This window comes from Lolium rigidum, chromosome 1, assembly GCF_022539505.1.
Source record: "Lolium rigidum isolate FL_2022 chromosome 1, APGP_CSIRO_Lrig_0.1, whole genome shotgun sequence".
In the NCBI taxonomy this organism is placed as follows: Eukaryota; Viridiplantae; Streptophyta; class Magnoliopsida; order Poales; family Poaceae; genus Lolium; species Lolium rigidum.
In genome coordinates, this window is record NC_061508.1 from 161167094 (window position 1) to 161239182 (window position 72089).

At 44.2% G+C, this 72089-nt stretch overlaps 2 protein-coding genes and 2 long non-coding RNA genes across 8 annotated transcripts in view; all 4 read left to right on the forward strand.

Annotated features, from left to right (window-relative positions):
- The first annotated feature begins 23776 nt into the window (after window positions 1–23776).
- Window positions 23777–27018, forward strand: LOC124683825. 2 transcript variants are annotated; one of them, XM_047218269.1, is made up of 3 exons: window positions 23777–24115; window positions 24212–24282; window positions 24377–27018. In XM_047218269.1, the coding sequence occupies exon 3, from the start codon at window positions 24519–24521 to the stop codon at window positions 26730–26732; it is 2214 nt and encodes a 737-aa protein (XP_047074225.1). In that variant the 5' UTR covers window positions 23777–24115; window positions 24212–24282; window positions 24377–24518; the 3' UTR covers window positions 26733–27018. The 2 variants fall into 2 exon arrangements, with proteins under 2 accessions (XP_047074225.1, XP_047074228.1); XM_047218272.1 differs by having other exon boundaries at window positions 24217–24282.
- Window positions 27019–28121: 1103 nt separating this feature from the next.
- LOC124682666 lies at window positions 28122–32147 on the forward strand. Its single transcript, XR_006996366.1, has 5 exons — window positions 28122–28325; window positions 28449–28603; window positions 29373–29605; window positions 29683–31852; window positions 31935–32147. It is a non-coding gene; the product is annotated as an uncharacterized LOC124682666 (long non-coding RNA).
- Window positions 32148–67265: 35118 nt separating this feature from the next.
- On the forward strand, window positions 67266–70511 carry LOC124683846. Of its 4 annotated transcripts, none has more exons than XM_047218280.1 (3): window positions 67266–67607; window positions 67704–67774; window positions 67869–70511. In XM_047218280.1, the coding sequence occupies exon 3, from the start codon at window positions 68011–68013 to the stop codon at window positions 70222–70224; it is 2214 nt and encodes a 737-aa protein (XP_047074236.1). In that variant the 5' UTR covers window positions 67266–67607; window positions 67704–67774; window positions 67869–68010; the 3' UTR covers window positions 70225–70511. The 4 variants fall into 4 exon arrangements, with proteins under 4 accessions (XP_047074236.1, XP_047074244.1, XP_047074251.1 ...); XM_047218288.1 differs by having other exon boundaries at window positions 67709–67774; XM_047218295.1 differs by having other exon boundaries at window positions 67266–67576.
- A 1451-nt stretch (window positions 70512–71962) lies between these two features.
- The window catches only part of LOC124682667, a 1046-nt gene continuing 919 nt past the window's right edge, over window positions 71963–72089 (forward strand). Inside the window, exon 1 of the long non-coding RNA XR_006996367.1 lies at window positions 71963–72084. This is a non-coding gene — a long non-coding RNA (uncharacterized LOC124682667). The remainder of the gene's footprint in view (window positions 72085–72089) is intronic.

The following is a 72089-nucleotide window of genomic DNA, read 5'->3' on the forward strand; positions in this document are numbered from 1 at the left end:
TGGCATGAGATCAAGTCATCAAGTTCAACTTGCTATAAGCTTTCAGATACATAGTAATCTCGTCCTTTGACCATGAAATCATGTAAATCACTTATACCGGAAGGGTACTTTGATTACATCAAACACCACTGCATAAATGGATGGTTATAAAGATGGGATTAAGTATTCGGAAAGTATGAGTTGAGGCATATGGATCAAGACTGGGATTTGTCCATCCCGATGACGGATAGATATACTCTGGGCCCTCTCGGTGGAATGACATCTAATTAGCTTGCAAGCATGTGACAAGGTCACAAGAGATGACATACCACGGTAACGAGTAAAGAGTACTTGTCGGAAACGAGGTTGAACTAGGTATGGAGATACCGATGATCGAACCTCGGACAAGTAAAGTATCACATGACAAAGGGAATCGGTATCGTATGTAAATGGTTCAATCGATCACTAAGTTATCGTTGAATGTGTGGGAGCCATTATGGATCTCCAGGTACCGCTATTGGTTATTGGTCGGAGAGGAGTCTCGATCATGTCCGCATAGTTCACGAACCGTAGGGTGACACGCTTAAGGTTCGATGTCGCATAAGTAGATTCGGAATATGAGATGGAGACCGAAATTTGTTCGGAGTCTCGGATGGGATCCAGGACATCACGAGGAGGTCCGGAATGGTCCGGAGAATAAGATTCATATAAGGGAAGTTGATTTCTAGGTTTCGGAAAAGTTCGGGATTTTTCCGGTGAAAGACCGGGAAGGTTCTAGAAGGTTCCGAGGGATCCACCATGGGTCCCACGACCCTAGGAGGGCCAACATGGGCCGAGGGAGTGCAGCCTAGCCCTAATGGGCCAGGGGCACATGCCCCTCAAGGCCCAGGCCGGCCACCCTTAGGGTTTTCCCCAAAACCCTAGGGGGATCAACTTGGGGGGGGGGGGAGAATTCCCCCTCCCCTCTTTGGCCACTGGCCCTAGATAAGTTTGGGACATTGGGGGGCCACCCAAACCGACCTCCCCCCTTATATAAAGGGGGAGGGGCAGGGGGCGCACACCCTTGAAACCCTAGCCCTGGCGCCCCCCTCTCTCCTCCACTACACATCTGCTCCGGCTTGGCGAAGCCCTGCAGATTTTCTCCTCCACCACCACCACCACGCCGTCGTGCTGCTGGGATTCCGAGGGGATTTACCACACCTCTGCTGCCTGCTGGAACGGGGAGAGGATGGGCTTCATCGACACCGTATGCACGACCGAGTACGGAAGTGCTGCCGGATTGCAGCACAGGACGATCGACTACATCAACAACGAGATCTAATCTCATAGGCTATGGAATCTTCGAGGGTTAGTCTCACATACATCTCGTTGCCTCGATCTTCATAGATTAGATCTTGCCTTCTCCTAGATTGGATCTTGGATTTGTTCTTATTCGCGGTAGAATTTTTTTGTTTTCCATGCAACGAACCCATCAGTGGTATCAGAGCGGTGTCTATGCATAGATCTGTTGCACGAGTAGAACACAATGGATTTTTGGGCGTTGATGCTTTTGTTGTTTTTAGTTAGTGTACTTTTCATCTTGCGGGATGGTGGGATGAAGCGGCCCGGGCTAACTTTACATGACCTTGTCTCATGAGACTTGGTCCACGCTTGACATGCAACTTGTATTGCATAAGTGGCTTTGCGGGTGTCTGTCTCACCCACCATAGTTAATATTCAATTTACTGTTTCTATTGGCAACACTAGTATCACCGTTGTGGTTCATGTTCGTAGGTAGATTGGATCTTACTCGAAAACCATAAACCACGTAAAATATGCAAACCAAATTAGAGGCGTCTAACTTGTTTTTGCAGGGTTTGGTGATGTGATATGGCTTTGTGATGATTACTATATTTGATGTATGAGATGATCATTATTGTATTATGGCAACCGGCAGGAGCCTAATGGTTGTCTTTAAATTTGTTAAGACCTGCGTGTCTATTCATCATGTAATAGCTTTATTTCAAGTAATTGTTATAGTAGCTATAAGTGATGGACAACCATGAAGCGGCGCCATGGACCTTGGTGCAATGCTGGTGATGATGTAGATCATGCTCGTGTGCTTTGGAGATGGAGATCAAAAGCACAAGAAGAAAGGCCATATCATATCTCATATTATGAATTGCATGTGATGTTAATCCTTTATGCATCTTATCTTGCTTAGATCGCGACGGTAGCATTATAAGATGATCCCTCACATTAATATCAAGATAATAAAGTGTTCTCCCCTCGTATGCACCGTTGCTACAGTTCGTCGTTTTGAAGCATCTCGTGATGATCGGATGTGATAGTTCTATGTTTACATACAACGGGTGTAAGCCATGTTGCACACGCGGAAATACTTGGGTTTGCTTAGACGAGCCTAGCATGTACAGACATGGCCTCGGAACACAGGAAACCGAAAGGTTGAACACGAGTCATAAGGATGATATGATCAACATGTTGATGTTCACCATTGAAGCTACATCATCTCACGTGATGATCGGTTTTGGTGTAGTGGATATGGATCGTGTGCCACTAAACAACTAAGAGGGATGTTGTATTAAGTGGGAGTTCATTAGTAATTAGATTAAAACATGAACTAATTATCATGAACATAGTCTGAATAGTATTTTGAATTAAATTTGTAGAATTGGCATCCGCTATCTACCATGCGCTAGTCTTATAATTGAGATAGAAATACTATTAAGTCTGACAAGAAACTTTACGGACTGGTACCGTATTATTAAAGAATCAAGAAATGATTAAGTCCTATTGCAAACTTTTAGTAAACCTCACATTGCTGATTCAAAGGGCAATGCTTTCAATTAGTACCTAAAATCATCTTGTCTCCGTGAAACTTGAAGTTCAAATTCGTTTGAAAAGTAAGGAGTTGAAAATTTTGTTTTCAGAAATAAGCGAGGTATGAGATATATGATATCTAAGAGCTTATTGCAAGGTGATAGAATATAATCTTGTGAGACTACATAAACTCATAAGTTTTATGGGAATGTATGAAGGTTGAAGACGCTAGGCGTCCCAATCCTCCAACTAGTTGGGCACTAACGATATTCACATATCCATGAAGTGATCGTCCTTAGTATGCACCGTTGCTAAGACTCGTCGTTTCGAAGCATCTACGTGTGCATACAACGGGTGCAAGCCAGATTTGCACATACGAGTACTAAGGTTAACTTTACGAGCCTAGCATGTACAGACATGGCCTCGGAAAGTCATCATGATTTGATGGATAAAAATTACGAGTGAAATTGTTCATCACATTAAAATGTTACTAATAGTGAAATCTGGAACACTTGTCATGTGATGATCAACTTCAAAGTAAGAACCTCAAGGTTATTAGTGTTTGACCAATGGACCTAGAAGTTATTGAAGGTGAAGTGTTTTCTGAAAATGATTAAAGCTAAAAGAGAAACTACAAAAGATTTTGGCAGAAAGAAAGAAAAGACTAGAAAGTCTAGCTCAGGTGTATATAGATGATATACATGTTATGAATGTATTCCTTGTTTGGTCACACAATGAAATTCTTGGGTATTTGTACCATATTGGTTGGTATGAGGTGTCATATAAAACAACGCAATACAAGAATGCAATGGCCTAAGTGATTGACAAGGAATATGGTAGGAATGGACGTCTGGAACAAAATTAAGTGTTATTGTGTTCGTCGTTGGCATTCTACCTAGCCCTTCAGATTTCTAATAAAGAACTTTATAATTGTTGTTTTGTTCTAGTCAAATGAAAACAATGAGTTGTTCAAATTATGATAGTATTCCATGTACAATGGATAAGTTATTATATATCTTTATGGTGAAGCACACATGCATAACACTGACGCTAAAATGCCATAAGGCAAATGATGTGAATTTCACTCATTTGTGGAACCGCCATTTAGGTCATGTTAGAAAGGAACGCATGAAGGAACTCCATGCAAATGGATTTTTGGAGTCATTTGATTTTTGAATTGTTTGGCGGTTGCAAATCTCTTCTAAAGAGAATGACTGAAATACCGTTCATAGGCCAAGAGTTGAATGGGCAACTAACTTAGTTGAAACATACATGATGATGTATGTGGTTCACTGGGCATAGTTGTGTGCGGGAGATTCTTCTACTTCATGAAAACTTCCAACAATGAAAAATTGAGTATATACATGTGGATATATTTATTCGATAAGGAAGAAGTTTGAAACATTTGAATGGATTCAAATAAATTTCAGCATGAAGTGGAAATCATCGTAATAGAAAATTCAAATATCTATGATTGGATCATGGTGGAAATATTTGAATTACGAGTTTTAGCGAACATCTAAGAGAGTTATGAAATTGTTCTACAACTCATGTTTTTTGGAGTATCATAGTGATGATGGAGTAACCGAGAGACATATCCAAATCTTGTTGGGTTAATGATGAGATAAAATAAAATGACGCCATTATATTTTTGTGGATTATGCTTTAGAGTCTACCGCTTTTACACTGAATAGAGCATCATCATAATCCATTGAAATGACACCGTACGAGTTATGGCATGGGTATAAACCCTAATAGTCCTTTCTTAAATTTTGGTATGCATAGCATAAGTAAATGAGTTTACAACCAAAACCGGATGAATGTCTTTGTTGTTGTCCCAGAGAACAAATTGGGAATTCTTTCCACTATGAAGTAAAAGACAAAGGTGTTTGTTAATGTTGCTTGCTTATTTCCAAGAAATTGTTTTCTAGAGAAGTATTTGAGTGGGAGGACAATGGAACTTGATAAGGTTCATGAACCTGAGCATGATGATCAGAGTAGCGCAGCATCGGAAATGGTTCTGGAAGCGGCCACGGCGATCATGGCTCCCATGTCTACAAAGTGTTATAGTCATGGAGATCAAAGTACCTATTGAACCTTGTAGATGTGGTTTACTTTGTGATCAAATAAATGATTTGTGGACAAAGGATTGATATTGAACATGTTGCGGTCAGAAACCCACCGGCGAGCAACGACGGGCAACACAGTAGAGCCGGGAGGCTCCCAGGATTGCGGCTGACCCTGGTCCCTCGGGCGACGGCCCGCAATGCCTTCTGGCACACGCGTCCTGGTGATTACGAGGGCGTGCCACCTGACCTATACCTTGTCAGGAAGGTGATGGATTGCTTCGACTAGTTTCCTGCATGGCAAACACGTAAACATTAAATACGAGCCCCAATCGGCTCTTAAGTTGTTCTGTGGATCGGCTCAAAGAGCCGATTGCCCCATGGTTCGTGTTAGATTTATAAGGACATGGGGATCATGCTTTATCAATATCAAGCTAAGCTAATCTACGATAGTCTAGGGTTTTCACCATATAATCGGAACATCCTATGCGTAATTGAGCCTAACAGATACGTAAGATGATAGAAGACCAGCACTAAAGAGGCCTAAAAACCAACGTGAAGTTGATCCCCGGAACAATCCCTCTAGAGCTTAGTAAACTACCCCTTACGCACTACCGGATCCTTCAACTTGTTTATAAGGCCTAACCATACGGATATCAAACCAATCCTTGAAGAACAAGGAGCAACTATAACGGATTAGATCTACTCAATAACGAACAAGCAAAGTGCTGCCCTTACACCTAAAATAGGTGTAAGGGCAGCTAGATATCGAGGGGAAGCGTAGCTAAACAAGTGCATCGTGAAAGCATTGTGATCAACCCCAAAACACCTAAGATAAGGGTATTGCTCGCCATCAAAAAGGCTTCAGCACGAGCAACACCAAAAACGAATAAACTGTTACTGCCTAGATCGCAAGATGCGATCTAGGCAACATGTTGCTTACCCGGGAGAAACCCTCGAAACAAGGGGTGGCGATGCGCCTAGATTGATTTGTTGTGAACGTGATCGTCCTCCTTTCTCAATAACCCTAGATACATATTTATAGTCCGTAGACTCTCTAACTTGGGAAAAAACCCAACCGTGTACGAGCTAAACTCTATCTCTTAATTCTAACCGACACGTATCCTACTATATTTACAGATACACGGGCAATCCTGCCCAAACTTCTTGTACAAGGCCGATTCGGGAATATTTTCCATGCAAATCCTCTAAGCCCATTTAATCACGGCCCATCTTCAGACTTGGTCAAATTCTGGTGATAACACATGCCCCCCTGGTTTTGGCAATGATAATTTCAAAACCACTCTGTTTTTTCTTCGAAGGGTCACGTCGTGGCAGAGCAGAAACGTCACAGAATCTTTCATCATGATGCCTTGCCTTCTCAGCTTCTCTGCACGACTTGATAGATTCGGCACCATGTCCTCGAAAACCGTCGCGGCATTAAATCTCCACTATATCCCCTTTTATTTAACCACGTCGAGCAACTCGCTTTTTCATCCCCTTCCTCAGTACTAGCCAACGAAAAGCCCTCCTCCACCATGGACTCATCCTCCTCCTCTGCTGCATCGGCTCTCTCCTTCCAATCCTCTTCTTCTCGTGAGCCGACGCCAGAGTGGGGCTCGTTGGCGGCGCACGACATCCTCGCCCCAACGACGTGGGACAAGGAGGATCATGATTCCTTTGTCTGGTCCGAGGATGACAAATCCTTGACCGACGGGGAAGACGACTTCCAATTCCTCGTCGATGGGGAGGAGGAGGCGGAGAGCGAGGATGACCGCTTCTCCTGGGACGGCTACACCTCCTCCGACGAGTATCCGCCGGCAAAGCGCTTCCGCGCCGGATCAGACGATGACGACGATGATGACGACGAGGAGGACGAGGCTCCCGTAGAGGGCTACGGGAGCAGCGACGAGGAGCCCACCAGCAGCTGCGCTGGCGGCAGCAATGACGACGACGAGGGCAGCAACGGCCCGTAGATTTAGGAAGTAGTGCAGGACCAGTAGTAGTAGTGCATTAGACATCGGATGATCCTTTTGAGAGCCATCGGCTCTTCCTTGTAAGATCTTTCTGTTAATCAATGAAAAATATTCCTCCGATTTGGTTCTCCAATTTTAATCATTCCGATTGCCAAAGTAGGTCAACGCACCAAGGACCGATAGCAGAGTATCGGTCTTCCCCCAATAGATGCTCATACGGCCCAAATCAAAGATCTAATTAGACGAGATTCAAGTAAACATTCCTCAATTCAGACCGTAACTTGATGCCTCGCTCATAACATTTTTGTAGCACTAGAGTCGATGACTACACATCGGCTGTGTTATTCTTAAGTCGATGACCATGCATCGGCTCTTGCTTCGCACATATATTTCTTTTATCGGCCGATTGCATACATCGGCCCCCATATTCCATTGCTCAAGTTGATGTAAAAAAAAATTCTTTTACTGGCCGATTTAAAATCGGCCCCCATATACTCACTGCCCATCATCCCACATGCTTGGGAAATACTTCTTGAGATGCTGGCCATTGACGGCCACTGGGAATTTTACACCATCCAATTGCTCGAGCATGTATGCATTGCCCTTTAGGACCTGGTCAACCCTGTACGGCCCGTGCCAATTTGGAGACCATTTGCCATATGCCTTGTCCTTAGAGCATCTCCAGTCGCGTCCCCCAAACCGATTTGGGGCGCGCCGGACAAAAAAACGTTCCCAGTCGCGCGCCCCAAAGGCCCTTTTTGTCCGGCGCGGCCCGATACGGTGTCCGGCGTCCCGAGCCCGTCCCCGTCCCACAGGGGACGCACCGGGCACGCCGGACACAATGAAATGAGAGGCGAGGAGGCGCGGGCCCGACCCGTCAGCGGCTCGGACGCTCAACCGCCACATACGTAGCGACGGTGCAGTTGCCAGGAAGCGGAACCGTCGCATTGGCAACCGCGTCGACGACGCGCCAACCCCACCGGAATGGAGCGCCGACTCCTCGGAAGAGCAATTGCTGCTCTCTTCGACTTCTGCGCCGCCGTTCATCCGCGCTCAATAAGACCCGTACGTACGCCGTACGCACGCCACCATTCATCCTAGCCTCCATCCGACACCTCCAGCGATGATGAGCTACATCTCCCACCTCCCGTCCGACACCTCCGGCCGAGGGAAAGCCCGTCGGCCGGCGCCATTGGTGGGAGAGAGCCGGGACGCCGAGCGGCGGCGACGATTCCCCGCCGCCGGTTGACAGCGAGGAGGAATGGGCTGGGCCGGGAGGAGGACGCGGAGGAAGAAGAGAGCGAGGACGCGGCGGCGGCGGTGGCCCGTGCGAAGGCGAAGGCGGCCAAGGCCAAGGCCGCCAAGGCCAAGGCCAAGGCAAAGGCGCAGCCGACAAGCACCGCCGACGACGAGGAGGACTCCGACGCGTCGGGCGCCGACACCGCCTCTTCGGAAGAGGTGACGAGCAGGAAGCGCCGCCGCGATGACGACGACGAGGCGGGGCCATCAGCGAAGAAGAAGAAGTAGATAGTTTATATGTATTTTATTATATTTTTCCGAAGTTTTATATAAAATTTGTTTATGTTCAACCGATTTGAATATTAGTAAATAGTTTTTTTCTAGCCAAAAAAAAGTACTTTTAATGTTTGGGGGCGGCGTTTGGGGGACGCGGCTGGGGAGCGACGTCCCCCAAAGGCGGCACGAACAAAACACGTCCCCCAAACGCTCGATCCGGCGCGCTTTGGGGGACGGTTTGGGGGACGCGGCTGGAGATGCTCTTAGTCCCCAACGGCAGTACAGCTTCCCACACTAGATCACCAACCTGGAACTCCTTTGGCTTCACCTTATTATTATATGCACGAGCCACCTTGGCCTTGTTCTCCTTAATTTTCTCAAGTGACCAAAGTCTAAGTTCCGTCAGATCCTCAACGCTATCACTCATCAGGGCTGCATACTCTTCAGTCGTTAAGTCATTCTGAAACGTGACACGTCTCGACCCAACCGTGATCTCCCAGGGTAACACGGCTTCTTGTCCATAGACCGGATGGTACGGCGAGGTCTTTACTTGCTCCATGACATGACATGCGATAAGCCCACAAAGCCTCCGATAATACCTCGTGCCAACGTCTAGGATACTCGTCGATTTTCCTCTTGATCAGCTTGATAAGGCTTTTGTTGGACGCTTCAGCCTGCCCATTCGCCTGAGCGTAGTATGGAGACGATCGGATCAGCTTAATTCCCATGTCATCGTAGAACTTTCTGAATTCTTTAGAGATGAAGACCGAACCTCCATCGGTCGTGATAGTCTGGGGAATCCCGAACCTATGAATGACATGCTCTTTCACAAAGTTGATAACATCTTCTGATTTTACTGACTTCATAGGGATGGCTTCCACCCATTTAGTAAAATAATCCTGTAATGGCCAAGATCCACTCGTGGCCTTTGCTCGATGCGGGATGGATTTTGCCGATCATGTCCATGCCCCATCCTCGAAATGGCCAAGGCTTGATGATAGGGTTCATTGCCGATGCGGGTACCATCCGAATGCTCCCAAACTTCGACATGCTTGACACCCTTTATAGTAATTGAAACAGTCCTCAAGCATGGTGGGCCAATAAAACCCTGATCGCCTGATCAACCACTTCATCTTATGAGCCGATTGATGAGTTCCACATGCGCCTTCATGTACCTCATGTAAGAGCCGATTTGCCTCGGCTGTTCCCAAACATTTGAGAAGTAACCCTTCCAAGGTCCTATAGAACATGTCGTCTCCAATCAGGACATACTTCATGGCTTTGTACCTTATCCGTTTAGGTGCCCCCCGAGCCGGATCTTTCAAGTAATTGAAGATATCGGCTCTCCAATCATCTGGCTCCATAAAATGTATCTGGACATCGGCTCCTTCCACCATCTCCTTATAGCCTCGACGCCATCCGTGCGAGATCGTTCGCCTCCGTATTCTGCGACCTCGGGACCCGGGTTGAAGTTGATGTACCTAAGCCGTGTCATCGGCTCGCGGCAATGCATCCATAACGGGAAGAGCGACTCGCTCTCACACTTGTATTCGTCCGTGAGTCGGGAGATCACCAACTTTGAGTCTCCAAAGAGTTCCACCGCTTCGCCCCGGCTTCAATTAGCAACTCCATCCCCTTACGTACTGCTTCATACTCAGCAACATTATTGGTGCAAGGGGTAGATAGCCTGATGGAGAAGGTGTAGGTTGCCCCCGGGGCGACACGAGTAGGATGCCGATGCCGCAACCATCATCGCAAACTGACCCATCGAAGAACATGGCCCATGCACGTATAGACAGTGCTGCTATATTAGTGTTGATCCGTTCGGCGATTAGATCGGCCAAGGCCTGTCCTTTGACTGCTTTCGCAGGTTGATACCGGAGATCCAATTCCGATAACGCAAACATCCATTTACCGAGTCGGCCTTTCAAAACAGGAGCCGACAACATGTGCTTGATGACATCTGATTTGTAGATGATGATGATTTCTGCCGTCAGAAAGATGTGGCGAAGCTTGGTGCAGGTAAAAATAGGCAGAGGCACAACTTCTCGATCTCCGGGTACCTCGTCTCTGCATCCAACATCCTTCTGCTGAGGTAGAAAGCAACTCTTTCCATGCCATCATAGATCTGCACTACCACTGAGGCGATAGAAGTATCGGCTACTGACAGGTATATATAGAATGGCCTGTCTTGTCGGGGCGGAACCAACACGGGCGGCTTCGTTAGATACTCTTTAATCTCATCAAACGCTCGTCGTTGCTCTGCCCCCAGTGAAACTCCTCATCGGGTTTGATTTTTACCAATCCCATGAACGGCTCAATTCGTCCCGACAGATTAGAGATGAACCTTCGACGAAATTGATTTTGCCGATGAGACTTTGGAGTGCCTTCTTGGTCGTCGGTGGCTTCATTGTTCGCACTGCCTCTTGACTTTTCAGGCCGATCTCAATTCCACGTTCATGAACTAGGAAGCCCAGGAATTGACCGGCCGTCACACCAAAAGCACACTTCTTTGGATTCATTCTAAGTCCGAACTTTCTAGTTCGGTCCAAGATACGTCGCAAATCCTCCAGGTGTCCTTCCACTGAGACAGACTTGACCACCACGTCATCGATGTAGATCTCTACCAACTTGCCGATCAGATCATGAAAGATGTAATTCATGGCTTGTTGGTACGTTGCACCGGCATTCTTCAGCCCAAATGTCATGACCACATACTCGAACAAGCCCACCGAACCCGGTACTCTGAAGGCTGTCTTATGTATATCTTCGGGAGCCATGAAAATCTGGTTGTAACCGGTGTTGCCATCCATGAAGCTTAAAACCGTATGACCAGCCGCTGCATTGATCAACGTCTCAGCTACCGGCATAGGGTACTCATCCTTCGGAGTGGCTCTGTTGAGATCGCGAAAATCTATGGCGACGCGCCATCGGCCGTCTTTCTTCTCCACAGGTACGATGCTAGATATCCACTCAGCATACCCGCATGGCTCGATGAACCCGGCGCTCAACATCTTCTCAATCTCCTTCTTAACTTCTTCTAGAATTTCGGCCTTCATCTGCCGTGCTCGTTGCTGGAACGGCCGAAATCCTTTCTTGAGAGGTAGCCGATGCTCAATGATGCTCCTGTCTAGCCCGGGCATCTCAAAACAATCTGGGTATTCTTTCAACAAATCTATCATCAGGCTCCTCAGATGCGGATCTAACTTTTTGCTGATAAATGTTGGTCGTGGCTTATCCCCAGGACCAATGTCGATCTCTTCTAGCTCATCAGCTGACGTAAACCCATATCCCAGCTTTCCATCGCCCGTTAGATCGACGTTGAACACAGGCAGAACGTATGGCGAGGATAATTTTGGCCGATTGCTGGAATCGGCCTCCATGTTGATTGAATTGCTCAATGAAGGTTTACAACTTGCATGTGCTCTCTTACAGGAGGGAGTCTCCCTACCACGACTACGCGACATGTTTGCAGTGAGATCCTTGCTTTTTATTTTTTGGGGCCGATCGCAGGGATCGGCCTTGCCACGTGTGTCGATGGATGTTGCTCTTGCTACTCTATCGGGCCGGTGGATAAGACCAGCCTCACCCCGTTTTTTGTCACCTCGATGCGATCACGGCCGGTCCAAGCCGATTCCACGGAGTGGTTCTTGGTCTTCCGAGTCCCAAATGTTCATGCCGGCTATCGAGACGTCGATCAAGTCATCTCGCATGCACGACTTCTACGTCGTCTCCATCCCATCCGTATCGGGCATTGGTGCATTGTAGATGGAATGCAACGATTAGCGTGAATCCAATCCCTTCCTAATAGGGCAGCGTAGGTGCTCTTGCTTGTCGACGATGAAGAATGTCGTTGGGACCGTCTTCCGGCCTATGGTTAAATCCACGTTCGGGACACCTTGCGTCCACGATGCTTGGCCGTTGAAGTCGTTTACTGTGATGTTGGTCTTGATCAGATCGGCACTAGAGCGTCCTAAACGCCGTAGCATGGAATAAGGCATTATATTGACCGCCGCTCCCGTGTCAACCAACATCCTGCCGACGGGCTGCCCATTGATATAACCCTTTAGGTACAGGGCATTCATATGTTTGTAGCCCTTTTCCCGTGGCTTCTCAAAGATGACCGGCCGTGGACCGCATGATCAAGCTGTGCTATCGGCACTTCCTCGGTTCTCGGGCGCGAAACTCGATGGAAGGAAGAACACCATGTTTGTGCCAGCCGATGTACCCGCATCGGCTTTTTCTTGCCTGGGACGCCAAACTTTCTTTGGTGGACGTGTCTCTTCGTCCAAAGTCTGTTGAATTTTCACGGCTAGATCAGGCCGCGCTTTCCTCAAAGTGTGCAAGTATCGCGCTTCGGCTTGCTCCAAGTTGCATAGTCGCTGAACCCTACGCTTTTGGGAGTGGCTGAGTCCATCGGGGCACCACCTTGGCCGGTGGTACCTATCCTCTTCTTCATCTTCTGACTCCTCAAAGTCTTCATCTTGAGAGGACTCAGCACGTTTGTTCTGTGGCGGGAGAGGTCCTAGACGCTTGAAAACTGAAACGTTTCTTGCATCCTTCTTCCGGCGTCTACACTCTGGGCAGTTGTCGATCGTAGGCAATCGGCTCATCCCTGAGTCCCAGCAGTGTTTAAAGAAGGGACAGTCCCAGTGTCTATCCATGTCCTCCTGCTCCCTTGACCTTTCCTTAGCGCGGTGCTCACGTCCTTCGTCGTCTTTGTCATGCCGACGGTGCCTTCCTTTATCTTCCTCAGACCGATTGTATCTCTCGTCGTTTCTGTCGTACTGCCGACGTCGGTCATACTGATATTCATATTTGTTGAGGAGGTGCGTGGAAAGTGGTTTTTGGTATCGCACGCTTCTCACTTGTTCCTTGGTGAGGTACCGCTTGTCATCATATCGGGGCCGGTCGCGTGGATCGGCCTCCTCCTTTTCCTTGTCTGCGGGAGTGATCGCTTTCCTCTTTATCCTTGCCATGGTGGCGCTCAGGCCCTGCCATGTTAACCTCGAATGATAAATCCAGTCGACGCCTCGCGGAGTGGTTAGGTTCCACCATGTTGACGCCAGGGAACGGATGTGTGTCCACTTTCATGGCAAACCGTCCGAAAAGCAATCGGCCTTGTTCTATCGCCATTTGGATCTGCTGACGAAACACCTTGCAGTCATTGGTGGTATGGGTGAACGAATGATGCCATTTGCGGTACGGCCTCCCATTCATTTCTTGTGCTATAGGGGTTTTATGGCCTTCGGGCAACTTCGTACTGTTTCTCCTTAAGCAATAGATCGAAAATACTGCTCGGCTTTGCTCAAATCGAAGTCAAACCCTTTTGGAGGCCCTTGTGGTTTTACCCACTTGCGGGACACGGGATGTGCCCCCGAGCCCATTCAGCTGCAGCCACCTCCGGGTCCGGTGCGGGATCTTCGGTTTCTTCCATCTCAACCGGACCCACCGGACGCTTGAACTTGTCTTGGTACAATTCGGGGTGCCGCTGCTCATAGGATGTGAGTTTCGCACCATGTGCGACAATGAACTATACTCGCTTGGGAAGTCGGATCTTTGATTGGCGTTGCGAGGCCCGATGCGCCGGATCGATCGCTTCCTTCTCGGATAAACGAACCGAATAACATCGGTTCCTAACGATCTGAAACGTTGGATGTATTCGGATACTTGTTTCTCCCCGCTCGCCGCACTCGGGTCGGATCGGCAATGCCAGCCTCGGTAGCTTCGAGTGATATTGCACGTGAAACTCGCTCCTCCATTTGCTTCCACGTCCGGACTGAGTTTGGTGGCAACGACGTGTACCATCCAAAGGCTGACCCCGTGAGAGATTGTGCGAAAAACCTCACACGTAACTGGTCTGACGCTGAAATCATGCCCAGCTGCGCCAAATATCGGCTTACGTGCTCTATTGAGCTAGATCCTTCTGCTCCATTGAATTTTGTGAATTCAGGGAGCCGATACTTGGGTGGCAGCGGGATCAGGTCATACTCGTCAGGGTACGGCTTGGAATAGCCGATTGTCTTCCTCTTCGGCGGGATGCCGAAGTGGTCTCTCAAGATAGTGCTGATCTGCTCCATGGTATTAGCTGTAGGGACCGAGCCTTCATGACTCGTTCCGGTAGCATATTTAGCCAGCCATGCTTGTTTATCGGCATCTACTCAGAAATCCCTGTTGGTGCGATGCGGCTCTGTGCGCGCCAAGGCATTGCAGTCCGGCACGTATGTGCACACGTACTCATGCGGGATCTCCTTAGGCGGCTCATATAGGAACTGGCAATCGCTAGGATCGCCTCCAACCTTGTAGACGACGTACGCCGGTGAACCCGGTGGCTCTGGTGCTGCAAGCGCGAATGGTAGCGGCGGCCTGATCTGGAGCGGTACTTCTCCCTGGTGAGTCCCTAGGGTAGGTCCTGACGGGGAGTATTGATGCTTCATGATTTCTGCGCCACACGGACCGCGACGCGCTCGAGAGTATTCACCAGGCTCTCAGAATAGCGGTGTAGAGAATGAGCCGCCATGTAGTTGATTTCCTGGCGCAGAGCTCTGGTACGTTCCTCCGAATGGGTAGACAGGTCCACTCCATCCAGAACACCTTCAGGGGAGAACCCCTTCCACCTTACGCCATGTGAACGGGTCCTCACGAAAGAGCCGATGAGATCGGCTTCCAAGATGGCTTTCATCTCATCATACTTCTTCTTCTCGCTCTTCGGCGGATCTGCGTACGTGATCTGGTTCGCCAACCACCTCCTCCGCGAGCTTTTGACATGGTTGCTACGGACGTCGATGTTGTTGCGAGTGTCCCACCGGGCATGCCGGAATGTGTTGCGGTCGAAACCCACCGGCGAGAAATGACGGGCAACACGGTAGGGCCGGGAGGCTCCCGGGATTGCGGGCGACCCTGGTCCCTCGGGCGACGGCCCGCAATGCCTTCCGGCACACGCGTCCCGGTGATTACGAGGGCGTGCCACCGACCTATACCTGGTCGGGGAAGGTGATGGATTGCTTCGACTAGTTTCTGCATGGCAAACACGTAAACATTAAATACGAGCCCCAATCGGCTCTTAAGTTGTTCTGTGGATCGGCTCAAAGAGCCGATTGCCCCATGGTTCGTGTTAGATTTATAAGGACATGGGGATCATGCTTTGTCAATATCAAGCTAAGCTAATCTACGATAGTCTAGGGTTTTCACCATATAATCGGAACATCCTATGCGTAATTCAGCCTAACAGATACGTAAGATGATAGAAGACCAGCACTAAAGAGGCCTAAAAACCAACGTGAAGTTGATCCCCGGAACAATCCCTCTAGAGCTTAGTAAACTACCCCTTACGCACTACCGGATCCTTCAACTCGTTTATAAGGCCTAACCATACGGATATCAAACCAATCCTTGAAGAACAAGGAGCAACTATAACGGATTAGATCTACTCAATAACGAACAAGCAAAGTGCTGCCCTTACACCTAAAATAGGTGTAAGGGCAGCTAGATATCGAGGGGAAGCGTAGCTAAACAAGTGCATCGTGAAAGCATTGTGATCAACCCCAAAACACCTAAGATAAGGGTATTGCTCGCCATCAAAAAGGCTTCGACACGAGCAACACCAAAAACGAATAAGCTATTCTTGCCTAGATCGCAAGATGCGATCTAGGCAGCATGTTGCTTACCCGGGAGAAACCCTCGAAACAAGGGGTGGCGATGCGCCTAGATTGATTTGTTGTGAACGTGATCGTCCTCCTTTCTCAATAACCCTAGATACATATTTATAGTCCGTAGACTCTCTAACTTGGGAAAAAACCCAACCGTGTACGAGCTAAACTCTATCTCTTAATTCTAACCGACACATATCCTACTATATTTACAGATACACGGGCAATCCTGCCCAAACTTCTTGTACAAGGCCGATTCGGGAATATTTTCCATGCAAATCCTCTAAGCCCATTTAATCACGACCCATCTTCAGACTTGGTCAAATTCTGGTGATAACAGAACAATGATAAACCAACTACATACAAAGAAGTTATGATGGACCCTGACTCCGTTAAAATGGCTATGCGCCATGAAATCCAAGATAGGTGAATACTTTTTGAAAGTAAATGGATCTATAAAATTGATGGACTTGGATGGAATATCCTTGAAGAAGCTCAACTTGTCTAAAAGTTGTTTACGACAAAGTTCAAAGAGTTGACTACGATAAGATTAGATCTCCCGTAGCGATGCTTATAGTCTATGTGGATTATTCTAGTAATCACTACATATTTCTTTTATGAGATATGATATTAGGATGGCAGAAATACATTCCTTACCAGAAGTGTGTATGAAGGATGTATACTAGGTACAAACCAAAGAGTTTTGCTAGTCCGTGGAATACTAGATAGGTATACAAACTTCACTAGATGAAGTAAGTATCACGGAGTTGGAATCTTCACCAGATGAAATAATCAAAGAATTTTGATTTCATCAGTAACAATGAAGATGCTTGCATTTGCAAGAAATTAAGTGGGAGCGCTGAGACATAGTTATAATATTATATGTGGATGACATATCATTGATTATAAATGATGTAATTATGTACTTGATGTGAATAAAAGGTTTCATTGAGAATTAACTTCAATGAAAGGATATGGACTGAAACATATTTAGTGTCAAGATGACAAGATCTATGAAGATAGATTGAAACACATAATAAATTTAAGTCAAAGTACATAGAATGAATATTGAAGTAGTTCAATATAAAAAATATTAAGAAGGTGTTCTTTTCCATGTGAAGGTTTAACAAGACTTGAGTGTATTTGACACTCGATGAGTAAAAACACATGATGTTGTGTTTGGATGCATAGAAACTGGACATGGAATTGAATTGGACTAAAATTCCAAATCTAAGGTGGAAATGAATTGGATCCTAATTCAATTCTGTTGTTTGGATGTGTTTAGAAATTGTTGTTGGAATTAAAGGGTCTAAGCAATTCCAAAAGCTGTTTGGATGAAAAACTATGGAATTTGGAATTTCTCCACAGGCAGCCGGCGGAATGAAGCTAGTAGGGCACCCGTCCCCTGCGTGTTCGAGCTGGAGCCTCCGCCATGGCTCGAGCAGGTGGTGGCCAGAATCCCATCACAGCGGCGGCCATCAAGCGGAGCGTCGGGGCAGGCCGGCGTCGGCCAGATCTCCTCCAGGACGCGGCGGCGGCTGCAGGGCCGCGCGCGTGATGGTTGCAGGGACGCGGCGGCGGCTGCAGGGCCGCGCGCGATGGTTGCAGGGATGCGGCGGCGGCGCCTGCCGCGGCCGAGACCGAGCGGGGCGGGTGGCGAGAGGAGCATCGGGGTGGAGGGAGGCAGGGGCTCCGGCAGGAGCACGCGGCGGAGGGAGGCGGGGGCACGCGCCGGCGGGGGAGGGAGGCGGGGCTCACGCCGGCGGCGGATGGAGGCAGGAGCTACCGTCGCGTGAGGATGGAGACGGGAGCGAAGGGATAGGCTGCGCGTTTCCGAGCCTTTCCGAGGGTGAGACCTCGAAAAGTTTTGTGGGCTGTTTGCACGCAAGGTGGGGGGCTCGGAATTTGGTTGGGCTTTCCACGTATCAATTCAAAGCGCAAACCAAATGGTAGAATTTGTGGAATCGACCCAAATTCCAATTCCATGCCCAGTTTCTATGCATCCAAACACAGCATTAGATCACGAATAATATGTACAAAATCAGATGTCCTGTTCTCTAAAGTGTTACAAGCATATACCAGAATGATTCATGTAATGATCATTGGACAATAGTAAGAATATCCCTGAGTGCTTTAAAAGAACCAAGGATATATATATATATATAGTTTTGTATGGGGTAATGACAAACAAATCGCTGTAAGGTGTTGCACCGATATTAGTTTGGTCACATATAAAAATAAAATTTCAATCTCAATTAGGCTAAGTGCTGTTTAAAAGGTAGCACATGAGCTAGAAGAAGTCTATGCTAGATTTAGATGAGTTCTAAATATTGTGACGGATTCTACAAACGAAGGCAGAGTGTGTCATTGTTTTGACAATGACTGAGGATGTTTAAATCAAGGAGTTCTTCGAGAACTTGGTGTAGTTCCGATAGTGTCAGAACTTTGAAGATATATTGTGTGTGACAATATTAGTGACATATTTCAGACCGCGGAATTAAGGTTACACCAGAAGACTGAACATATATGATTAATGCCGACTCATTTGGAAAATGAGTGATGCGTTGAGACGCAAATGAATTGCAAAATACATACGTTTCTGAGCGTGTCAGATCCGTTGACTGAAACCTCCCCCGTGAGCAAAACATGATAAGCACCAGAAGGCCAAGGTGTTATATCTTTACAAATGTAAATTAGATTATTGACTCTAGTGCAAGTGGGAGACTGTTGGAGATATGCCCGAGAGGCAATAATAAAGTAGTTATTGTTATATCTTAGTGTTCATGATAAATGTTTACACCCCATGCTATAATTGTATTAACCGGAAACATTAATACATGTGTGTCAACCAGAGTCCCTAGTAAGCCTCTCGTTTAACTAGCTTGTTGATTAATAGATGATCATGGTTTCCTGATCATGAACATTAGATGTTATTAATAACAAGATCATATCATTAGGTGAATGATATGATGGACACACACCCATAGTAAGCATAGCATGAGATCAAGTCATCAAGTTCAACTTGCTATAAGCTTTCAGATACATAGTAACCTAGTCCTTTGACCATGAGATCATGTAAATCACTTATACCGGAAGGGTACTTTGATTACATCAAATGCCACTCGCGTAAATGGGTGGTTATAAAGATGGGATTAAGTATTCGGAAAGTATGAGTTGAGGCATATGGATCAAGGCTGGGATTTGTCCATCCCGATGACGGATAGATATACTCGGGCCCTCTCGGTGGAATGACATCTAATTAGCTTGCAAGCATGTGACAAGGTCACAAGAGATGACATACCACGGTAACGAGTAAAGAGTACTTGTCGGAAACGAGGTTGAACTAGGTATGGAGATACCGATGATCGAACCTCGGACAAGTAAAGTATCATGTGACAAAGGGAATCAGTATCGTATGTAAATGGTTCAATCGATCACTAAATTATCGTTGAATGTGTGGGAGCCATTATGGATCCCCATGTCCCGCTATTGGTTATTGGTCGGAGAGGAGTCTTGATCATGTCCGCATAGTTCACGAACCGTAGGGTGACGGGCTTAAGGTTCGATGTTGCATAAGTAGATTGGGAATATGAGATAGAGACCGAAGTTTGTTTGGAGTCTCGGATGGGATCCAGGACATCACGAGGAGGTCCGGAATGGTCCGAAGAATAAGATTCATATAAGGGAAGTTGATTTCTAGGTTTCGGAAAAGTTCGGAATTTTTCCGGTGAAAGACCGGGAAGGTTCTGGGGGGGTCCACCAAGGGGCGCACGACCCTAGGAGGGCCAACATGGGCCGAGGGAGTGCAGCCTAGCCCTAATGGGCCAGGGGCACATGCCCCTCAAGGCCCAGGCCGGCCACCCTTAGGGTTTTCCCCAAAACCCTAGGGGGGTCAACTTGGGGGGGGGGGGGGGAAGAATCCCCCCTTTGGCCGCCGGCCCTAGATGGGTTTGGGGCATTGGGGGGCCACCCAAACCGACCTCCCCCCTTATATAAAGAGGGGAGGGGGCAGGGGGCGCACACCCTTGAAACCCTAGCCCTAGCGCACCCTCTCTCCTCCACTACACATCTGCTCCGGCTTGGCGAAGCCCTGCAGATTTTCTCCTCCACACCACCACCACACCGTCGTGCTGCTGGGATTCCGAGGGGATTTACCACACCTCCGCTGCCCGCTGGAATGGAGAGAGGATGGGCTTCATCGACACCGTACGCACGACCGAGTACAGAAGTGCTGCCGGATTGCAGCACAGGACGGTCGACTACATCAACAAGGAGATCTAATCTCGTAGGCTATGGAATCTTCGAGGGTTAGTCTCACATACATCTCATTGCCTCGATCTTCATAGATTAGATCTTGCCTTCTCCTAGATTGGATCTTGGATTTGTTCTTATTCGCGGTAGAATTTTTTTTGTTTTCCATGCAACGAACCCATCACATATTACATACATACTCAACGAAGTCAGGAAATAACAACTTGGTCGTCCCTGAATTATGCAAAGAGGACCCCCAACAACCTGATGGAAAACACATTCGGGTCCTACAATTCTCCTGCACGAGCGCAACATCACCGCCACCGGGGACGATGCCACTTGGGATGACGAGACAAACACCATAGAACTCGCAGAGAAGAAGCACTGCCTCCCATCTGGCTCACCGCCCGAGAATAAAAGGAACGGTCGCCTTTCGACCAAAAGAAACTATGGGAGAAGACCGCAAATCGACCAATGCAGTGGGAGGGGTAGCCTCCAATGTAGGCAACCCATCGATCACCGCAAAGGGCGACGTCACTTTTGAAGAACCACCGATGTTGATAAGCTTCAAACCCAGCAACGATCTCAAGAACACCAGCATGGAGATCCTCCTCGAGCAATGAAAATTTTGGACTATGATCGCTGAACTCCGCCTTAACTCCTTGTGATCTAACATGCACTTGCTTAACCCCATCCCCGCATCCAACACCTCGACGGTCGCGAGTAGCAAAGTTGAGCGGCGGGTACCCTTCACCCACATCTGAGCTTGGAGAAGGGGAACCATCGAGCTTATTTATCATGAGGGGAACGAGTTTACTCCTCAGTCCTCACCATCTTCGGCTCCAACCTCCGAAGCGTCATGGCGAAGGGGAGCATCGCCACCAGCCACCAGAGGCAGCCCGAGTGCCCCAGTAGCCATCTCCCACACGTCATAACGCCAATCCCCACTATAGGGGAGACACATCCTTAAAACAACAACTAAAACTAATGTATAGGGGTGCCTGGCTGCCTATACCAAGCTCACTCTAAACGCCGCCGCCGATGGAGGAAGTGGGAAGAGGAGCCGAGCGGTGAGAGCTCTGCGCGACTCTCAAGGGAGCGAGATGGTTCAAGAGGAAACTCTATGTACGCAACTTTAGATTATTGCATGACCCATGTATGCTACTTTGTGTTGCTCGACGAGCTACTATTTTTCATAGGTGCATATATGCATGAAACTTCATATTATTGTATGACCCATGTATGCTACTTTTGCATCTATAATACAACTGTGTTGTTTGACAAGCTACTATTTTTTCTAGGTTTGTGGTCTTTTACTATTGGAATCTACGGGTAGGTAGAACATGATATCCAGGTTTGTATTGTCCGCGGGCATACATATGTTGCTGGAATAACATGTAGGTTCCGATCACATGATTTACTTTGAACCTGCTATTTTGCCTAAGCTTTTCTTGGTTCCAATAAATCCTACTTTCTTGAATGCAATGTTGAGGCTTTTGTTGGCCCAGACAACTCAGTTTTTCTAAACAAATTATTCAATCATAGTGGTTTTACCAAGTGTAAGAACTCTGATGGCTGGTATATCAAACCTTGATTTGGCCAGGCGAAAAAACAGTCCAATATCTTCCATGGGATGTTTTTTCTAGGTTTTTTACATGATATTTGTTGTCCCTCAAGGCATCTACATCAGATCAACCTTAATTTGGGGTGAGGGGGTGCTGGATAAAGTGAGAGGTTTACCTCGAGATCTCCTTTAGGAATAACCTTTTCTCACGTACAAAAGTTTCAAGTTTCTTGGAAAAATGTTATGAGGGTAAAGTAGACTTTTCTCAAAGGGGCACGCTGAGCGTCCCCCGGGGGATCAAATCCCCGATCCCCCGGGTCCGCGGCCCTGCGATCTGGTTAACTTTTCACTAATAGCCGTCGATATTTCCGTGCGAAGCAGAGCAGCTCTTTTCCCCGGCCTCGTCTCTCCCCAATTCTGCTTCGCTCCCACCGACAAATTAGAAGGAAAAAACCCGCACAGCTCAGCCCATCAACCAGTCAGGGACCGGCGGAGCTCTGCCGTCAGCCATGACCGCCACCGAGGGCGGTGACGCTCGTCGAACCTATTCCCCTTGCATCAACAGCGGTGCAGCTTGCTGCAGCACGCAACCAACCTGCAGGGAAGAAGACGGCGACTTGATGCAGCTCGGCGGAGGTTCGCAGTAGTGCAGCAGCGCCGGCGTTGTACCAACTCCGGTGGCCTTTCGTACCACCGTCGCAGGCTGTTCGTAGCAGAGCCAAAGACCGTTCATAGCAGCACCGACGGCCGCTTGTAGCAATGACGGTGTGGATGGCTTGCAGCGGCGCCGGGGGCCGTATGTAGCGGCGCCGGTTGCCGTATGTAGCAGCGCCGGCGGCGGTCCATAGCACCACCGGTGATCGATGGCTTGCACCTTACAGCGGCGCCGGGGGGCCGCATGTAGCAGCGCCGGTAGCCGTATGTAGCAACGCCGGCGGCGGTCTGTAACACCACCGGTGGTGGATGGCCTGCAGCAGCCCGGCGGCCGCATGTAGCAGTGCCGGCGGCGGTTCGTAGCATCACCGGCCGCCTTATGTAGCAGAGCCGGCGGCGGTTCGTAGCACCACCGGTAGTGGATGGCTTGCAGCAGCCCGGTGGCGGTTCGTAGCAGTGCCGGCGGCGGTTTGTAGCAGCGCCGGCGGCCTTATGTAGCATTACCGGCGGTGGTTCATAGCAGCTTCGGCGACCGATGGAAGCAGATGCGAACTAACTTTGCAGCATATGGAGAGACAGCAGCAGCCGGCGATGGCGAGCGGTGGCGGATGGCTAGCAGCTTCTATGCACTTTGAGAGCAGTGCCGCCATGCCCTAGCAGCGGCGCTGTCCCGCCGGAAGCAGCGGTGACAAAGGCAGGGGAAGGAAGGCTTGGGCGACGGTGGCGTGGCGATGTTGGAAACGACGGCGGCGGCGTTGCAGCATGGAGAACCTACGGCAGGTCGGCGGCGCTTCGCGAACTCCATCTCACTTCGTCCTCTCCATGGAAGGGGACCGATGAATTTGGGGAAAATCAGAGGAGATAAGATGTACGGGACGGGAAAGAGAAACGAGCGGAGAAGAAAGCATCGGTGGTGTGTGGGCCCGTTTGGGGACGCGTGGCGTTCGTTGGAGGAGGAGGATGCGGTGCGTGCAATCCTCCGGGGGATTGCCAGCTTTTTCCTTTCTCAAAATACCATCGCATTCGCATCTGTGTGGGCCGAATCTGGGTGAGCGGGCCGGCACTATTACTCGCTTCAAGCTCCTGCTCTATACCACCGAACTGCTCCTATCGGCTTCCCATGTACGACCGCGCCGCCAAGAGCCATCTCCGGATCTCCCACCACCGCCGCGCCGCTCCCCTTCGCCGGCCTCCACCAGATCACCGCCGCGACGTTCCCTCTGCCGGACTCCACCAGACCACCGCGGTGCCGCTCCCCTCCGCCGGCCTCACAGGAAGACGTCCGCGCCACTCACATCCGTCGCCCTCACCGGAACACGTCAGCGCCGCTCGCCTCAGTAGGCCTTCACCAGACCACCGCCGCTCCCTCCGCTCCGCTCCTTGAGCTCTCCTTTGAGCCGGCGGCGAGCTCCTGCAGGCTGCTCCTCTCCTTCCGCGGTTCCTCCCCGTTCCCCGACTCCACCCTCAGCCCTCTGACCCTCTCAAGCAGCAGGCTAGTCAGCAGCCAGCAGCGCGGCACGGAGGCAGGTAGGCCGGCGGCAGCTCGCTTGTTTAGACCCCGACCCCCACTTTGCTCTCGCAGGCAGTAGCATCAGCAGCACCCATCCAAGGTTCACTCCTCGTGCCATTGCCTTACTAAAGGTGATGCACAGATAACTAATGATTTGATTTGCCGCTCCATGTTCATTGTACACTTACTAAAAATCTAATTCTATCCCTTTTGGAACTTGGAGTTAGAACAGAGATCAACTTTGTCAGTTGGAGAGGCTTGGCGCTGCTTCGACATCCTCAGGAGAGCAACCAAGAAGGTAATCTGCTGTTCGTAGCTTCTATACATATATTTTCGTATCCCCGTATTGGTGCCTTTCCAAAATGGCGAATTTACGTATCTGTGCATTTTAGATCGCCACATGCTCGGCGCTGCTTGCTGGAAGATGGCGCGGCACTGATTGGTGGAAGTTGTAACGGCGATCTGATATCTGACATTTGTCCGAATCCATTGTGAGTGCGTGGCTGCGTGTGTACCTTTTTTAGCCTCGTTGGAATGGAGTGCAACAAGGATGAGGCCCTTAGGGCGAAGGAAATTGCAGAGAAGAAGTTTGAGTCCCGGGACCTGCAAGGGGCCAAGAAATTCGCTCTCAAGGCCAGTACACTTTTTCCTGATCTTGAAGGCATTGTGCAGCTTATCACCATGTTGAATGTTTACCTTACCTCGGAGGTGAAGATTGCTGGCGAGAGGGACTGGTACTCTATCCTTTCCGTGGACACGTCGGCAGATGATGAAACTGTGAAGAAACAATACAGGAAGTTAATGCTCCAGCTCCATCCCGACAAGAACAAATCTGTGGGTGCTGATGGTGCATTCCAGTTTGTTAAAGAGGCATGGAATGTGCTGTCCGATAAAACCAAGAGAGCGCTGTACGACCAAAAAAGGAAATTGTTTGTACTACAGCAGAAGACATCTCAATCAAATAAGACAAGTGTAGCTCCTGGTGCAGCCAATGGCTTCGATAATTTCACAGCAAAAGCGCCCGCTTCCAGAGCAAAGGCAAACAAGCAAAAGACAGGATCAGCAACATCTGCAGTGCGGCAGCGCCCGCCTCCTCACCATCAGGCTCCTGCTCCACCTCCACCTCCAGCAACACATCCTACATTTTGGACTTCATGCAATAAATGCAAGATGAATTTTGAATATCTCAAAGTGTATTTAAATCAAAATCTTCTCTGCCCTAGCTGCCGTGAGCCATTTCTAGCGAAAGAGGTGCCGGTGCCACCGACTGAGAATGTTCATGCAGTACGGGATTCAAACATCAGTGCTGCAACTCAAGATGCGAGCACTAGCAGAAATTTCCAGTGGGGTTCGTTCTCAAGGGCAGCTGGTGCTGCTAGTGCTACTGCATCATCTGCTGCTGCTACTCAAGCTGCTAATATGGTTCATCAGACGTATGAGAAAGTTAAGAGAGAGAGGGAGGAGGCACAAGCAGCAGCAAGAAGGGAAGATGCTCTACAGAGGAAGCACAATCTTCTAAAAAGGAAAGCAAATATGGAGAATGTTAGCCATGGCATGGGTGCTGGTGCATCTGGAAAGAAGATGAAAACTGTGGGTAAAGAAACTGGAGTTGGTTCTTCCTCCTTTCTCTCAGGTCCATGGGCCAATTGTGTTAGAACACCAGGCTGTAATATACCATTTTCAACCAACGGTGAAACCTTTAAGTTTCAAGGTGTTAATGGTGTACCCAGTTGGAGACCCATACCTACTCGGATCAGCGTAACTAAGACTTTCTCTCAGCCAGATATCAGGAGAATTTTGATTGACAAGATGAAAAGCGATCTGAGGGAGAAGCTAGGGGAGATGAGAAGTAAACCATTCCAAGTTACTCTTGATGGAAAAGCGAGCAAAAAACACGTGGTTAACGGACATGTTGAGGGTAATGAAACTCTTGCATCAGATGATGGTACTACAAACAAAGATGTTTGCGCTGATCCTGAGGAGAATGGTTCTGCTAATAGCGCAGGTTCTGAAAACGAAGATGACGACCCTTTCTCTTATACTGTTCCTGATCCTGATTTCCATGATTTTGATAAGGATCGTACTGAGAAATCTTTTCAGACTGACCAAATTTGGGCTTCATATGATGACGAAGATGGTATGCCTCGTTATTACGCATATATTCAGAAACTTATTTCCGTGAATCCGTTTAAGGTCAAAATAAGTTATCTTGCATCAAGGACGAACAGTGAATTTGGACCGTTGAGTTGGGTTTCTTCTGGCTTCATAAAGACATGTGGTGATTTCTGGATTGGTAAATATGAAACCGTTGATATTATCAACATGTTTTCTCACCAGATTAAATTCGAGAAAGGTCCACGTGGGGTGGTCCAAATATATCCACGGAAAGGTGATATCTGGGCTTTGTACCGAAATTGGTCCCCTGATTGGAATGAAGATACTCCTGATGATGTGCTTCATGTCTATGATCTGGTTGAGGTACTGGATGATTATGATAAAGACCATGGAATTTCTGTTATTCCCTTGATTAAGGTTACTGGATTGCGAACAGTTTTCCAGCATCATCAGGACCGTGATGCCATCAAGAGGGTCCCAAAAGAAGAGATGTTTCGGTTTTCACATCAGGTTCCTTTTTACAGGATGACAGGGGAAGAAGCTCCGAATGTCCCCAAAGATAGCTATGAGGTAGACCCAGCTGCTATTTCTAAGGAACTTCTTCAGGAGGCAGAGGGAACTTCTAAATGCTGATTAAAACAGTTGATGCTGACTCCATTATGCCTTTGTTGACCTGCTGTTTAGAATCTAATATTTGTCGACATTTGCTAGTTTCTATAGTTTCCTAGCTTCTGTTACTTTTGACAATTACCTTTTGGATACAATGATTGGTCTGGGGATAGCCATTCCTAAATCATCTTGTAGGGCATCTGGGCAAGTGTCTTGTCATCTCAACAATGTTGCTGATAGTGTGAGTAAAAGACAGTCATCTTGTATGTCACAAAAGTATCTGATATGCAATGTTTGTTCTTGTCTAAAACTTTAAATCGCTGACACTGCTACTTTTTTGCTTGTCCGAGATTTTGGCCGTTCTATTCAGGGAGAATCTTCTGTTCCTATCCCTTTATCCAATACATGATATTTCACATCTTCCATGTTGGGAATATAACGTGCACAATGTAAATCAGTTAACTTTATCTCCACCATTCAATTCTATCTCCATTAGTTATGTTTTTATGGGCAGGCCTCTTATTTAACCATTAGCTTCTGTATTTGTTTTCGTTTGTGGTCAAAGCGGTGATAGAACTGAGGAGTAGTTCCAGGATGGAGCCACGCGTCCCTCGCAGGCCCGGGAGACGTTCTCTGTCAACTCTTCCCCAGCTCCCGTCCTCCTTTGTCCTTTCCCTCTCCGCTCAGAGCCACCGTGTTGAATGGCGGCATGGAGGAGACGGTCCCCACTTGCCCTATTTTTCTCCTTTTCCTCGTCACTTGCCGCACCATCTCATGTTGCCATCCACTCCTCCACGCCTCTACCCCTCCTCCTTGAGGTTCAGCAAGAGGTTCGCTCCTCGACGACCCGGTCACTCGGTCAGCCAGCCCAGCGAGACCAGAACGGCCTCAACAACCTTGTGTTGCCTCCGTCGCCGGCTTGCCGGATGCGGCTTCTCAGGACCTCACCGGCCGATCCGCGGTGTGACTGCGCCACGGCCAGCACCGCCGCGGGACCTCATCAGCCGATCCGCGGTGTGGTTGCATGACGGCTAGCACTGCCGCCGTCTGCTCGGCCATCTATTCCGGATCTGAGCGCGGAGGATAGTGAAGGAAGAGGAAGCCGACCATGGCGGTTGGACTGAAGCGGCGAACACGGATGGAGGAGGTCCTGCTGCCGTATCTTTCCGTCGCGCTCGAGAACGATTCTCGGCGGCAACAGAAGACGAACATTCTTGGCCGTACGTGTCTACGTGAGTGGGCATGCAGGATGGATGACCTCAACGGGCAGCGCTCAGGCCTCCCTCCTCTTGCCACTATCCCTCCGGTGGAAGCCCGTCCTTGCCAACGCTAGCGCCACAGTCGCCTCTGGCTCTACAACTGCCGTGGCTCGACCCTCCGTGCAGGGCATCAGGAGAGTATGAGGCAATGTCCCAAGCTCGCCGTGCAGGGCATCAGGAGAGTATGAGGTAATGTCTGAAGCTTGCTGTTGCTCCCCGGCCCCCGGGCGTTGAATCTGACATGAGGACGAAGGTCACTCCAGATCGGAGAGAGGAGTCCATGGTGGACTGACGACTTGCCAATGGCCTGCCTGTGTATTCTTGCTTTGCGCGATATCTGCTATGCTACATTCATCTGGTGAGTTTTGTTTGCTTCGTGTCTGCACTTTTTAGTGTTTCTAGCATGTGCAAACTTAGCTTGGTGATTTCAGACTTGGATAGAAAGAAAGTCTGGCTACTAACACTCTGGCAGTTGCATCAGGGTAGCCTGGCGTTCAACTCTACATTGTCAACAAGAGGCAAGGTGACATTGTTGGTGTTGCTATTCCGTGCTGCCTAGTTCACCAAGGTTCCCACCCATTTGTCTATGACAAAAGAATTCTTAGGAATATATCACTGAATACCGCCGCAATAGAGGTGAGCACTACACGATTGATTCATGATTGGTTATTAGATATTTTGATTAATTATGTGTGTTTGATTAATTCAGTACGTTTGATTTCCCTACCATGTAGTATCGAATGAGCCTGGTCTGTCAGTATAACTATTGGGCATGTTAGTTTTTTCTGCAATCTTACATGGTAATCACCTAGGGCTGATTGTTTGAGCATGTCATATTTGCCACTTCACCAGCATTGACAATGATTGCTCCTTCTTACAGCGCTGCTTTCCTTCGTTAAGCAAAAAACGCATGTGAAGAACCCTACTTTTTTTCCTCCACTGTGATTTGTCCATCCAATCCTGCTGGTTTAGTTCTCCCTCGGTACTTTAGTTAGGGCCTTAGGGCTACTAGGAGATCAATTGTTGCTTATAGATATCGGCCGGTGGCATGTCCTTTTAGATTGATTAGGTTGATGACAACTTCGTGTTTTTTTGCTCTATATCTTCTGTCAGTGCATGACTTTAGAAGATCAAAATTCTACTTCTTGGTATTATTTTGCTTCATCTCTTCCTGTGCTCGACTTCACAAGATAAAATTCAGTTGTCGCTGACATTGAACGAAAAAATTGTTTTACACAATAAACTTCAAAGAAATATGAACATAAAAGCATATTAATTACATTAACATGAATACATATATGATATACTATTTAATTTAGTCCATAGATGTTCATGGTTATATCTGAAGAACAGTACACATAATAACTGCTGTTTTGCTTTTGTGTTGTCCTCTTTATTTCTGCAGTCGCGAGTTTTCCTGTCTTGCCTATTGCAAGAGCTGTTGTGTATGGTTGCAAGCGGAAGCTCATTCAAAAGCTTGTGCCTCTATTAAGAGAGATCTGCTCTGCATTTCTTATCTCTCTCTATGTATAGTGATTTCCTCTGTTCTTTGTCAAATTAACATGGTTTTGGTTTGTTTGCAGGACGATTTCCAATTTCAGTTACCTTTGTTCCAAAAGTGTCTAATTTATTGAACTGGTACTATACACTTTCATCTGTTTGTTCATGCCTTTTCTTTTTGGATTATTGATGTTTTTCCGGTTTCTTCGTTCCAGCTGAGACACCTTACGGTTGTTTTGTTGTTGTGTCGGGGTTACAAATGGCCGAAGATTACTTGATCGATAATGGCAATATAGGGCAGATGATATATCATATTTGACGAGCTCGTGGCCATGTAGTCTCATCTTATTTGTATTTCTATATTTTTAATATTGTATTTACGTCCACTGCAATATTACGTAACTGAATGACCTTCCCATTAAATAGAATTATCTGTCTGCAGTTATATGGAACTCTATTTTCTCACCTGACTTATGATGGAAATTACTCATGTATATTGGAGTTTAACTGACTGGTGCCCTACTAATACAGATGGCTGGGTGAGTCTCCCTTTTTCTGTCTAAATGAGTTTATTAGAATATCCAATGAACTCTTTTAAATGGAAGTAGGACGCCTTCAAGTATGTGTAATGAATATTAATCAGTAGATAAGCCATGAACAGTCAAACCATTAGCAATGAGAACCCATGCCGCTCTCTTGAGCTTTGGCACTACCTGGATCCTTTACTTCCCCGTGCCGCTCGGCTTCCTCTGCAGGTGGGCTATCCTGGTGATGGGTGATGGGACCTGGAAGACAAGGTGTTCATGGTGATGGGTGTCGGCACTGCCAACACCCATCACCACTCGGCACCTCCGTTAGCTCAACTGTCGGATCACGTTCTCCATGATGAACTACTCAACTTTGGTATTTTGCAGTTCAGGATCTCTACTTGGCGGTTTAGTTGAGTTCTGTTTTCATTGTTTTTGTGCAAACATGATCCAAGATAAAGCAAAGAGCGATAAATAATTTTTAGATGATATAAGATGGCTATGATAATATTTTTCTCGTGACTTACTCAACCTTGGCCTTTTGCAATTAAGGATCAGGCATCTACATTGTGGTTTAATTGTAGTTTCATCTGATTTTTTGGTGGGTTCATGAAGCAAGGGATGGTAACTAATTTTTAAATCATAGAGGAAGGCTATCACAAAAACTTAACTGGTAGTTGGTGGATACATGAAACGAGGCCTCTGGATAGGGAGAAAGGAGGCGAGGTGAACCAGCTGCTATCGTTGATCGTCCTGGCCATGTCCTCTTTCTCTACAGACATTTGTAGAAGTCTCATGTCATTGTGCAGTTCGATCGGATAGCAGCTCAGGATTAGTTGATCTCCAACCAGTTAGCGAGAAACAGTCATAGAAGTGTCATGTTATTTTGCAGTTTGATTTAAGAGCTGCTCGGGATAATTCCAGTAGGTATTGTCATGGTAGATAGTTGCTATCTCATCTGTTCAATGCCTCTACCACCCGGGTATGGCATATATTAAGATTCAGGATTGTTTCGGTTTTTTAAAATTTGGTTATAATATAGGGACAATGTCAGCCGATTATAATATATATGACATTAGCTGAGCCCTATTCAGCCAATTATATGATAATGTTTTAATCTAAGTAAATCAAGTACAACTGTACCATTTGGTTTTTTGATTTTATGATTGGGATTTATGTGATTTTGCATTTTCGACTTATGCTACACTGGGTCTCCAGTAGACGTTCTATCTAAGGTTTAGCATGAAAGTATATTAATCGTTTGCCTTTATGAATCTGAACATTAGCATTTTAGTGGAAAGATACAGTCCAATTTAGTAATAGAAGACATAAATATTGTTACTGTTGTCTTTGTTACTGCATGATAATGATAATTTGCTTAGTGTGGTGCTCTATTTCTAAGTTACTTTCATCCAAGTTACCTTGTTAGTAATCTGTAGTTGAATTACTGTGGGCCTAGGTTGTCCTCTTTGGTCTGGATGGTTACAAACGTTGTGTGTAGTGTCAAAAATTGTGATAAAATATCTACCTAATATTTTATGTTCAATATTCTTGCTATAGCACTAGATTCCACGGAAACGAGAAATGTAGTGTACCGAGAGGTGCTCGATTGTCTGTAGGCGCTGCTTCTTACAACCATGTGTTTTAATGTAGATACTTTCAGCTTTAATTCTCTTGCGTTTTTCAGTAAATGTGCATTTAATTTCTTATGCCCTTCTATTCTTTACGTGTGCCATTTCAACTTAGCAACTAATGTTTTCTGTTCATATCCATTTTGTTTTTGTGCTTAGGTTTCCCTTTATGATGAAGCTATTGGTGCTACCATGGATGGATCTCCTCCTGTTTAGATACTGCTTTGGTGACATCTTGGATTCTACTTGCCTCTGTTATTTCTATTAAATTGCACAAGTTCAGACTTGACCATACAAGGTGAATTGCAGGTTCAAGGTGATATACAGTGAACCATCTGAAGAAAAGGCAGTTCCTGTTGAGAGTTGGTTCAAAAGCTATGTGCATAAGCTCGAGACCTCAAGTCGCTTAATGAATACAGCCAGTGCTTAGTTTCGTGTATATTTTTAGGCAGTGCAAGAAGTACATAGCCACTCTTTTGTTTTCTGTACATTTCACGTGATGAGACTTCTTCCGACTCTTTGTTTCATATTGCCTGTTATCTTACTTAACTTGCGGTACCCAAGTATATGAAGAGTGCCCTATCTGCGGTACGCAAGTATATGAAAAGTTTGCTGTTTATGTTTGCTCTTTTTTTGCTCATTATCATTGTTGTTGTGAGCACGCAACAATGCATTGTGCAGCTAGGGTTCGGTTAAGTAAATCTGCACCGCACGGTTGCAACCTCTCAAGACGGCTCTCATTTAAACTCCGCGCTTCAGTAGCCCGTCAAAACGACTGCAGAGAGCAGTTATTCAGCTCCACGATGTCCTATAGACACACGGGCGTGGTGTGCGCCGCCTCACACTTCCTAGTACTACCTCCGTTTTATGGAATAGGGTTTTCTCGTTTTACGTGTTTTTTGTTTGACTAAGAATTACTTCAAATAGATAAAGATTATTTGTATGAAATTAATATTATTAAAAAGTATTTTTCAATACGAATCTAATGATACTAATCACATATAATATAATCAAGATTTCATTGCTCAATTTTTATGGTCAAAGTTCATCTTGAAATATGCGTGCGTCTTATTCCTTGAAACGGAGGTAGTACCATTTACCAGGTTACCATTATGGGTGGTTCTGGAGGTACTCCATCAACACACTATTTCAGGTGGCTGAATGGGGTATTCTTTTGTCCTTGGTTGTCTGCGAAGCTTTTTTTTCCTGTAGTTCTTTTGATCCCCCACAGTTAACCAAATCCTGAACGGCATTAACGTTTGGGTATATGAAGAAAGCTTTTTGCAGAATACCAGCTGTTTGTTTTCAGGTACGTTGACTGTCCATGTAATGTTTACCTAGCTTTTCAAGGTAAATTATGAAGTAGAGTGAAAATATATTGAAAGTATGCATCTCTCCTCTTTAATTTTTTCACCTTCAATGAGCTAACTGCATGTAGAAAACAAGAAAAATATGTGTTCAATATTGTTGGATTTGATTTCCGTGCGATGAGAGAGAACCAATTAAAGTGGATTGAAAAGATAGGAGTACAATCTTTTGTGTACAAAGTTTAGAGCTAGATGTCCACTATTTTACTTGAGGATGGAGGGAGTACATTTTTGTCTTTGCATTTAATAGGTCCTAGTATGAATAACTATATTCAACTGATCAACTCAAATACTCCTATGATGTATGTTATCCTATGTTTAGAGGATTCATCTTAATATCCGGTGCATATGAAGCTAAAGAAAGCTAAATCTTAGAACGCGATTGGTTGCTCGCACCGGGTTTTCCCCTTTCGTGCCATCACATGAAAATTGGCTAGGTAACTCCCGTATGAGTAGAAACGTGGCTTGGGCTAGCATTGACACTACGTTTAGATGCTAGCAATTCTACTTGGGCTCGGTTTGAGAAACAGCAGGCAATTCGATTGCTAGGCTGTTTTATGCTTGGAAGAAACTTACCATGGTGTTTGGTTGCGTGCGAAACGAGGAATGTGATAACCTCTTCCCCAAATGGTGTAGTTACCACTTACCACCTGATACGTCTCCAACGTATCTATAATTTCTGATGTTCCATGCTAATTTTATGACAATACCTACATATTTTGCTCACACTTTATAATGTTTTTATGCATTTTCCGGGACAAACCTATTAACAAGATGCCGAGGTGCCAGTTCATGTTTTCTGCTGTTTTTGGTTCCAGAAAAGCTGTTCGGGCAATATTCTCGGAATTCGACGAAACAAAAGCCAAACCTCCTATTTCTCCGAGGGACACACGGAGCCAGAAGGGAAAGCCAGGGGGAGGCCCACGACCTCTAGACCATAGGGGGGCGCGGCCAAGGAGGGGGGCGCGCCGCCATATGGGGTGGGCCCCCCGGGCACCCCCTCGCGCCGCCCTTTCGCCTATATATTCCCTCGCGACGCGAAAACCCTACATCAACACATCATACTCCAGAAAGACTCCCGGAGCGCCGCCGCCATCGCGAAACCTAGTTTCGGGGGTCAGAAGTTCCTGTTTTGGCACCCTGCCGGGACGGGGATCGACCCCCGGAGCCTTCTCCATCATGCTCCGTGAGTAGTTCCCCCATGGACTACGGGTTCTAGCAGTAGCTAGTTGGTACTCTCTCTCCCATGTACTTCAATACAATCATCTCATGAGCTGCCTTACATGATTGAGATCCATCTGATGTAATCGGTGTTGCGTTTGTTGGGATCCGATGAATTGTTACATTATGATCAGTCTATCTATAAAGTTTGTGAAGTTATTGTTGCTGCAATCTTGTTGTGTTTAATGCTTGTCACTAGTGCACGAGTGGCATGATCTTAGATTTGAGCTCCATAATTATTGCTTAGATTGCATCTACAAGTTGTTTGCACATGTCTATGTCCGGAACCCGAGGCCCCAGAGTGACAGCAACTGGGATAAATGGAGGGGATGGCTTAAATATGAGGATCACATGTTTTCACCAAGTGTTAATGCTTTGCTCCGGTGCTCTATTAAAAGGAGTACCTTAATTACCAGTAGATTCCCTTGAGGCCCGGCTGCCACCGGCTGGTAGGACAAAAGATGTTATGCAAGTTTCTCATTGCGAGCACGTATGACTATATATGGAAAACATGCCTACATGATTAATAAACTTGATGTTCTGTCTTAATGCTATTTCAATCCTATCAATTTCCCAACTGTAATTTGTTCACCCAACACTTGTTATTGGAGAGTTACCACTAGTGTAGATAGCTGGGAACCCCGGTCTATCTTTCATCATCAAATACTCACTCGGTCCTATATGCCATTAGAAGTAGTATCAACTATTTTCTGGTGCCATTGCCTCTGTGTTACAGCTACTGCTGCTGTGTTACTATTACTATTGCTCTCATATTACTGCTGCTTTCACATCACCCCTGTTACTAGTGCTTTTCCAGGTGCAGCTGAATTGACAACTCAGTTGTTAAGGCTTATAAGTATTCTTTGTCTCCCCTTGTGTCGAATCAATAAATTTGGGTTTTACTTCCCTCGAAGACTGTTATGATCCCCTATACTTGTGGGTTATCAAGACTATTTTCACGGCGCCGTTGCCGGGGAGCATAGCTCTACTCATAAGTTCACTCGGGGAGTACACTCTACCTCTCTCTCTGTTTTTATTTTATTTTGTTTTGCTTAGTTTACTTTTGTCTAGTTTATTTGTGCTTAGTTTATTTCTGTCTAGTATTATTTTGCTTAGTTTACTTTTGTCTAGTTTGTTTTTGTCTTGTTTTATTTTTCTTATAGACCCGAAAATCCATAAAAATTTGAAAAACCAAAAAATTAAAAACTGTTGTTATGGAAGAACCCACAACCTGTATGGAGCTTATAGAATTATATATGAATTATAGAGAATCAAGAAAGGGTAAAGTCATGAGTGCTGTGTTAGAAAAGTTGAATACAATTGCTAAAATCTTGCTTAAACGCCATGATATAAAATTTTGCTCTAAACAGGATACTAAACATCTTAAATTCCAATGTGGTATTAGTAAAGAAGTTTTAATTGTGAACTATCATTGGAATAACTATATTCATCTTGGGTTCGAAGAAGTAGAACAATTTGTTTTATTTGTGGGAGCCTCTGAGATAGAATCCTTCATGGCTACAAATTATGAAACCTGTGTTGCTTGTAAGGACCTTAAAGATTATGTCTCTTCTATCCTTGATTATTGCATAGAACATTACAGCAATAATTCTTATATCATTGATTATAGAGAGAGACTCATTCATGCACAAGAATGCACTCACAATTTGCGGGAACTCTGTGAAAGAAGAAATTGATGAACCCGAAAGCTCATTGGATGAAAAAGAGGAGGAGAGTGATGAACAAAAGGAGGAAGAATGGATTAGCTACCCATGCCAACCTTCTAATGAGAGTAACTCTTTATCTCTTACACTATTTGATTGTCCTCCATGCTTACCAAAGGAGGATGAATGTTATGTTCTTGTGGATTCTCTTGAAATATTCCCTATGAGTAAAACTTGTGAGAATAATGATGCTACTGTTATCTATGATAATCCATGCTATTTTGATAAATCTTATGATAATGCTTTGTTTGTGCCTGATATCGAAATACATGGTACTAAAGAGTTTTGCTTAGAAAATGTTTATGATAAAGCTCTAGATGATGGTCCTATGTTACTTGATAATATTAATTGTACCACTAATGAAAATGGGATTGGAAAGGTCTTGACTTCATCTAGGAGTCTCATATCTTTTGAGATTGATCAATCATCTTGTTATATTATTGATAAAAGTGGGTTTGAAAGTTTTAATCCCATTATTTTTGAGCTCGATAAAAATTATGTGTTTGTAGATCATGAAAAGCATGCTGCATGTGATAGTTATATTGTTGAGTTTGTTCATGATGCTACTGAAAATTATTATGAGAGAGAAAATATGGTTGTAGAAATTTTCATGGTACTAAAACACCTCTCTACATGCTGAAAATTTTGAGGTTACTCGTGTTTTATCTTCCTATGCTTGTCACTTTGTTCTTCATGAATTTATTTGTGTACAAGATTCCTATGCATAGGAAGTGGGTTAAACTTAAATGTGTTTTGAATTTGCTTCTTGATGCTCCTTTTGCTTCATTTTCTATTTTCCATGTGAGCATCATTAAAATCTTCCGCGCCTAGCTGAAAGGCGTTAAAGAAAAGCGTTTATGGGAGACAACCCATTATTTTATTTCTGTAATTTTTTTTATTTGAGTCAAGGAGTTTCCTTACTTCTGTAACTACTCCTTTGTATCTTTATTTTATCGCATTGTTGTGCCAAGTAAAGTCTCTAATAGAAAATTGATGCTAGATTTGGATTTCTGCGCAGAAACAGATTTTTAGCTGTCACAAATTTGAGTAGATCTCTCTGTAGGAGAACCTAAAAATTCTGCAAAAATTCACGCGTGATCCTCAGATACGTACGCAACTTTCATTAGTTTTGAGTTTTCTGATTTGAGGAATGGAAGTACCTCGAAAAAATTCATGTTTACTGGCTGTTCTGTTTTGACAGATTCTGTCTCTGTTTTTTGCATTGTCTCTTGTGGACTTTAAGTAAGGGTTTCTAGACGTGGAGAGCTGTAGCTAATGTTTTATTGAGTTCTTGCAATGTTTCACTACAGAACTAAAGTGGACTAAAGTTTTTTTGAGTGCTAACCCCTCTAATGAAGTTTATGAGAAGTTTGGTGTGGCAGAAGTTTTCATGGGTCAAGAGAGAAGGGTGATATAATGTGATCAAGAAGAGTGAAGAGCCTAAGCTTGGGGATGCCCCCGTGGGTCACCCAAGCATATTTCAAGAAGACTCAAGTGTCTAAGCTTGGGGATGCCCAAGGCATCCCCTTCTTCATCAACAACTTATCAGGTCATCTCTAGTGAAACTATATTTTAATTCTTCCACATTTTATGTGCTTTACTTGGAGCGTCTGTGTGTTTTTATTTTTGTTTGTGTTTGAATAAATTCGGATCCTAGCAATCCTTGTGTGGGAGAGAGACACGCTCCGATTTTTCATTTGAACACTTGTGTTCTTAATTTACTTTAATATTCATGGCGAAAGCTGAAAGCCGCTTCATTTATTGCTATTTGGTTGGAAACAGAAAATGCTTCATATTATCTTGAATAATTTGATACTTGGCAATTGTTTTGAGATCTCAAGTAGATCATGTTTAAGCTCTTGCATCATGTAGTTTAAACCTATTAGTGGAGAAATACCGTAAAGCTTGTTGAAATTTGGTTTGCATGATTGGTCTCTCTAAGGTCTAGATATTTTCTGGTAAAAGTGTTTGAGCAACAAGGAAGACAGTGTAGAGTCTTATAATGCTTGCAATATGTTCTTATGTAAGTTTTGCTGTACCGGTTCATACTTGTGTTTGCTTCAAACAACCTTGTGATGGCGTGTAAGACACACGTCCGTTGGGAACCCCAAGAGGAAGGTGTGATGCGTACAGCAGCAAGTTTTCCCTCAGAAAAAAACCAAGGTTTATCGAACCAGTAGGAGCCAAGAAACACGTTGAAGGTTGTTGGTGGCGGAGTGTAGTGCGGCGCAACACCAGGGATTCCGGCGCCAACGTGGAACCTGCACAACACAATCACATAACTTTGCCCCAACGTAACAGTGAGGTTGTCAATCTCACCGGCTTGCTGTAAACAAAGGATTAGATGTATAGTGTGGATGATGATGGTTGTTTGCGAAGAACAGTAAAGAACAATTGCAGTAGATTGTATTTCAGATGTAAAGAATAGGACCGGGGTCCACAGTTCACTAGTGGTGTCTCTCCCATAAGATAAGCAGATGTTGGGTGAACAAATTACAGTTGGGCAATTGATAAATAAAGAAGGCATAACAATGCACATACATATATCATGATGAGTACTATGAGATTCAATCAGGACATTACGATAAAGTACATAGACCGCTATCCAGCATGCATCTATGCCTAAAAAGTCCACTTTCAGGTTATCATCCGAACCCCTTCCAGTATTAAGTTGTAAACAACAGACAATTTCATTAAGTATGGTGCGTAATGTAATCAACACAAATATCTTTAGACAAAGCATCGATGTTTTATCCCTAGTGGCAACAACACATCCACAACCTTAGAACTTTCATCACACGCCCTGGATTTAATGGAGGCATGAACCCACTATCGAGCATAAATACTCCCTCTTGGAGTCACAAGTATCAACTTGGCCGAGCCTCTACTAGCAACGGAGAGCATGCAAGAACATAAATAACATATATGATAGATTGATAATCAACTTGACATAGTATTCAATATTCATCGGATCCCAACAAACACAACATGAAGGATTACAAATAGATGATCTTGATCATGATAGGCAGCTCACAAGATCTAACATGATAGCACAATGAGGAGAAGACAACCATCTAGCTACTGCTATGGACCCATAGTCCGGGGGTGGACTACTCACACATCGATCCGGAGGCGATCATGGCGATGAAGAGACCTCCGGGAGATGATTCCCCTCTCCGGCAGGGTGCCGGAGGCGATCTCCCTGAATCCCCGAGATGGGATTGGCGGCGACGGCGTCTCTGGAAGGTTTTCCGTATCGTGGCTCTCGGTACTGGGGGTTTCGCGACGAAGACTTTAAGTAGGCGGAAGGGCAGGTCAAGGGGCGTCACGAGGGGCCCACACAACAGGCCGGCGCGGCGAGGGCCTGGGCCGCGCCGCCCTAGTGTGGCGCCACCTCGTGGCCCCACTGCGTCTCCTCTCCGGTCTTCTGGAAGCTTCGTGCAAAAATAGGACCCTGGGCGTTGATTTCGTCCAATTCCGAGAATATTTCCTTACTAGGATTTCTGAAACCAAAAACAGCGAGAAAATAGCAAGCGGCTCTTCGGCATCTCGTCAATAGGTTAGTGCCGGAAAATGCATAATAATGACATATAATGTGTATAAAACATGTGAGTATCATCATAAAAGTAGCATGGAACATAAGAAATTATAGATACGTTTGAGACATATCAAGCATCCCCAAGCTTAGTTCCTACTCGCCCTCGAGTAGGTAAACGATAACAAAGATAATTTCTGAAGTGACATGCTATCATAATCTTGATCATACTATTGTAAAGCATATGAGATGAATGCAGCGATTCGAAGCAATGATGAAGATAATGAGTAAACAAATGAATCATATAGCAAAGACTTTTCATGAATAATACTTTCAAGACAAGCATCAATAAGACTTGCATAAGAGTTACTCATAAAGCAATAAATTCAAAGTAAAGGCATTGAAGCAACACAAAGGAAGATTAAGTTTCAGCGGTTGCTTTCAACTTCAACATATTTATCTCATGGATAATTGTCAACACAAAGCAATATAACAAGTGCAATAGGTAAACATGTAAGAATCAATGCACACAGTTGATACAAGTGTTTTCTTCTGGGATAGAAAGAATAGGCAAACTAACTCAACAATAAAGTAGAAGATGGGCCCTTCGCAGAGGGAAGCATTGATTACTATATTTGTGCTAGAGCTTTTCATTTTGAAAACAAGAAACAATTTTGTCAACGGTAGTAATAAAGCATATGTGTTATGTATAAGATGTCTTATAAGTTGCAAGCCTCATGCATAGTATACTAATAGTGCTCGCACCTTGTCCTAATTAGCTCGGATTAACACGGATTATCATTGCATAGCATATGTTTCAACCAAGTGTCACAAAGGGGTACCTCTATGCCGCCTGTACAAAGGTCTAAGGAGAAAGCTCGCATTGGATTTCTCGCTTTTGATTATTCTCAACTTAGACATCCATACCGGGACAACATAGACAACGAGATAATGGACTCCTCTTTAATGCATAAGCATTCAACAACGATTAAAATTCTCATAAGAGATTGAGGATTAATTGTCCACACCGAAACTTCCACCATGAATCATGGCTTTAGTTAGCGGCCCAATGTTCTTCTCTAACAAGTATGCATACTCAAACCATTGGATCATGAAAATCGCTCTTACTTCAGACAAGACGAACATGCATAGCAACTCACATGATATTCAACAAAGGTAAAAGTTGATGGCATCCCCAGAAACATGGTTACCGCTTAACAAGCAACTTATTAAGAAATAAGACACATAAGTACATATTCTTCACCACAATAGTTTTTAAGCTATTTGTCCCATGAGCTATATATTGCAAAGGCAAAGAATATAATTTTAAAGGTAGCACTCAAGTAATTTACTTTGGAATGGCGGAGAAATACCATGTAGTAGGTAGGTACGGTGGACACAAATGGCATGGTTATTGGCTCAAGGATTTGGATGCATGAGAAGAATTCCTCTCAATACAAGGCTAGGCTAGCAAGGTTGTTTGAAGCAAACTCGAGTATAAAAGGTGAAGCAAAGCTGACATATGAACATATTGTAACTATTATAAGACTTTACATTGTCTCCTTGTTGTTCAAACACCCCAACCAGAAAATATCTAGACTCTAGAGATCAATCATGCAAACCAAATTTTAACAAGCTCTATGTAGTTATTCATTAATGAGTACAAGGTAATGATGCAAGAGCTTAAACATGATCTTTATGAGCACAACAATTGCCAAGTATCACATTATTCAAGACATTAAACCATTTACCACATGCGGCATTTTCCGTTTCCAACCATATAACAATGAATGAAATAGTCCAACTTTCGCAATGAACATTAAAGATAAAGCTAAGAACATATTTGTTCATACGAAACAGCGGAGCGTGTCTCTCTCCCAAACAAAGAATGCTAGGATCCGATTTATTCAAACAAAAACAAAAACAAAAACAAACAGACGCTCCAAGTAAAGCACATAAGATGTGACGGAATAAAAATATAGTTTCACTAAAGGAACCTGATAAGTTGTCGATGAAGAAGGGATGCCTTGGGCATCCCCAAACTTAGACGCTTGAGTCTTCTTAAAATATGCAGGGATGAACCACGGAGGCATCCCCAAGCTTTGACTTTTCACTCTTCTTGATCATATTGTATCATCCTCCTCTCTTGACCCTTGAAAACTTCCTCCACACCAAACTCAAAACAAACTCATTAGAGGGTCAGTGCATAATTCATATATTCAGAGGTGACATAATCATTATTAACACTTCTGGACATTGCACAAAGCTACTGAAAGTTAATGGAACAAAGAAATCCATCAAACATAGCAAAACGAAGCAATACGAAATAAAAGGCACAATCTGTCAAAACGGAACGGTCCGTAAAGATGAATTTTAAAGAGGCACCAGACTTGCTCAGATGAAAATGCCCAAATTGAATGAAAGTTGCGTACATATCTGAGGATCACGCACGTAAATTGGCAGATTTTTTTAAATTTTCTACAGAGACTACTGCTCAAATTCGTGACAGCAAGAAATCTGTTCCTGCGCAGTAATCCAAATCTAGTATTGGCTTTACTATCAAAGACTTTACTTGGCACAACAATGCAATAAAATAAAGATAAGGAGAGGTTGCTATAGTAGTAACAACTTCCAAGACTCAAATATAAAATAAAGTGCAGAAGTAAAATAATGGGTTGTCTCCCATAAGCGCTTTTTCTTTAACGCCTTTCAGCTAGGCGCAGAAAGTGTGAATCAAGTATTATCAAGAGATGGAGCATCAACATCAATAGGTATCTTAGATGCTCCCCCATCCGTAGTGGTGCTAAGGGCTTTGTCAACTTTAGGCCTATAATAATTTTTGGGCTTAGGCACTTTAGAGACATACATAAACTTTTGCTCCTTACCCACATAAGCTTTCTCCTTAAACTTAAGAGAAGAAAAAGTTGAACCCAAGGTTCCCATAGCTTCTTCAAGTTCACTAATCCTATGAGTTCGATTATCATGAGTAGCACAAGTTTCTAAAACAGCAATTCTTTCATTAATTCCACCTAGAGATTTATCAAGTTTATCGGTGCTATTAAGTAATATTCCCAATTTAGTCTCAATACTTGGAAGATCCTTCTCTATGGCCTCCAACTTTTTCATGACATCTTCAAGAGAGATTTCAATTTTAGCTTCATTAACGTGTGGTATTCCAACTAGACTCTCAATAATGCAACTAGCTTCTAAAGCCGGAGTGCCTAGGAAATTACCTCCCGCAAGAGTATCAAGAGCATACCTATTCCAGCTAGAGATACCAACATAAAAGTTCCTAAGTAGTATAATAGTGGAGTGTTTCTTAATGCACCTATGATGAGCATCACTAATTCTATACCAAGCATCTTTAAAACTCTCTCCCCCTTGTTGCTTAAAGGAACGAACTTCAACTTCCGGATTACTCATTTTTAGCAGTAGTAAATAAAGCAAACTAGATAAAGTAAATGCACGTAACTAATTTTTTTTTTGTATTTTCAATAAAGAGAATAGGACAGTAAATAAAGTAAAACTAGCAACTAATTTTTGTTTTGTTTTTGATATAGAGAGCAAACAAAGCAGTAAATAAAATAAAATAAAGCAAGACAAAAACAAAGTAAAGAGATTGGATGTGGAAGACTCCCCTTGCAGCGTGTCTTGATCTCCCCGGCAACGGCGCCAGAAAAAAATGCTTGATGGCGTGTAAGACACACGTCCGTTGGGAACCCCAAGAGGAAGGTGTGATGCGTACAGCGAGCAAGTTTTCCCTCGGAAAGAAACCAAGGTTTATCGAACCGAGTAGGGAGCCAAGAAGCACGTTGAAGGTTGTTGGTGGCGGAGTGTAGTGCGGCGCAACACCATGGATTCCGGCGCCAACGTGGAACCTGCACAACACAATCACGGAACTTTGCCCCAACGTAACGGTGAGGTTGTCAATCTCACCAGGCTTGCTGTAAACAAAGGATTAGATGTATAGTGTGGATGATGATGGTTGTTTGCGAAGAACAGTAAAGAACAATTGCAGTAGATTGTATTTCAGATGTAAAGAATAGGACCGGGGTCCACAGTTCACTAGTGGTGTCTCTCCCATAAAATAAGCAGATGTTGGGTGAACAAATTACAGTTGGGCAATTGACAAATAAACAAGGCATAAAAATGCACATACATATATCATGATGAGTACTATGAGATTCAATCAGGGCATTACGACAAAGTACATAGACCGCTATCCAGCATGCATCTATGCCTAAAAAGTCCACTTTCAGGTTATCATCCGAACCCCTTCCGGTATTAAGTTGTAAACAACGAGACAATTGCATTAAGTATGGTGCGTAATGTAATCAACACAAATATCCTTAGACAAAGCATCGATGTTTTATCCCTAGTGGCAACAACACATCCACAACCTTAGAACTTTCATCGTCATCGTCCCGATTTAATGGAGGCATGAACCCACTATCGAGCATAAATACTCCCTCTTGGAGTCACAAGTATCAACTTGGCCAGAGCCTCTACTAGCAACGGAGAGCATGCAAGAACATAAATAACATATATGATAGATTGATAATCAACTTGACATAGTATTCAATATTCATCAGATCCCAACAAACACAACATGAAGGATTACAAATAGATGATCTTGATCATGATAGGCAGCTCACAAGATCTAACATGATAGCACAATGAGGAGAAGACAACCATCTAGCTACTGCTATGGACCCATAGTCCAGGGGTGGACTACTCACACATCGATCCGGAGGCGATCATGGCGATGAAGAGACCTTCGGGAGATGATTCCCCTCTCCGGCAGGGTGCCGGGGGCGATCTCATGAATCCCCCGAGAAGGGATTGGCGGCGGCGGCGTCTCTGGAAGGTTTTCCGTATCGTGGCTCTCGGTACTGGGGGTTTCACGACGAAGACTTTAAGTAGGCGGAAGGGCAGGTCAAGGGGCGTCACGGGGGGCCCACACAACAGGCCGGCGCGGCCAGGGCCTGGGCCGCGCCGCCCTAGTGTGGCGCCACCTCGTGGCCCCACTTCGTCTCCTCTCCGGTCTTCTGGAAGCTTCGTGCAAAAATAGGACCCTGGGCGTTGATTTCGTCCAATTCCGAGAATATTTCCTTACTAGGATTTCTGAAACCAAAAACAGCAGAAAACAGCAACTGGCTCTTCGGCATCTCGTCAATAGGTTAGTGCCGGAAAATGCATAATAATGACATATAATGTGTATAAAACATGTGAGTATCATCATAAAAGTAGCATGGAACATAAGAAATTATAGATACGTTTGAGACGTATCACCTTGCTAGCCAAAACCTTGTACTGAGAGGGAATGCTTCTCGTGCATCCAAAATCTTGAGCCAAAACCTATGCCATTTGTGTCCACCATAACTACCTACTATGTGGTAATTTTCTGCCATTCAAAGTAAATACTTCATGTGCTACCTTTAAACAATTCAAAAGTTATTATCTCTTATTTGTGTCAATGTTTTATAGCTCATGAGGAAGTATGTGGTGTTTTATCTTTCAATCTTGTTGGGCAGACTTTCACCAATGGACTAGTGGCTCATCCGCTTATCCAAAAATTTTGCAAAAAGAGTTGGCAACGGGGTTCCCAGCCCCAAATTAATTAACCTTCACTAATAATTCTCTTCACATGTTTTGCCCTGATTCATCAGTAAGAAACTTAATTTTGCAAATAGACACTCCTCCATGGTATGTGAAATGTTGGAAGGCACCCGAGGATTCGGTTAGCCATGGCTTGTGAAAGCAAAAGGTTGGGAGGAGTGTCATCTATAAATAAAACTAAAATACATGTGTAAACAAAAGAGAAGAGGGATGATCTACCTTGCTGGTAGAGATAACGTCTTTCATGAGAGCCACTCTTTGAATGTCTGTTTGACAAGGGGGTTAGAGTGCCCACTACCATTCGTTGACAACAACAAACACCTCTCAAAACTTTATTTGTATGCTCTCTATATGATTTCAAAACTTAAAAAGCTCTAGCACATGATTTAATCCCTGCTTCCCTCTACGAAGGGCCTTTCTTTTACTTTATGTTGAGTCAGTTTACCTACTCCTTTCTATCTTAGAAGCAAACACTTGTGTCAACTATGTGCATTGATTCTTACATGCTTGCTTATTGCACTTATTATATTACTTTGTGTTGAAAATTATCCATGAGATATGCATGTTGAAAGTTGAAAGCAATTGCTGAAACTTAAATCTTCCTTTGTGTTGCTTCAAAACCTCTTATTACGAATTTATTGCTTTATGAGTTAACTCTTATGCTAGACTTTTTGATGCTTGTCTTGAGAGTACTATTCATGAAAAGTTTTTGCTATATGTTTAGTCATTATCTATTTGTTAGCAAACTATAGATCATTGCCTTGAGTCACTTCATTCATCTCATATGCTTTACAATAGTATGATCAATATTATGTTGGTAGCATGTCACTTCAGAAATTATTCTTTTTATCGTTTACCTACTCGAGGGCGAGTAGGAACTAAGCTTGGGGATGCTTGATACGTCTCCAACGTATCTATAATTTCTGATGTTCCATGCTAGTTTTAGGACAATACCTACATGTTTTGCTCACACTTTATAATATTTTTATGCATTTTCTGGGACTAACCTATTAACAAGATGCCGAGGTGCCAGTTCCTGTTTTCTGCTGTTTTTGGTTCCAGAAAAGCTATTCGGGCAATATTCTCGGAATTCGACGAAACAAAAGCCAAACCTCCTATTTCTCCGAGGGACACACGGAGCCAGAAGGGCAAGCCAGGGGGAGACCCACGGCCTCTAGACCATAGGGGGGCGCGGCCAAGGAGGGGGGCGCGCCGCCATATGGGGTGGGCCCCCCGGGCACCCCCTCGCACCGTCCTTTCGCCTATATATTCCCTCGCGACGCGAAAACCCTACATCAACATATCATACTCCAGAAAGACTCCCGGAGCGCCGCCGCCATCGCGAAACCTAGTTTCGGGGGTCAGAAGTTCCTGTTTCGGCACCTCGCCGGGACGGGGATCGACCCCGGAGCCTTCTCCATCGACGCCACCGCCTCCATCATGCTCCGTGAGTAGTTCCCCCATGGACTACGGGTTCTAGCAGTAGCTAGTTGGTACTCTATCTCCCATGTACTTCAATACAATGATCTCATGAGCTGCCTTACATGATTGAGATCCATCTGATGTAATCGGTGTTGTGTTTGTTGGGATCCGATGAATTGTTACATTATGATCAGTCTATCTATAAAGTTTGTGAAGTTATTGTTGCTGCAATCTTGTTGTGTTTAATGCTTGTCACTAGTGCACGAGTGGCATGATCTTAGATTTGAGCTCTATAATTATTGCTTAGATTGTATCTACAAGTTGTTTGCACATGTCTATGTCCGGAACCCGAGGCCCTGAGTGACAAGCAATCGGGATAAGCTGGAGGGGATGGCTTAGATATGAGGATCACATGTTTTCACCAAGTGTTAATGCTTTGCTCCGGTGCTCTATTAAAAGGAGTACCTTAATTACTAGTAGATTCCCTTGAGGCCCGGCTACCACCGGCTGGTAGGACAAAAGATGTTATGCAAGTTTCTCATTGCGAGCATGTATGACTATATATGGAAAACATGCCTACATGATTAATAAACTTGATGTTCTGTCTTAATGCTATTTCAATCCTATCAATTGCCCAACTGTAATTTGTTCACCCAACACTTGTTATTGGAGAGTTACCACTAGTGTAGATAGCTGGGAACCCCGGTCCATCTTTCATCATCAAATACTCACTCGGTCCTATATGCCATTACAAGTAGTATCAACTATTTTCTGGTGCCATTTCCTCTGTGTTACTCGCTATCGCTGTCGTGTTACTGTTACTATTGCTCTCATATTACTCGGCTGCTTTCACATCACCCCTGTTACTAGTGCTTTTCCAGGTGCAGCTGAATTGACAACTCAGTTGTTAAGGCTTATAAGTATTCTTTGTCTCCCCTTGTGTCGAATCAATAAATTTGAGTTTTACTTCCCTCGAAGACTGTTGCGATCCCCTATACTTGTGGGTTATCAAGACTATTTTCTGGCGCCGTTGTCGGGAAGCATAGCTCTACTCATAAGTTCACCTGGGGAGTACACTCTACCTCTCTCTCTGTTTTTATTTTATTTTGTTTTGCTTAGTTTACTTTTGTCTAATTTATTTGTGCTTAGTTTATTTCTGTCTAGTATTATTTTGCTTAGTTTACTTTTGTCTAGTTTGTTTTTGTCTTGTTTTATTTTTCTTATAGACCCGAAAATCCATAAAAATTTGAAAAACCAAATAATTAAAAACTGTTGTTATGGAAGAACCCACAACATGTATGGAGCTTATAGAATTATATATGAATTATAGAGAATCAAGAAAGGGTTAAGTCATGAGTGTTGTGTTAGAAAAATTGAATACAATTGCTAAAATCTTGCTTAAACGCCATGATATAAAATGTTGCTCTAAACAGGATACTAAACATCTTAAATTCCAATGTGGCTTTAGTAAATAAATTTCAATTGCGAACTATCATTGGAATAACTATATTCATCTTGGGTTCGAAGAAGTAGAACAATTTATTCAACACGGATCTAAACATAGTAGCAGACATAAAGCAGACACATTCTTCACTCATCGATCATGGCAGAGCTGAATGATGTTGCGAGCACCTCTGGACCTTGAAGACGTCACCCCTAAGAATCTTGAAGGTCATGAAGTTGCCGATCTTTACCTGATGAGCAATGGAAAATCCAGGCCAACCTTGATCGAGGCAGACAGTGCCTTTGATGTCCCTCAACTTCACCATCCAATAGCAACCGGTGTTCGTCTTGAGGATGACCGTCCAGGGGACGGTGCCAAGGTTAAGGATGGAAGCCTGTTGAAATTAGGAGCATTTCCATCCCTGGAGACAACACCACTTTAATAAAGTGGGTTGGTCCGTCGTCTTCATGGAAATGCCCAACCTTGAATGGCCTCCCCCTAGGCCGATTGCCATCGCTGCCTTCTCCAGCTTCCTTGGAACAACCCTCGCCAAAGAGCTTGACCGGTCCACCCATCTTCATCTTCGAGCACCGCAAAAACAAGAAGCATTTTGAATGAGCACAAATAGAAGTGTGTGATGATAAAAAGAGCAAGGATGCAGGTTGAGCCTCACATGACAAGACAATGAAGGCCTCATATCAATGAACACCCAAGGAAAAGGGATTGTATGTAAACTAAGTCTAGTGTATAAACAATCTTGTTGCAAATAGGACTTGGTTTATGGATAACCCCTTGCCTTCCATTGTGCCACATAACAAATCATTGGCTATTAGAGAAGCATGATGCAAGAAAAATTATAAGGCCTCAAATCATTGAACACCACAATTGATGTTATTCAATAGAGTACAAGGCACAGATAGGAGTGTTTGTGCTTATCTACAAGGTTGGATAGCATCAAATGTGGTGTCATTTGGTTGACACTTCAAATCACTGGACAAAAATAAGGCATGCCTCATTGGGTTCACACAAAATATATAGGCCAAAGCACTGAAGTTAAATCAGAACAAGTTCACATATCAAACAACAGATCATACTAGTTGGGATCATTCAACAGATCACACAGAAACAAGGTTCAGAATGCAAACAATGGTTAATTATCTACATTACATGCCAACTTATTGTTCATCACTCATCACAAATAGCCCTAATACTCTTCAGTTTATCCTTGTTTACATAACCTAGTTTTAGAAGATCATATACGACATACTCTAACTTTTTCTTATCTTTCTTAATTGTCTCCTTTTCTCCCCTCAATGCTTCTCTTTCTCCCTCCCACTCCTCCTTCCTAGACCTCAAGATTTGTTCTTGCGTTCTCTGCACATTCTTCAACATAGCTACCAGATTCTTCAAATCATCCAGTTCATCTTGGACTCGATTCTGAACAAACTAGGGTTTATTACTAGCATATAATCATCGTCGGGAACATGTATAGTCAGGCCTCATAAAACATAGCATGAGCAAGTGGATGCAATGTTTGATCAGAATCTATTGCATGATCTAACAATGGACTTCAATCACGGCACTAGGTTCTGAAAAAACATCTCTCCAGTTGCTTAGCACTGGTGTCTAATCATCGGCATGAACAGTAAACCCCAATCTGACTACTAATGAACCTAAAAACCAGATCTGGCCAAATGAACCTACATGCATGATCATTGATGCGAAAACCAACTACACGAAGACCAAGCTACCTACTGGAAGCCACTACTCATGCTAGAAAAGGAAGAACTACCCAATATAACCGCTAAGTACACAAATCTAGAATGCATGTGCGAAATAATCCTACATTGAACATCGCAGAACCTCGGGAAATTATATTGAATCACAAAACTGGCTGAAAATTACGAAGCGCTTTGAATTTGAATAATACCACGCTCCTTATTTTTCATAAAATAGGTGGTTTGGTTGTTGATCCCTTAATCAAATAAATTAGATCGGCACATCTACGAACATTGAAGCCTAAAAGGTTGGATTCAGATCTTACCGCCATGGATGTCCTTGCCGAGCAGAGCTTGAACCGGAGAAGATGGGGTCTGTGCACGCGAGCTTGAACCGAGGAAGAGGGCATCCCCGAATGCCGGCTCTTCAAACCTGCTCGTGACGTTCTTCGATATACCAGCGGCAGTACAACCACCTTTGGCGGGAGGAGACAGAAGGGAGATTGGAGGGCGAGTGAGAACGGGCGAGAGAGAGGGGGAGGGGGAGGTGAGGGGATTTATGGCGCGCTTTCTCCCACTCTTCCTGATGCATGCAGCGCCCTCTCGTGCTCGCAAGATCCTAGCCGCGGAGAAACAGCCAAACCGAGCGTTCTTCTCACTAGTACCCACCTGCTTCTTAGAGCCGGTTTCGGTCTATAGGCCTCAGACAGTTTTCATGCAACTAAAAATCTGAAAAGATTCTTCCTATTAGTGTTTGAGCCATTACTTTAGGTCCCAAAATAATTTCCCATGAATCTTTTGCTATGCTAGGAATGTGGAAACTATATTCTTGTTGGACCATTAAGGAAAATTTGTCTTTGGATTATATTGTAGCAATCATGTTATTCTTGTACCACTAATGTCACCCCATAGAAAATAAATGGGAGAAACTTTTGTGCTGGAGTTTTTTCACACGGAATGGAGGAACACCACACCAAGAGATATCAACAATGATGAAGACCATAAGCTTGCGGATGCCCAAGGCACCCCACTGGACCTACTTAAAATCCCGGTTTTCAAACCTCTAAACTTTATTTTTGAGCAACATAGAATGATCGCACAAACTTGGTGCGTCTTTGTTAGTGTAATGTATAGTTTTGGTTGAAAATAAATGAGACCACCATGATAGACATTCTTTAATGATGAGAGATACTGAAACAAACTATCCCATGAATGAGAGCCTTGATTAAAATAAGTTGTATGCCATGAAGAGAAAAGGGAATGAAAGCAAAAACCTGAAATTCAAAGTTATCCTTAGTGTTACTAGTTTCAAATACTTTGATGAATGATGTTTTTCTAGTGCTACCTTTTGCTCATATACATGAATGTTTAATACTAAAGAGCCTTGTTGATAATAAATGATTGGCACTATGATCACTATGGCAGGCTTCTAGATCTTTTTGCTAGCCCAAAAATTCTCAAAACAAGCTAAGGCTTTCTCCAAACACCCACCATACCTACCTATGTGGCACTTGCTACTTAAAGTATAATATGTGTGCTATGCCTCCAAATACTTCAAAATATCTCTTTTGTGTAGTTTAGAGCTCATGAGAAAGTAAGGAGTGGGGTGATACCACTATGAAAATTTATGTGGTTGACATTTTTATAAGTTGTTTGTTAGCTCAACAATGTTAGTCAAGATAAAGCTTCCATTTGATATCATGTTATTTTTGCTATGGATCCCCATTAGTGTGAAATGAAATGGAACACTATGGAGTCTCACATAACGAGAGAGACATCTAGGCTGCCAACTAAAGCCATGTTGAATCATGGTGAAAATTTGCAGCATGAACATTATGTGAAGCCTTTTAATAAAAAGCTATGCAAATAGTAAACAAAACAAAGTGCTGAGGTGATTTATTTATTTGTTGTCAATATCCGAGGATGTCAATATTCCATCAAGAGAAGCATCTGGAGTGCTTGGACCTCACGAGATGGGCCAAGAGGGCCAAAAGAGGGCTGGTGGCGCGCTAGGCAGGGAGGGCGCGCTACCACCTCTCTTTTCCTCCTCAGTCGTCCGATTCGATTGATTCTTTCACCCACGGAATTTGTTTGACATAAAAAACCCTATATATACGAGATCTAATCTCGTAGGCTATGGAATCATCGAGGGTTAGTCTCACATACATCTCGTTGCCTCGATCTTCATAGATTAGATCTTGCCTTTTCCTAGATTGGATCTTGGATTTGTTCTTATTCGCGGTAGAATTTTTTGTTTTCCATGCAACGAACCCATCACATATTACATACATACTCAACGAAGTCAGGAAATAACAACTTGGTCCCTGAATTATGCAAAGAGGACCCCAACAACCTGATGGAAAACATATTCGGGTCCTACAATTCTCCTGCACGAGCGCAACATCACCGCCACCGGGGACGATGCCACTTGGGATGATGAGACAAACACCATAGAACTCGCAGAGAAGAACTGCCTCCCATCTGGCTCACCGCCCGAGAATAAAAGGAACGGTCGCCTTTCGACCAAAAGAAACTATGGGGAGAAGACCGCAAATCGACCAACGCAGTGGGAGGCGTAGCCTCCAATGTAGGCAACCCATCGATCACCGCAAAGGGCGGCGTCACTTTTGAAGAACCACCGATGTTGATAAGCTTCAAACCCAGCAACGATCTCAAGAACACCAGCATGGAGATCCTCCTCGAGCAATGAAATTTCTGGACTATGATCGCTGAACTCCGCCTTAACTCCTTGTGATCTAACATGCACTTGCTTAACCCCATCCCCGCATCCAACACCTCGACGGCCGCGAGTAACAAATTTGAGCGGCGGGTACCCTTCACCCACATCTGAGCTTGGAGAAGGGGAACCATCGAGCTTATTTATCATGAGGGGAACGAGTTTACTCCTCAGTCCTCACCATCTTCGGCTCCAACCTCCGAAGCGTCATGGCGAAGGGGAGCATCGCCACCCGACCACCAGAGGCAGCCCGAGTGCCCCAGTAGCCATCTCCCACACGGCATAATGCCAATCCCCACTATAGGGGAGACACATCCTTAAAACAACAACTAAAACTAATGTATAGGGGTGCCTGGCTGCCTATACCAAGCTCACTCTAAACGCCGCCGCCGACTGTTACGTCTCCGACGTATCGATAATTTCTTATGTTCCATGCCACATTATTGATGATATCTACATGTTATATTCACATTATATGTCATATTTATGCGTTTTCTGGAACTAACCTATTAACAAGATGCCGAAGTGCCGGTTCTGTTTTTCTGCTGTTTTTGGTTTCAGAAATCCTAGTAACGAAATATTCTCGGAATTTGACGAAATCAACGCCCAGGTTCCTATTTTGCCCGGAAGCATCCAGAACACCCGAGAGTCGCCAGAGGGGGGCCACAGGGCCCCCAGATGATAGGGTGGCGCGGCCCACCCCCTGGCCGTGCAGCCCTATGGTGTCGTCGCCCCTTCGACCTTCTGACGCCGCCTCTTCGCCTATATAAAGGTCCCAGACCTAAAACACGGGACGAAAAAAGCCACGGTACGAGAAACCTTCCAGAGCCGCCGCCATCACGAAGCCAAGATCTGGGGGACAGGAGTCTCTGTTCCGGCACGCCGCCGGGACGGGGAAGTTCCCCCGGAAGGCTCCTCCATCGACACCACCGCCATCTTCATCAACGCTGCTGTCTCCCATGAGGAGGGAGTAGTTCTCCATCGAGGCTCGGGGCTGTACCGGTAGCTATGTGGTTAATCTCTCTCCTATGTACTTCAATACAATGATCTCATGAGCTGCTTTACATGATTGAGATCCATATGATGAGCTTTGTATCGCTACTAGTTGTGTGCTACTCATGTGATGTTATTAAAGTAGTCTATTCCTCCTGCATGGTGTAAAGGTGACTAGTGTGTGCACCGTGTGGTTCTTGTCGTAGGCTATGATCATGATCTCTTGCAGATTGTGGAGTTAATTATCATTATGATAGTATTGATGTGATCTATTCCTCCTTCATAGTGTAATGTGGACAGTGTGTGCGCTATGTTAGTTCTTGGTTTATTTTACAATGATCTATTATGCTCTAAGGTTATTTAAATATGAACATTGAATTGTGGAGCTTGTTAACTCCGGCATTGAGGGTTCGTGTAATCCTACGCAATGTGTTCATCATCCAACAAAAGAGTGTATGTAGCACATATGAGAAAGAGTTATTTATTATGCGATCAATGTTGAGAGTGACCACTAGTGAAAGTGTAATCCCTAGGCCTTGTTCCTAAATACTGCTATCACTGCTTGTTTACTGTTTTACTGCGTTACTACTGATGCGTTACTACTGCTTGTTTACTGTCCTGGGCAAAGCACTTTTCTGGTGCCGTTACTACTGCTCATATTCATTCATACCACCTGTATTTCACTATCTCTTCGCCGAACTAGTGCACCTATTAGGTGTGTTGGGGACACAAGAGACTTCTTGCTTTGTGGTTGCGGGGTTGCATGAGAGGGATATCTTTGACCTCTTCCTCCCTGAGTTCGATAAACCTTGGGTGATCCACTTAAGGGAAACTTGCTGCTGTTCTACAAACCTCTGCTCTTGGAGGCCCAACACTGTCTACAAGAATAAAAGCACCCGTAGACATCAAGCTATTTTCTGGCACCGTTGCCGGGGAGGAAAGGTAAAAGGTACTCACACTCCGGATCTTGGCTACTAAGCTATTTTCGCCGTTGTAAGTACTCGAAGCTATTTCCTTTAGATCCTGCAATTGCATCTTTTTGTTTCTTGTTTACACTAGTTTGGCATAATGGACAAAAATGAGCTTCTTGTTCTATTTCCTGAGTTAAGACATGGATGGTTTGATCCGAAAATTAAAAAACCCATGGAACATATTAGCATGAATACTTTGAATACCATTGTTGCTAATGATATGGAAAATTCTAAGCTTGGGGAAGCTGGTTTTCATGAGCATGATATTTTTAGTCCCCCAAGCAATGAGGAGAAAATTTACTTTGATGATACTTTGCCTCCTATTTATGATGATTATAATGATAGTAGTCTTTTAGTACCGCCTGTTATGGAGGATAAATTTGATTATGATTACAATATGCCTCCTATATTTGATGATGAGAATAATAATGATAGCTACTTTGTTGAATTTGCTCCCACTACAACTAATAAAATTGATTATGCCTATGTGGAGAGTAATAATTTTATGCATGAGACTCATGATAAGAATGCTTTATGTGATAGTTATATTGTTGAGTTTGCTCATGTTGCTACTGAAAGTTATTATGAGAGAGGAAAATATGGTTGTGGAAATTTTCATGTTACTAAAACACCTCTCTATGTGCTGAAATTTTTGAAGCTACATTTGTTTTATCTTCCTATGCTTGTTACTTTGCTCCTCATGAACTTGTTTATTTACAAGATTCCTATGCATAGGAAGCATGTTAGACTTAAATGTGTTTTTAATTTGCCTCTTGATGCTCTCTTTTGCTTCACATACTATCTCTTGCGAGTGCATCATTAAACCTGCTGAGCCCATCTTAATGGCCATAAAGAAAGAACTTCTTGGGAGATAACCCATGTGTTTATTTTGCTACAGTACTTTGTTTTATATTTGTGTCTTGGAAGTTGTTTACTACTGTAGAAACCTCTCCTTATCTTAGTTTTGAGTTTTGTTGTGCCAAGTAAAGTCTTTGATAGTAAAGTGAATACTAGATTTGGATTACTGCGCAGAAACAGATTTCTTTGCTGTTACGAATCTGGGTCTAATTTTCTGTAGGTAACTCAGAAAATTAAGCCAATTTACGTGAGTGATCCTCAGATATGTACGCAACTTTCATTCAATTTGGGAATTTTCATTTGAGCAAGTCTGGTGCCCTTTTAAAATTCGTCTTTACGGACTGTTCTGTTTTGACAGATTCTGCCTTTTATTTCGCATTGCCTCTTTCGCTGTGTTGGATGGATTTCTTTGTTCCATTACCTTCCAGTAGCTTTGGGCAATGTCCAGAAGTGTTAAGAATGATTGTGTCACCTCTGAACATGTGAATTTTTGATTATGCACTAACCCTCTAATGAGTTTGTTTCGAGTTTGGTGTGGAGGAAGTTTTCAAGGGTCAAGAGAGGAGGATGATATACTATGATCAAGAAGAGTGAAAGCTCTAAGCTTGGGGATGCCCCGGTGGTTCACCCCTGCATATTCTAAGAAGACTCAAGCGTCTAAGCTTGGGGATGCCCAAGGCATCCCCTTCTTCATCGACAACATTATCAGGTTCCTCCCCTGAAACTATATTTTTATTCGGCCACATCTTATGTACTTTACTTGGAGCGTCTGTGTGCTCTTGTTTTTGTTTTTGTTTGAATAAATGCTTGTGTGGGAGAGAGACACGCTCCGCTGGTTCATATGAAAACATGTGTTCTTAGCTTTTAATATTCATGGCGAAGTTTCTTCTTCGTTAAATTGTTATATGGTTGGAATTGGAAAATGCTACATGTAGTAACTCTAAAATGTCTTGGATAATTTGATACTTGGCAATTGTTGTGCTCATGTTTAAGCTCTTGCATCATATACTTTGCACCCATTAACGAAGAAATACAAAGAGCTTGCTAAAATTTGGTTTGCATACTTGGTCTCTCTAAAGTCTAGATAATTTCTAGTATTGAGTTTGAACAACAAGGAAGACGGTGTAGAGTCTTATAATGTTTACAATATGTCTTTTATGTGAGTTTTGCTGCACCGTTCATCCTTGTGTTTGTTTCAAATAACCTTGCTAGCCTAAGCCTTGTATCGAGAGGGAATACTTCTCATGCATCCAAAATCCTTGAGCCAACCACTATGCCATTTGTGTCCACCATACCTGCCTACTACATGGTATTTCTCCGCCATTCCAAAGTAAATTGCTTGAGTGCTACCTTTAAATTTCCATCATTCGCCTTTGCAATATATAGCTCATGGGACAAATAGCTTAAAAACTATTGTGGTATTGAATATGTACTTATGCACTTTATCTCTTATTAAGTTGCTTGTTGTGCGATAACCATGCTTACGGGGACGCCATCAACTACTCTTTGTTGAAAATCATGTGAGTTGCTATGCATGTCCGTCTTGTCCGAAGTAAGAGAGATCTACCACCTTAATGGTTGGAGCATGCATATTGTTAGAGAAGAACATTGGGCCGCTAACTAAAGCCATGAATCATGGTGGAAGTTTCCAGTTTTGGACATATATCCTCAATCTCATATGAGAACACTAATTGTTGCCACATGCTTATGCATTAAAGAGGAGTCCATTATCTGTTGTCCATGTTGTCCCGGTATGGATGTCTAAGTTGAGAATAATCAAAAGCGAGAAATTCAAAATGCGAGCTTTCTCCTTAGACCTTTGTACAGGCGGCATGTAGGTACCCATTTGTGACACTTGGTTAAAACATGTGTATTGCGATGATCCGGTAGTCCAAGCTAATTAGGACAAGGTGCGGGCACTATTAGTATACTATGCATGAGGCTTGCAACTTGTAAGATATAATTTACATAACTCATATGCTTTATTACTACCGTTGAAAAAATTGTTTCATGTTTTCAAAATAAAAGCTCTAGCACAAATATAGCAATCGATGCTTCCCTCTGCGAAGGGCCATTCTTTTACTTTTATGTTGAGTCAGTTTACCTATTTCTCTCTATCTTAGAAGCAAACACTTGTGATTAACTTTGCATTGATTCTTACATACTTGCATATTATACTTGTTATATTGCTTTGCATTGACAATTATCCATGAGATATACATGTTACAAGTTGAAAGCAACCGCTGAAACTTAATCTTCCATTGTGTTGCTTCAATGCCTTTACTATGAATTTATTGCTTTATGAGTTAACTCTTATGCAATACTTATTGATGCCTGTCTTGAAAGTGCTATTCATGAAAAGTCATTGCTTTATGATTCAGTTGTTTACTCATGTCATTACCATTGTTTTGATCGCTGCATTCATTACATATGCTTACAATAGTATGATCAAGGTTATGATGGCATGTCACTCCAGAAATTATCTTTGTTATCGTTTACACGCTCGGGACGAGCAGGAACTAAGCTTGGGGATGCTGATACGTCTCCGACGTATCGATAATTTCTTATGTTCCATGCCACATTATTGATGATATCTACATGTTATATGCACATTATATGTCATATTTATGCGTTTTCTGGAACTAACCTATTAACAAGATGCCGAAGTGCCGGTTCTCGTTTTCTGCTGTTTTTGGTTTCGAAATCCTAGTAACGAAATATTCTCGGAATCGGACGAAATCAACGCCCGGGTTCCTATTTTGCCCGGAAGCATCCAGAACACCCGAGAGTCGCCGAGAGGGGGCCATAGGGCCCCCAGATGATAGGGTGGCGCGGCCCACCCCCTGGCCGCGCGGCCCTATGGTGTCGTCGCCCCTTCGACCTTCTGACGCCGCCTCTTCGCCTATATAAAGGTCCCAGACCTAAAACACGGGACGAAAAAAGCCACGGTACGAGAAACCTTCCAGAGCCGCCGCCATCGCGAAGCCAAGATCCGGGGGACAGGAGTCTCGTTCCGGCACGCCGCCGGGACGGGGAAGTTCCCCGAAAGGCTCCTCCATCGACACCACCGCCATCTTCATCAACGCTGCTTGTCTCCCATGAGGAGGGAGTAGTTCTCCATCAAGGCTCGGGGCTGTACCGGTAGCTATGTGGTTAATCTCTCTCCTATGTACTTCAATACAATGATCTCATGAGCTGCTTTACATGATTGAGATCCATATGATGAGCTTTGTATCGCTACTAGTTGTGTGCTACTCATGTGATGTTATTAAAGTAGTCTATTCCTCCTGCATGGTGTAAAGGTGACTAGTGTGTGCACTATGTGGTTCTTGTCGTAGGCTATGATCATGATCTCTTGCAGATTGTGGAGTTAATTATCATTATGATAGTATTGATGTGATCTATTCCTCCTTCATAGTGTAATGTGGACAGTGTGTGCGCTATGTTAGTTCTTGGTTTATTTTGCAATGATCTATTATGCTCTAAGGTTATTTAAATATGAACATTGAATTGTGGAGCTTGTTAACTCCGGCATTGAGGGTTCGTGTAATCCTACGCAATGTGTTCATCATCCAACAAAAGAGTGTATGTAGCACATATGAGAAAGAGTTATTTATTATGCGATCAATGTTGAGAGTGACCACTAGTGAAAGTGTAATCCCTAGGCCTTGTTCCTAAATACTGCTATCGCTGCTTGTTTACTGTTTTACTGCGTTACTACTGCTGCGTTACTACTGCTTGTTTACTGTCCTGGGCAAAGCACTTTTCTGGCGCCGTTACTACTGCTCATATTCATTCATACCACCTGTATTTCACTATCTCTTCGCCGAACTAGTGCACCTATTAGGTGTGTTGGGGACACAAGAGACTTCTTGCTTTGTGGTTGCGGGGTTGCATGAGAGGGATATCTTTGACCTCTTCCTCCCTGAGTTCGATAAACCTTGGGTGATCCACTTAAGGGAAACTTGCTGCTGTTCTACAAACCTCTGCTCTTGGAGGCCCAACACTGTCTACAAGAACACCCGTAGACATCGCCGACGGAGGAAGTGGGAAGAGGAGCCGAGCGGTGAGAGCTCTGCGCGACTCTCAAGGGAGCGAGATGGTTCAAGAGGGAACTCTATGTACGCAACTTTAGATTATTGCATGACCCATGTATGCTACTTTGTGTTGCTCGACGAGCTACTATTTTTCATAGGTGCATATATGCATGAAACTTCATATTATTGTATGACCCATGTATGCTACTTTTGCATCTATAATACAACTGTGTTGCTTGACAAGATACTATTTTTTCTAGGTTTGTGGTCTTTTACTATTGGAATCTACGGGCAGGTAGAACATGATATCCAGATTTGTATTGTCCGCGGGCATACATATGTTGCTGGAATAACATGTAGGTTTGATACGTCTCCGACATATCGATAATTTCTTATGTTCCATGCCACATTATTGATGATATCTACATGTTTTATGCATACTTTATGTCATTATTATGCGTTTTCCGGAACTAACCTATTGACGAGATGCCGAAGGGCCGGTTCTCTGTTTTCGCTGTTTTTGGTTCCGAAATCCTAGTAAGGAAATATTCTCGGAATCGGACGAAATCAAGGCCCAGCATCCTATTTTACCACGAAGCTTCCAGAACACCCGAGAGTCGCCAGAGGGGGGCCACTGGCCCCCCAGATGACAGGGCGGCGCGGCCTAGGGGTGGCCCACGCCCCCCTAGTGTGTCACCGCCTCGTCGCCTCCCCGACTCCGCCTCTTCGCCTATATAAAGGTCCCTGACCTAAAACACGATACGAAAAAAGCCACGGTATGAGAAACCTTCCAGAGCCGCCGCCATCGCGAAGCCAAGATCTGGGGGACATGAGTCTCTGTTCCGGCACGCCGCCGGGACGGGGAAGTGCCCCCGGAAGGCTCCTCCATCAACACCACCGCCATCTCCATCAACGCTGCTGTCTCCCATGAGGAGGGAGTAGTTCTCCATCGAGGCTCGGGGCTGTACCGGTAGCTATGTGGTTAATCTCTCTCCTATGTGCTTCAATACAATAATCTCATGAGCTGCTTTACATGATTGAGATTCATATGATGATGCTTGTAATCTAGATGTCATTGTGCTAGTCAAGTGGATTTTACTTATGTGATCTCCGGAGACTCCTTGTCCCACGTGTGTAAAGGTGACAGTGTGTGCACCGTGTGGGTCTCTTAGGCTATATTTCACGGAATACTTATTCATCGTTATGAATGGCATAGCGAAATGCTTATTTATATCTCTTTATGATTGCAATGTGTTTTGTATCACAATTTATCCGTGTGCTACTCTAGTGATGTTATTAAAGTAGTTTATTCCTCCCTGCACGGTGTAATGGTGACGAGTGTGTGCATCGTGTTAGTACTTGGCGTAGGCTATGATTGTGATCTCTTGTAGATTATGAAGTTAACTATTGCTATGATGGTATTGATGTGATCTATGCCTCCTTTCGTAGTGTGAAGGTGACAAGTGTGCATGCTATGTTAGTACTTGGTTTGGTTATGTTGATCTGTCATGCACTCTAAGGTTATTTAAACATGAATATCGAATATTGTGGAGCTTGTTAACTCCGGCATTGAGGGTTCGTGTAATCCTACACGGTTAGTGGTGTTCATCATCCAACAAGAGAGTGTAGAGTCTAGCATCTATCTATTTATTCTGTTATGTGATCAATGTTGAGAGTGTCCACTAGTGAAAGCATGATCCCTAGGCCTTGTTCCTAAATACTGCTACCGCTGTTTGTTTACTGTTTTACTGCATCTATACTTCCTGCAATATTACCACCATCAATCACACACCAGTCCTGGACAGCAAAGCACTTTTCTGGTGCCGTTGCTACTGCTCGCATTTATTCATACCACCTGTATTTCACTATCTCTTCGCCGAACTAGTGCACCTATTAGGTGTGTTGGGGACACAAGAGACTTTTTGCTTTGTGGTTGCGGGGTTGCATGAGAGGGATATCTTTGACCTCTTCCTCCCTGAGTTCGATAAACCTTGGGTGATCCACTTAAGGGAAACTTGCTGCTGTTCTACAAACCTCTGCTCTTGGAGGCCCAACACCTGTCTACAAGAATAGAAGCTCCCGTAGACATCAAGCTATTTTCTGGCGCCGTTGCCGGGGAGGAAAGGTAAAAGGCTCTCATACTCCGGTCTCAGGTAAAGTACTTTTCTGTTGCCGTTGTGTGTGTGCTCGAAGCTATTTCCTTTAGATCCTGCAATTGCATCTTTTTGTTTCTTGTTTACACTAGTTTGGCATAATGGACAACAATGAGCTTCTTATTCTATTTCCTGATTTAAGACATGGATGGTTTGATGCGAAAATTAAAAAACCCATGAAACATATTAGCATGAACACTTTGAATACCATTGTTGCTAATGATATGGAAAATTCTAAGCTTGGGGAAGCTGGCTTTGATGAGCATGATATTTTTAGTCCCCCAAGCATTGATGAGAAAATTTACTTTGATGATATTTTGCCTCCTATTTATGATGATTATAATGATAGTAGTCTTTTAGTACCGCTTGTTATGGAGGATAAATTTGATTATGATTACAATATGCCTCCTATATTTGATGATGAGAATAATAATGATAGCTATTTTGTTGAATTTGCTCCCACTACAACTAATAAAATTGATTATGCCTATGTAGAGAGTAATAATTTTATGCATGAGACTCATGATAAGAATGCTTTATGTGATAGTTATATTGTTGAGTTTGCTCATGTTGTTACTGAAAGTTATTATGAGAGAGGAAAATATGGTTGTAGAAATTTTCATGTTACTAAAATGCCTCTCTATGTGCTGAAAATTTTGAAGCTACACTTGTTTTATCTTCCTATGCTTGTTACTTTGCTCTTCATGAACTTGTTTATTTACAAGATTCCTTTTCATAGGAAGCATGTTAGGCTTAAATGTGTTTTGAATTTGCCTCTTGATGCTCTCTTTTGCTTCAAATACTATCTCTTGCGAGTGCATCATTAAAACTGCTGAGCTCATCTTAATGGCTATAAAGAAAGCACTTCTTGGGAGATAACCCATGTGTTTATTTTGCTACAGTAATTTTGTTTTATATTTGTGTCTTGGAAGTTGTTTACTACTGTAGCAACCTCTCCTTATCTTATTTTTATTGCATTGTTGTGCCAAGTAAAGCTTTGATACAAAGGTTGATACTAGATTTGGATTACTGCACAGAAAAAAATTTCTTTGCTGTCACGAATTTCGACCTGCCTCTCTGTAGGTAGCTCAGAAAAATATGCCAATTTACGTGCGTGATCCTCAGATATGTACGCAACTTTCATTCAATTTGGGCATTTTCATTTGAGCAAGTCTGGTGCCTCAATAAAATTCGTCTTTACGGACTGTTCTGTTTTGACAGATTCTGCCTTTTATTTCGCATTGACTCTTTTGCTATGTTGGATGAATTTCTTTGTTCCATTAATGTACAGTAGCTTTATGCAATGTTCAGAAGTGTTAAGAATGATTGTGTCACCTCTGAACATGTTAATTTTTATTGTACACTAACCCTCTAATGAGTTGTTTCGAGTTTGGTGTGGAGGAAGTTTTCAAGGATCAAGAGAGGAGAATGATGCAATATGATCAAGGAGAGTGAAAGCTCTAAGTTTGGGGATGCCCCGGTGGTTCACCCCTGCATATTCAAGAAGACTCAAGCGTCTAAGCTTGGGGATGCCCAAGGCATCCCCTTCTTCATCGACAACATTATCAGGTTCCTCCCCTGAAACTATATTTTTATTCCGTCACATCTTATGTACTTTGCTTGGAGCGTCGGTTTGTTTTTGTTTTTGTTTTGTTTGAATAAAATGGATCCTAGCATTCATTGTGTGGGAGAGAGACACGCTCCGCTGTTGCATATGGACAAGTATGTCCTTAGGCTTTACTCATAGTATTCATGGCGAAGGTTGAATCTTCTTCGTTAAATTGTTATAGGGTTGGAATCGGGAAATGCTACATGTAGTAATTCTAAAATGTCTTGAATAATTTGATACTTGGAAATTGTTGTGCTCATGTTTAAGCTCTTGCATCATATACTTTGCACCCATTAATGAAGAAACACCTAGAGCTTGCTAATTTGGTTTGCATATTTGGTCTCTCTAAAGTCTAGATAATTTCTAGTATTGAGTTTTGAACAACAAGGAAGACGGTGTAGAGTCTTATAATGTTTACAATATGTCTTTTATGTGAGTTTTGCTGCACCGGTTCATCCTTGTGTTTGTTTCAAATAACCTTGCTAGCCTAAACCTTGTATCGAGAGGGAATACTTCTCATGCATCCAAAATCCTTGAGCCAACCACTATGCCATTTGTGTCCACCATATCCACCTACTACATGGTATTTCTCCGCCATTCCAAAGTAAATTGCTTGAGTGCTACCTTTAAAATTGCTATTCTTCACCTTTACAATATATAGCTCATGGGACAAATAGCTTAAAAACTATTATGGTATTGAATATGTACTTATGCACTTTATCTCTTATTAAGTTGCTTGTTGTGCGATAACCATGTTCCTGGGGACGCCATCAACTACTCTTTGTTGAATATCATGTGAGTTGCTATGCATGTCCGTCTTGTCTGAAGTAAGAGAGATCTACCACTTTAATGGTTAGAGCATGCATATTGTTAGAGAAGAACATTGGGCCGCTAACTAAAGCCATGAATCATGGTGGAAGTTTCAGTTTTGGACATATATCCTCAATCTCATATGAGAACACTAATTGTTGCTACATGCTTATGCATTAAAGAGGAGTCCATTATCTGTTGTCCATGTTGTCCCGGTATGGATGTCTAAGTTGAGAATAATCAAAAGCGAGAAATCCAAAATGCGAGCTTTCTCCTTAGACCTTTGTACGAGCGGCATGGAGGTACCCCTTTGTGACACTTGGTTAAAACATGTGTATTGCGATGATCCCGGTAGTCCAAGCTAATTAGGACAAGGTGCGGGCACTATTAGTATACTATGCATGAGGCTTGCAACTTGTAAGATATAATTTACATGATACATGTGCTTTATTACTACCGTTGACAAAATTGTTTCTTGTTTTCAAAATAAAAGCTCTAGCACAAATATAGCAATCGATGCTTTCCTCTTTGAAGGACCTTTCTTTTACTTTTAATGTTGAGTCAGTTCACCTATTTCTCTCCACCTCAAGAAGCAAACACTTGTGTGAACTGTGCATTGATTCCTACATACTTGCATATTGCACTTGTTATATTACTCTATGTTGACAATTATCCATGAGATATACATGTTATAAGTTGAAAGCAACCGCTGAAACTTAATCTTCCTTTGTGTTGCTTCAATACCTTTACTTTAATTTATTGCTTTATGAGTTAACTCTTATGCAAGACTTATTGATGCTTGTCTTTAAGTACTATTCATGAAAAGTCTTTGCTTTATGATTCATTTGTTTACTCATGCCATTACCATTGTTTTGATCGCTGCATTCATTACATATGTTTACAATAGTATGATCAAGGTTATGATGGCATGTCACTCCGTAAATTATCTTTGTTATCGTTTACCTGCTCGGGACGAGCGAGAACTAAGCTTGGGGATGCTGATACGTCTCCGACGTATCGATAATTTCTTATGTTCCATGCCACATTATTGATGATATCTACATGTTTTATGCATACTTTATGTCATTATTATGCGTTTTCCGGAACTAACCTATTGACGAGATACCGAAGGGCCGGTTCTCGTTTTCTGCCGTTTTTGGTTCCGAAATCCTAGTAAGGAAATATTCTCGGAATCGGACGAAATCAAGGCCCGAGCATCCTATTTTTCCACGAAGCTTCCAGAACACCCGAGAGTCGCCAGAGGGGGGCCACTGGGCCCCCAGATGACAGGGCGGCGCGGCCTAGGGGTGGCCCGCGCCCCCCTAGTGTGTCACCGCCTCGTCGCCTCCCCGACTCCGCCTCTTCGCCTATATAAAGGTCCCTGACCTAAAACACGATACGAAAAAAGCCACGGTACGAGAAACCTTCCAGAGCCGCCGCCATCGCGAAGCCAAGATCTGGGGGACAAGAGTCTCTGTTCCGGCACGCCGCCGGGATGGGGAAGTGCCCCCGGAAGGCTCCTCCATCGACACCACCGCCATCTCCATCAACGCTGCTGTCTCCCATGAGGAGGGAGTACTTCTCCATCGAGGCTCGGGGCTGTACCGATAGCTATGTGGTTAATCTCTCTCCTATGTGCTTCAATACAATAATCTCATGAGCTGCTTTACATGATTGAGATTCATATGATGATGCTTGTAATCTAGATGTCATTGTGCTAGTCAAGTGGATTTTACTTATGTGATCTCAGGAGACTCCTTGTCCCACGTGTGTAAAGGTGACAAGTGTGTGCACCGTGTGGGTCTCTTAGGCTATATTTCACAGAATACTTATTCATTGTTATGAATGGCATAGTGAAGTGCTTATTTATATCTCTTTATGATTGCAATGTGTTTTGTATCACAATTTATCCGTGTGCTACTCTAGTGATGTTATTAAAGTAGTTTATTCCTCCCGCACGGTGTAATGGTGACGGTGTGTGCATCGTGTTAGTACTTGGCGTAGGCTATGATTGTGATCTCTTGTAGATTATGAAGTTAACTATTGCTATGATGGTATTGATGTGATCTATTCCTCCTTTCGTAGTGTGAAGGTGACAGTGTGCATGCTATGTTAGTACTTGGTTTGGTTATGTTGATCTGTCATGCACTCTAAGGTTATTTAAACATGAATATCGAATATTGTGGAGCTTGTTAACTCCGGCATTGAGGGTTCGTGTAATCCTACACAGTTAGTGGTGTTCATCATCCAACAAGAGAGTGTAGAGTCTAGCATCTATCTATTTATTCCGTTATGTGATCAATGTTGAGAGTGTCCACTAGTGAAAGCATGATCCCTAGGCCTTGTTCCTAAATATCGCTATCGTTTGTTTGTTTCTTGTTTCTTTGCATCTATACTTCCTGCAATATTACCACCATCAACCACACACCAGTCCCGGACATCAAAGCACTTTTACGGTGCCGTTGCTACTTGCTCGCATTTATTCATACCACCTGTATTTCACTATCTCTTCGCCGAACTAGTGCACCTATTAGGTGTGTTGGGGACACAAGAGACTTTTTGCTTTGTGGTTGCGGGGTTGCATGAGAGGGATATCTTTGACCTCTTCCTCCCTGAGTTCGATAAACCTTGGGTGATCCACTTAAGGAAAACTTGCTGCTGTTCTACAAACCTCTGCTCTTGGAGGCCCAACACTGTCTACAAGAATAGAAGCTCCCGTAGACATCAAGGTTCTGATCACATGATTTACTTTGAACCTGGTATTTTGCCTAAGCTTTTCTTGGTTCCAATAAATCCTACTTTCTTGAGACAACTCAGTTTTTGTAAACAAATTATTCAATCATAGTGGTTTTACCAAGTGTAAGAACTCTGATGGCTGGTATATCAAACCTTGATTTAGCCAGGCGAAAAAACAGTCCAATATCTTCCATGGGATGTTTTTTCTAGGTTTTTTACATGATATTTGTTGTCCCTCAAGGCATCTACATCAGAGCAACCTTAATTTGGGGTGAGGGGGTGCTGGATAAAGTGAGAGGTTTACCTCGAGATTTCCTTTAGGAATAACCTTTTCTCACGTACAAAAGTTTCAAGTTTCTTGGAAAAATGTTATGAGGGTAAAGTAGACTTTTCTCAAAATACCATCGCATTCGCATCTGTGTGGGCCGAATCTGGGTGAGCGGGCCGGCACTATTACTCGCTTCAAGCTCCTGCTCTATACCACCGAACTGCTCCTATCGGCTTCCCATGTACGACCGCGCCGCCAAGAGCCATCTCCGGATCTCCCACCACCGCCGCGCCGCTCCCCTTCGCCGGCCTCCACCAGATCACCGCCGCGACGTTCCCTCTGCCGGACTCCACCAGACCACCGCGGTGCCGCTCCCCTCCGCCGGCCTCACAGGAAGACGTCCGCGCCACTCACATCCGTCGCCCTCACCGGAACACGTCAGCGCCGCTCGCCTCAGTAGGCCTTCACCAGACCACCGCCGCTCCCTCCGCTCCGCTCCTTGAGCTCTCCTTTGAGCCGGCGGCGAGCTCCTGCAGGCTGCTCCTCTCCTTCCGCGGTTCCTCCCCGTTCCCCGACTCCACCCTCAGCCCTCTGACCCTCTCAAGCAGCAGGCTAGTCAGCAGCCAGCAGCGCGGCACGGAGGCAGGTAGGCCGGCGGCAGCTCGCTTGTTTAGACCCCGACCCCCACTTTGCTCTCGCAGGCAGTAGCATCAGCAGCACCCATCCAAGGTTCACTCCTCGTGCCATTGCCTTACTAAAGGTGATGCACAGATAACTAATGATTTGATTTGCCGCTCCATGTTCATTGTACACTTACTAAAAATCTAATTCTATCCCTTTTGGAACTTGGAGTTAGAACAGAGATCAACTTTGTCAGTTGGAGAGGCTTGGCGCTGCTTCGACATCCTCAGGAGAGCAACCAAGAAGGTAATCTGCTGTTCGTAGCTTCTATACATATATTTTCGTATCCCCGTATTGGTGCCTTTCCAAAATGGCGAATTTACGTATCTGTGCATTTTAGATCACCACGTGCTCGGCGCTGATTGCTGGAAGATGGCGCGGCACTGATTGGTGGAAGTTGTAACGGCGATCTGATATCTGACATTTGTCCGAATCCATTGTGAGTGCGTGGCTGCGCATGTACTTTTTTTAGCCGCGTCGGAATGGAGTGCAACAAGGATGAGGCCCTTAGGGCGAAGGAAATTGCAGAGAGGAAGTTTGAGTCCAGGGACCTGCAAGGGGCCAAGAAATTCGCTCTCAAGGCCAGTACACTTTTTCCTGATCTTGAAGGCATTGCGCAGCTTATCACCATGTTGGATGTTTACCTTACATCGGAGGTGAAGATTGCTGGCGAGAGGGACTGGTACTCTATCCTTTCCGTGGACACGTCGGCAGATGATGAAACTGTGAAGAAACAATACAGGAAGTTAATGCTCCAGCTCCATCCCGACAAGAACAAATCTGTGGGTGCTGATGGTGCATTCCAGTTTGTTAAAGAGGCATGGAATGTGCTGTCCGATAAAACCAAGAGAGCGCTGTACGACCAAAAAAGGAAATTGTTTGTACTACAGCAGAAGACATCTCAATCAAATAAGACAAGTGTAGCTCCTGGTGCAGCCAATGGCTTCGATAATTTCACAGCAAAAGCGCCCGCTTCTAGAGCAAAGGCAAACAAGCAAAAGACAGGATCAGCAACATCTGCAGTGCGGCAGCGCCCGCCTCCTCACCATCAGGCTCCTGCTCCACCTCCACCTCCAGCAACGCATCCTACATTTTGGACTTCATGCAACAAATGCAAGATGAATTTTGAATATCTCAAAGTGTATTTAAATCAAAATCTTCTCTGCCCTAGCTGCCGTGAGCCATTTGTAGCGAAAGAGGTGCCGGTGCCACCGACTGAGAATGTTCATGCAGTACGGGATTCAAACATCAGTGCTGCAACTCAAGATGCGAGCACTAGCAGAAATTTCCAGTGGGGTTCGTTCTCAAGGGCAGCTGGTGCTGCTAGTGCTACTGCATCATCTGCTGCTGCTACTCAAGCTGCTAATATGGTTCATCAGACGTATGAGAAAGTTAAGAGAGAGAGGGAGGAGGCACAAGCAGCAGCAAGAAGGGAAGATGCTCTACAGAGGAAGCACAATCTTCTAAAAAGGAAAGCAAATATGGAGAATGTTAGCCATGGAATGGGTGCTGGTGCATCTGGAAAGAAGATGAAAACTGTGGGTAAAGAAACTGGAGTTGGTTCTTCCTCCTTTCTCTCAGGTCCATGGGCCAATTGTGTTAGAACACCAGGCTGTAATATACCAGTTTCAACCAACAGTGAAACCTTTAAGTTTCAAGGTGTTAATGGTGTACCCAGTTGGAGACCCATACCTACTCGGATCAGCGTAACTAAGACTTTCTCTCAGCCAGATATCAGGAGAATTTTGATTGACAAGATGAAAAGCGATCTGAGGGAGAAGCTAGGGGAGATGAGAAGTAAACCATTCCAAGTTACTCTTGATGGAAAAGCGAGCAAAAAACACGTGGTTAACGGACATGTTGAGGGTAATGAAACTCTTGCATCAGATGATGGTACTACAAACAAAGATGTTTGCGCTGATCCAGAGGAGAATGGTTCTGCTAATAGCGCAGGTGCTGAAAACGAAGATGACGACCCTTTCTCTTATACTGTTCCTGATCCTGATTTCCATGATTTTGATAAGGATCGTACTGAGAAATCTTTTCAGACTGACCAAATTTGGGCTTCATATGATGACGAAGATGGTATGCCTCGTTATTACGCATATATTCAGAAACTTATTTCCGTGAATCCGTTTAAGGTCAAAATAAGTTATCTTGCATCAAGGACGAACAGTGAATTTGGACCGTTGAGTTGGGTTTCTTCTGGCTTCATAAAGACATGTGGTGATTTCTGGATTGGTAAATATGAAACCGTTGATATTATCAACATGTTTTCTCACCAGATTAAATTTGAGAAAGGTCCACGTGGGGTGGTCCAAATTTATCCACGGAAAGGTGATATCTGGGCTTTGTACCGAAATTGGTCCCCTGATTGGAATGAAGATACTCCTGATGATGTGCTTCATGTCTATGATCTGGTTGAGGTACTGGATGATTATGATAAAGACCATGGAATTTCTGTTATTCCCTTGATTAAGGTTACTGGATTGCGAACAGTTTTCCAGCATCATCAGGACCGTGATGCCATCAAGAGGGTCCCAAAAGAAGAGATGTTTCGGTTTTCACATCAGGTTCCGTTTTACAGGATGACAGGGGAAGAAGCTCCGAATGTCCCCAAAGATAGCTATGAGGTAGACCCAGCTGCTATTTCTAAGGAACTTCTTCAGGAGGCAGAGGGAACTTCTAAATGCTGATTAAAACAGTTGATGCCATTATGCCTTTGTTGACCTGCTGTTTAGAATCTAATATATGTCGACATTTGCTAGTTTCTATAGTTTCCTAGCTTCTGTTACTTTTGAGTTTCGACAATTACCTTTTGGATACAATGATTGGTCTGGGGATAGCCATTCCTAAATCATCTTGTATGGCATCTGGGCAAGTGTCTTGTCATCTCAACAATGTTGCTGATAGTGTGAGTAAAAGACAGTCATCTTGTATGTCACAAAAGTATCTGATATGCAATGTTTGTTCTTGTCTAAAACTTGAAATCGCTGATACTGCTACTTTTTTGCTTGTCTGAGATTTTGGCCGTTCTATTCAGTGAGAATCTTCTGTTCCTACCCCTTTATCCAATACATGATATTTCACATCTTCCATGTTGGGAATATAACGTGCACAATGTAAATCAGTTAACTTTATCTCCACCATTTAATTCTATCTCCATTAGTTATGTTTTTTATGCGCAGGAATCATCATACCAGATATTAGAAGTGGTTAAATAAGAGGCCTTATAGACTGTATAGTGCCATTTGACACTAAATGCTCTAATCTTGCTCCAGAGTCAAACCTTTCTAGTAATGTCGAAATATAATTTGGATATCTCTAGCTGTGTGAGATGAAGGTTTTGCTATTTTATCTGGTTCCTTGCTCAGCATCTAAAGGTATAATTGCTGCACCCCCATGGGGCTCTCCCGGGCTATCCAGGCTAGCCACATCGCGCGGAAGGATTGGGCGATGCCCTTGTTTTTCTCCACCAATTGGGCCACATGGCGCCAGGTGATTGGTTGAGAGAGGAAAGGGAGAAATATCTGTCCAAAGCAGGGAGAAAAAGGTAGTGAGACTCCTCCTCCCCCGATTTCTTCCTCAACCCTAGCCTCCATGGCTGCGACTCCCTCCTCCCCCAATTTCTTCCTCTCCCCGAGGCTCAGCCTCCATGCTCTCCTCGTCTCGGTTGCAGCGCGCCGCCGCGCGGTCGCGGTGGGAGGAGCGGCTGGGCAGTAGCGCGGCGCTATTCCCATCGTCTTTGGCAAAGGAGGCCAGCTGCAGACGGATGTTCCGCGGTTGGGTGGGTCCTCCAGCTCGTGCTGCTCCGCGCGAGCAGCAGCAGCGCCGGCGGATGATGCGGGAGATCGCCAAGGAGCCAGGACTCCCAGCTCCTTCGATTTCGTCGAAGTCACCGCGGTTCTCCCTTATCCACCTTCCTCCCGCGTCCTCTCTCGATGATGCCGGCCAGCAGCACAACGACCTACCGCCCTGTCCTCTTCTTCGTTGGAGATCTACAGGCTCTCTCTCTCTCTCTCTCTCTCTCTCTCTCTCTCTCTCTCTCTCTCTCTCTCTCTCTCTCTGTGCAGTTTCCATCAATCCACCCCAGCTAGATCCATTGTCCTAAAACAAGGCATTGACTGGCCAAGTATGGATGCATCCAGATCTGACGGAAGGCTTCATTTATATTGTGTTCACTTCATGATGTTCATTGTTTCAATTTTTCGTTTAATTTTTTGGTGGAATTGATCTGGGTCCAACAGAATCATTTTACATGGTAGAAAGAATAGGAACATTTGTTTGGTAGCCAAACAAACTGTTCCTGATGTTACATACAGCTTATAATCATGTCCATGTTCTTCCTACAGGTGCTGCTGATTCTTATTATTTGATTGAGCTCAGCCTCCTCTGCTCCCTCTTCATCTTGCACAGTGCCTCATAGGTGTCTGCCAGTTTTATGATATAGCTCCTGGTGGATGGCCTTCTCAGTCCACCGGTTGCGACATCTTCAGCATCAGATACCATGTCGTTGGCTGTTGTGCTCAACACCCACATGTTGGCCCTTCGCTCAGGTATG

What these genes read in the sequence shown, in the direction of transcription:
- LOC124683825 (XM_047218269.1), top strand. Translation starts at nt 24,519, where the DNA reads ATGGAGTGCAACAAGGATGAGGCCCTTAGGGCGAAGGAAATTGCAGAG.
- LOC124683846 (XM_047218280.1), top strand. Translation starts at nt 68,011, where the DNA reads ATGGAGTGCAACAAGGATGAGGCCCTTAGGGCGAAGGAAATTGCAGAG.